We start from the raw sequence: 67,286 nt of genomic DNA, 5'->3' as shown, positions 1-67,286 counted from the left end.
GGCTTGAAGTGCCAAAAGTCATGGGATACCTCTTAATATTACTGCACTTCGCCGGGTAAAAGGAGGTCCCACACGATATTATGAGGTGTCCCGTGACTTTTGGCACTTCAGCACTGAAGTCATGGGATACCTCTTAATATCGTGTGGGACCTCCTTTACCCGGCGAAGTTTTTTTTTAATAATAACGTGATCTTCACGTATTCCCAAGGGATCAGCATGATCCGTCCAGGGAATTTGTGAGTGTTAGTAGACATCCATGCCCGAACCCAGACCTGCACACTGAGAAGCTAGTTCCCTAACAACTCAACTGCCAGGCGGAAGGGCAGCTATAATAAGAGGTATCCCATGACTTTTGGCACTTCAGTGTAAGTAATTCATATTTCAGCGATAACAAAAAACAGTAATATTTATTTATTCACAAAATTTCTTATAACAAAGCATTAAGAACAATACCGAACACCTCGTGGCAATTTCTCAATCCAACCTCAAAATGTACATGGCAACCAAACTTTCTTCCTACTTAATACATAGCTAAAGAAACGTAAAATCTAATGATACCAACCTCAGTACTCTAAACGCGAACGTATTTTACTTATTTTTTATCTAAATTAGCACCAATTTACTAACAGAAGTTACGAAAAAACTGCTTTTTACACACTACTCGCAATAAAACAGCTAGAAAGGCATTCGTCCGCTCAATGAATTTATGGTAAACCTCGCCAGGCTGCAACACTAATCAGACCCCCTCTATATTCACACCGTCATCGAGAACAACGGTGTTCGGAATTCTACGCTGTTCAGTATAATCCCGCTCTCCTCTAAGTGTGACATTTTTGAAATTCCATTCTACTTATCATGTATAAAACACTATAATTAGGCAAGTACATATGACAGACCTTAGATGTTGATTCATAACCTTAAAAATATACAGTAAAATATCATATTAAAATTCCGTAATGATACAACGAGTAGATTGTTTTAAATCATGTTTCTAGTTATGGTAAAATGCCAAAAAAAAAAATAGCATTCTTTGTAAAACACGTTTAAAGTTTTTATTCACTGTTTATTTTTTTGCAAAAACGCAACACTGCAGTGAACGTAACTTCAGTTCTAAGCATCATACTCGTATAAACAAAACAAAGCCTGTTTAGGAATCACAAAAAATATATCTTTCACATAAAGAATGAAAAAATCAAAATCCATATTTTCTTCCAAAATGACGTTTTCAACGTAGTTGGACACCTTGAGACCGGTCGCCCACTGAAAGCTACAACGAACGAAAACAAATTGCATGCATGCTATAGTAGTCTTGCGCATGCACGCTACTTGTAGCTTCCAGTGGACGACCGGTCTAAGTTACTTTCACAAGTATCGTGACCACTGAGGCCACCAGGCCCAATTGATTATAGAGAAGTAATTTTTGACCCTGCTGTATATATGAAGGGTGATTCCATAATTCCCCTTACCAGTGCCGTACGGCCGGGGTGCCTCAAGCGAAGAGGGGCCTCAGAAAAATGAGATCTGGTTGAGTTTCGAGAAGTTGTTTGGTAGGGCCTCAGAAAAATCAGTTTGCCCGGGAGCCCATAATACTCTTAAGACGGCCCTGCCCCTTGCCTCATTTTACTGGTAAAGTGTTGATCCTAGAGGCATACTTCCAATTAGAAAAGTATCCAGATAACTTGTAAAACTCAGATATGCCATTTATGTTGCAAGGACATATATAGTTATTAAAATAAAAAAAATTAATTTTTTATACGGACACCTTGTTCTAAAAACCCAATTCGAAAATTTTCACCCTGTCTCTTCCGAGGCAAATAACAAAAATTCCCCTTTTCTAAGGACAAGATTTTTTCAAAAAAATGTATAACGTGATCCTCACGTATTTCCAAGGGATCAGCATGATCCGTCCAGGGAATGTGTTAGTAGACATCCATGCCCGAACCGGGATTTGAACCTAGACCTGCACAATCGCTCCAGTAGCAGTCTTGCGCAGTAGAGTGGCTAGCTCCCTGACCACTCGACTGCGCAAGACTGCTACGTTCTGAGATATTTTAATTCAGAAATCGGAGAACAGATGGGAAGGAACAGCATAAACGCTAGAAAAAAAGCGTTGTCCGTTAGTTTATGTTGTTCTTTCCCAACTATTATCCGATATTTGGATCGAAATATCTCAACGAATATTGCACTAAGAAACGTGGAATTTTTTTGTTACAACTCAGGAGTGATAGGGCAAAAATTTTCTAATTAGTTTTTTAGGACAGGGTTTCCGTATAAAAAGTTATTTTTTCATTTTAATAACTATACAACCCCTTGCAATATGAATGACGTATCTGAGTTTTACACATTATCTGGATATTTTTTCCAATTGGAAGTATGCCTCTAGGATCAATAGCTCACCAGTATAATGCGACCAGGGGAATTTTGGAATCTCCTTGTTTACGTATATTCTAACCAGCATTATATACTGAAAGTTAATCAGAAACTTTAAATGTCTACGATTGCGCCCTCCGTAAGTTGGAATGATGAGATTAGAAAGCTGGCTTTTGGAATTAACTGGGTAGCAAAAACATAAGGAAAAAATCTACTCTCGGTAGTGAACCAAAAACGGTTGATGGTAATGGTAATATATACACACACTCAGTTTTCCATTACTATTCATATCAATATAAGACCTCTCAATATGAATAAATTGCAAAATCTGCAAGGATAAAAAAAAAAAAGCAGAGAAACGTTTGACTTATTTGCATGCTTATACACACACACACACACAGTATACATAAATATTCAATAACCAAGAAACTATACATGCGTTATGAAATGATGATATCCTACTAGCCCACATTGTACGGTACATAATCCGTCGTATCAAAATATTGATACAATTGCACGATTTATTCTATAGTTACATTTCATTCGAGACACCTCTACCTCCAGAGGTAAAAAATCAGAAAGCTACTTTCAGAATACTGAAAAAGCTACTTGCGATGCTAGATATTGAGAAGTTCCATTTTTTTTATTAGAATTTATAAATATTTGAGTTCGGTATTTCCCAAGCTTCGGCATCTTTGAATCCGTTCAAAAGCATGTCATTGTCATCTATGCACACACTTATGACGGATACGATCCAACCATAAAAGTAATAGATACATTTTTCTGGCAGTTTGCTGATAAGATAAGGAGAAATAGCAGTTGAACTATCGGGACAAACAACAAATATTCGAATCCAAATGGGTTTTTTTCCATCCAAGTTAGAACTATAAATGCCAAATGAGACCACGTGGAATCATTTCAAAAATACTCACATTTTTGGCTCAATGAACTACCGTAGTTTGTGTTATATGATTATTTAAAGGAGAAGTGAAGTTAAACACTGCACTGAAATTTTTGTATACACCCAGTTGAAACATTGGAAGCTACTCATTCTGAAAGACAGTTGATACATTTTGGCAGTCCTTAATATAAAAGCCCTGAAAAAAATCTGATAAGAATATGTTACTGTAACAAACTGAAAAGAAAACTTATTAAATTCCAAAAAATATCCTAAAAATTACTGTTGAACATGTGGCTCCGAATTCAAACTGCATTCCATAAAATTTCTCCTAAGAAATCATATTAGTTGGGTGGATAATTCTTTCGGAAATATATTGAACTATAAAATTTTCATAGTATTGCTTTTAATGTTAAAAATATTTCTAACACATATTTTATTGAGATATAGATGGCTTTTTTCTCAGCCAGAGATATCAAGGAAACAGTTATTTTCCGGATATTATGCTGAGGTGAGCTCGGAAAGAAAAGTCATCACGTCTCCGCCGGGACTCGAACCCAGGCCCTCTTGCATACCGGGCAAGCATGCTACCATCTACACCACTGGAGGCACATGAATCTGCCTTCCTAATTTCACGCACTGTGTCGTGAGGCGCTGAAGTAGAGGCATTAGTAGCCTCTCTTAACTTCAGGAAATGGCCCCCGGGTGGGACGGTTTAGAGAGATATAGATGGCTTTTTTCTCAGCCAGAGATATCAAGGAAACAGTTATTTTCCGGATATTATGCTGAGGTGAGCTCGGAAAGAAAAGTCATCACGTCTCCGCCGGGTTTGTTTCCTTGTTTATAACTGTTTCCTTGATAACTGTTCCTTATAACTGTTCCTTATAACTGTTTCCTTGATATCTCTGGCTGAGAAAAAAGCCATCTATATCTCTCTAAACCATCCCACCCGGGGGCCATTTCCTGAAGTTAAGAGAGGCTACTGCCTCTACTTCAGCGCCTCACGACACAGTGCGTGAAATTAGGTAGGCAGATTCATGTGTCTCCAGTGGTGTAGATGGTAGCATGCTTTCCCGGTATGCAAGAGGGCCTGGGTTCGAGTCCCGGCGGAGACGTGATGACTTTTCTTTCCGAGCTCACCTCAACATAATATCCGGACAATAACTGTTTCCTCGACATATTTTATTACTTGACTATTCGATTTGCGTTCAGAGATCAATGTCTAATATGATGAATTTCAGAATTTATTTTATTTATTTACTTTTTATTCGAAGTTTTGTTCGTCTTTGGCATTATATATTATATCAACACCAGAGTCTGCAAATATGAATATGAATAATTTAATGAAATTTAAAATAAATTATTGAATACCTCTTAAACAAAAAAAATCAAAAATATTTTTAGTTTTTATTCAACTTTTTCCATCAGACATTATTTGAAGGTTTGCGATGCTTATGTTATGTTTGTAATGACCTTATAAAACCATTGTATTTACTCGCATCTTTTATTTCTTGTGCATGGAGTGGTTTGTTTTTGAATATTGTCTCGTAGTTTGCTTAAGTAACTAAGGCTTAACAACGAAATACCTATGAATTCGAATTGATTTTATTCTTGAAACACTCGTGAAGGTAATCGTTATAGGAGAGAACAGTTGAGTGTTGAATACAATAATCGTTCAGTGTAAGGTTATAGACGGCGCTTGGTAAATCCCAGAAACCAGTATGTAAATCAGTATCAAACGTACTTCCGGTTTGAGAGAACATTCTAAAAATCACACAGATGCACATTTTTAAAAATACATTTTTAGTCCTTACTAGGATTCGAACCTCGGGACGAGAGACACGCACACTACCACTGTGCTATACTTGCCAGTACTGCCTTTCGTTGCGATATGTTCGTTACCATGGTAAACAATTACTGATAACATTTTTCCCTGTTTTGAAAAAAAAATTTAATAATAATTCTTTTTAAAAAAGCATAAATATTGAATATTGCTCATCTTGCAGAAAATAAATCAGGTATCAACATTTTTCCATAGATATTTATCGCTTCTAATAGGAGTATTTATGTAAAAAATTAAACTTTTTTGTGTAAATTAAGAATTTCACTGAGGAGATGTGAAAGTGTGTCAAAACTCAAGAGCCAGTGGCATATCGATCGTATGTCCTGCTTTTTCATTCATTTCATTCGTAGAAACGTCTTTCCACATATAAGGATTTGTACATTAATGAACTTGTCTCACAAAAATATTTATTGAATTTACAGTGTCACAAAATTCTTCTGTATTGTTGTGCTTATTTTATATTAAAGAGATCACTCTTTAAACATTTATTTTTTGCTGTAATAGAATCAAATAGATCAACCCAGTAAAACTTATTGTTTTTGAATTGAACTTAAGCAAAACCATATACAGATAAATTGTTTTCTCACAGATTACTAATATTCAGAAATATAGAATCAAAACGACAAATTTATTCAGGAAATTACATGCTATCGATGGATTTAGACAATCATCCTAGCTGAAAAGCTTTCGTGGAAGAATCGAGAGTAAATGCCATTCCGTACATCCATAAAATGGTTAGAGAGTTAAAGAGTACAGATTTCTCAGAAGTATGTAGGCTTTATCAGAGTGAAACCCATAAAATGCGATTTTCCCTGATTTTTTCCTTTTTCCTTTCTTGGTAGGAGCAGAAAAAAGTGAATATTCTATGCTACTCCATTGCAAAAGTTTTAAGTCTCTTTTGTTACTTTATACGGATAGCTGAATGTATCACCTGTCCGTTCTAACAAGGAGTGAGCAATACATCTTATCTGAGCTCGAAAAAACTTCCACTTACCTAAATAATAGGCTTTTCTTGAGAGAACGATATCATTTGCTATGTTAATACTTGGTGAATACTTGACTATGTTCTAAACAAATGGTAGAAAAAATACTCATTATTTGGGAAAAAGATTATTCTGTGGATTCCAAGTTTTGATTTTTTTGGTCTCAGGCTAACTTTTAAGCCTCTTAAGGAAAAAAGCATTCTACATTGTTTTTTAACAGTTAAGCACGGTATACAAATTTACAAATAGTGAGGCTGTTCATGAATTTCATTGGGTGAAACTCGGATCAAAAGCGATGGCAATACGCAAATATTAAATTATGTACACAACGAAACGCGAGCGCGATGAGAACCTCCCCACTAATTATATGAAGTACAACTCACTGGTTACCAAGCAAAGATAATTTCGGAGTGGAAATTCACATTCCTCTGTGGGGGGAATGGAACCACAAACCTCTCACTGTCCGGCTGAGTGCTCTACCATTAAGCTACAGAGGACAGACATTTTGAAACCTTAGAACAAATTATTCTTTAAGCGGAACGGGACTGCGCAGTAGACAGCCTCCTAACTCAGCATAGAACACGTTCTAAGGTTAGAAAATATCTGTCCTCTGTAGCTTAATGGCAGAGCACTCGCCCAGATAGTGACAGGTTGGTGATTCCATTCCTCAGAGGATGCGACTTTTCTTTCCGAAACTATCTTCGCTTAGTAACCAGTCAATGGCACTGGTGCCAGAGTGGGGTGGTGGTAAGATGCTCCTCTACTACCGTGAAGGTTGCCGTCATGGTCCCAGGTTCAAACCCGGGGAGAATATAGATAATATATTTTTCTAACGAGCTTGAGGTGACCTCCGATAGATGGTGAATTCGTTACCAACTCATTAACAGCAGTAAATTGCAATATAGCGATATGGCCAGAGTTGGTGAAGTAGTCAATTGTACTTCGTATTAAATTATGTGTCCAACTGCGATTAGCTAAGCAAAACTCATACAAATCAGATCGTATATGCAAGCATCTGATGTTATCGTGGTTATTTCTTCAAACTGTTTACTTCATCAATTCTGGCTATATTGCAATTTACTGACATTAATGAGTTGGGTTGGAAAGAACGCACCATCTATCGGTGGTTGTCTCAAGCTCGTTAGGAAAATATCTTATCTATATTCTCCCCTGGGTTTAATCTGGGACAGTAACGGCAACCTTCACGGTGGTAGACGAGCATCTTACCACTCGGGCGCTTGTTATACTGTCTGGATGTTGTTTGAGGAAAGACAATTTGACAATTAATGTTGTCAATTTTTTTATGTGACTCGGTCATTTCTCACACACACATTCATCCACAATTCATTCAATTCTAAACAAATAGAGTGTGACACGAACGCCAGCACGATGCCACGAAATTTATTCCATTGAAAAGATCTCTTCCAGCCCAACTTTGTGATAACGCCGGAAACAGAAAAAATTAACATTTACAACAGGGATTCTCAACTTTTGTCGTCACCTCCGAAGTTTTTTGTGTGCCCAAGGATGGTTATTCCTTGTGTGCCAATAAACGGAAGTGCAACTCAACATCTGAACATGTTTTTCTATACCGTATACTCCCTTATTCTGAGTAATGACTTGAGGCGTAGAAAATGTACCAAAATACAGGGGGTGGTAACTATCGACAACCCAATAATACGTGATTCCTTGTGGAAAATAATATGAAAAAGTGCTTTCAGTTTTTTATTTGACATATAATAAATGAGTTATAACCATCGAGCTTATATTACTGGAGGAAGCATCCAGCTGCTGCGACGGCAGCGACATCAAATTCAAGAAAATCACGTGACTCGGTGAAAACAAAGTTCGTGCGTGGCAATTTGTCCATAGAAATGTACAGTTCTGTCTCTAAACATTGGGTTTTAAAGATTGAAAAAAAGGATAGAGAGAGAGAACTAAAAGATGAAAAAAGATTGAATCATTTCTTTCATTAACGCTGGAATCATTTCTTTCATTAACGCTGGAATCATTTCTTTCATTAACGCTGGAATCATTTCTTTCATTAACGCTGGAATCATTTCTTTCATTAACGCTGGAATCATTTCTTTCATTAACGCTGGAATCATTTCTTTCATTAACGCTGGAATCATTTCTTTCATTAACGCTGGAATCATTTCTTTCATTAACGCTGGAATCATTTCTTTCATTAACGCTGGAATCATTCCTTTCGCTAATGCTGAAAAATTTCTTTCATCAATATTAATTATTTTCCTTCATTAATACTTATCCTTCATTAATTCTTGAATTTTCTTTCATCAATGCTAAAATTATCTCTTTCATTAATTCTGGAATTATCTCTTTCATTAATTTTGATATTATCAATTTTATCAATGCTGAAATTATTTCTCTCATTAATTCTAGAATTTTTTATTTCATTAATTTTGGAATTATCACTTTTTCATCAATTTGAAATTATCACTTTTTCATCAATTTGAAATTATCACTTTTTCATCAATTTGAAATTATCACTTTTTCATCAATTTGAAATTATCACTTTTTCATCAATTTGAAATTATCACTTTTTCATCAATTTGAAATTATCACTTTTTCATCAATTTGAAATTATCACTTTTTCATCAATTTGAAATTATCACTTTTTCATCAATTTGAAATTATCACTTTTTCATCAATTTGAAATTATCACTTTTTCATCAATTTGAAATTATCACTTTTTCATCAATTTGAAATTATCACTTTTTCATCAATTTGAAATTATCACTTTTTCATCAATTTGAAATTATCACTTTTTCATCAATTTGAAATTATCACTTTTTCATCAATTTGAAATTATCACTTTTTCATCAATTTGAAATTATCACTTTTTCATCAATTTGAAATTATCACTTTTTTATCAATTTGAAATTATCTTTCACTAATGTTGGAATTATCTTTCCTTTATTCTCGAATGATCTTTCCTTTATTCTCGAATGATCTTTCCTTTATTCTCGAATGATCTTTCCTTTATTCTCGAATTATCTTTCCTTTATTCTCGAATGATTTTTCCTTTATTCTCGAATGACCTTTCCTTTATTCTCGAATGATCTTTCCTTTATTCTCGAATGATCTTCCATTAATTCTGGAGTTATCGCTTTATTAATGCTGAAATTACCTCTTTCATTGATTTTGAAATTATCTCTTCCATAAATTCTATAATTTTTCCTTTCATTAATTTGGAATTATCTCTTTCCTTAATTCTGGAATTATCTCTTTCCTTAATTCTGGAATTATCTATTTTCCTTAATTCTGGATCTTTTTTCCTTAATTCTGGAATTATCTCTTTAATTAATTCTATAATTTTTCTTTCATTAATTTTGAAATTGTCGCTCTTATTAATTTTGGAATTGTCGCTCTTATTAATTTTGGAATTGTCGCTCTTATTAATTTTGGAATTATCTCTTTCCTTCATTCTGGAATTATCTCTTTCCTTCATTCTGGAATTACCTCTTTCCTTCATTCTGGAATTATCTCTTTCCTTCATTCTGGAATTATCTCTTTCCTTCATTCTGGAATTATCTCTTTCCTTCATTCTGGAATTATCTCTTTCCTTCATTCTGGAATTATCTCTTTCCTTCATTCTGGAATTATCTCTTTCCTTCATTCTGGAATTACCTCTTTCCTTCATTCTGGAATTATCTCTTTCCTTCATTCTGGAATTATCTCTTTCCTTCATTCTGGAATTATCTCTTTCCTTCATTCTGGAATTACCTCTTTCATCATTTATTCTAGATTGTTTTCTTTCATCAATGCTGAAATTCTCTCTTTCTTTAATTCTGGAACTATCTTTCATTAATTTTATTATTATCTCTTTCATTAATGCTGAATTTATCTCTTTCATTAATGCTTAATTTATCTCTTTCATTAATGCTGAATTTATCTCTTTCATTAATGCTGAATTTATCTCTTTCATTAATTTTGGAGTTATCACTTTTATCAAAATGCTGAAATTATCCCTTACATTAATTCTAAAATATTTTCTTTCATTAATTCTAAAATATTTTCTTTCATTAATTGTAGAATATTTTCTTTCATTAATTGTAGAATATTTTTTTTCATTAATTGTAGAATATTTTTTTTCATTAATTGCAGAATATCTTTTTTCATTAATTCTGGAATTATCTCATCGATGCTGAAATTATTTCGTTCATTTGTTATTTTAAATTCCTGTGGATGCCATAAGAAAATAACGGGGGATTGTGTTTGTTATCACAGAGTCACGTGATCTTCCGACGAAAGATGTTGGGGGACACCGTTCTCAGCACTGCCAAAGCAGAGACCGCTAACGTCATACTCTCTCCAGTAATATAAGCTCGAGGGTTATAACTAGAACCCCTATATACACGTATATGAAGGCGTCTTCCATTAATCCTAAGAGAAAATCAAGAAAGCGAAAACCAGGTTTTTTTCCCCTCGTGTATGTGTTGCACTTTTCAAATTTTTATGCAATTGTTATTATGATTTTCTCAGATTGCAGTTTTTGAGTTCATCCGTGAGATTAAAAAAAACGACTGCTCCAAAAATTCTGAAATGTTGCCGAAATGTTTACTCACTATGTGTGTTAGTAAAATGAACCTCAGGTTTAGAAATTAACCCATGGGAGTATGTTTTTAAAAATGTTGAATTCAGATTTTTGAAATTTATAAATTTTTTAAATTTAAAAAATTCATAAAATTCTGAAGCATGATCAGATATAGTAGTTCATTTTACTCAGACATGTATAAATATTCCTACAAATTTCAGAATTTTTGATGCAGTAGTTTACTTTTTGAATTTAACGGGTGAACTCAAAAACTGCGATTTGAGAAAATTGCGAGTGTTTCTTGTTCATGTTTACACTATAATTAATTTTTTTTTTAAACAAAATTATTTAACCCGATTAATTATTACGCGAGTAGTAGTGTTCAGGATATACATGATACAACACGATACCTTCAACCAATGAAGAGAAAATTAAAACTATTTACACAACCAAATTCACTGACCCTCATCAGGCCAGTATGTTCTTAGGTTGAGGAAACCTAACTTAACATCTCGCCCGCAGGATAGGGCGAGATGTCTCTGATGTGCTGATATTCTGTTGATTCAGTCCTATCAAAATAGTCTCAACAAAGTTTAACTAAATAGTCATGGATGATTTCAATTTTCAGATCTTTCATCATCTCAATATTTCTGATATACCATTTTGCCCGGTATATTGCAGAAGTATTATATATTGTTAGTATTTTTAGATTTATTAGTATTTGATATGATAGATTGTACTTCAATTTTTGATTTCGATTTTGTATGTAGCATCGATCGTTCTCCTATGTCAAATCCCATCACCACATTCGCTTGTATAGGTCTCGGTCAAACAATATTGTATAAATAAATAAATATTTTATTCTGTTGCACTTATAATTATTTGATGACAGAAGGTTTTGCTGTGGAAAAGCATGATGCTGCATAGCACATAATTTGCTAATAACTTAATGCACATAATGGTTTTGTTTTTGAGGCTGAGTACAGAGCGTGAGTAACAGACTCTGTTTAGAAAGCCAGCAGCCTTAGCAGTTGTATTTTTTGCTTAATAAATGCGGGTAAAACGGTTTACCCGTATATTTATAGCTCTTTTTTTCTCCAACTTTCCTCCATTTTTGAATTCGAATACATTAATGAATATTGCTCTTAAAAACGTGAAATTTTTTAGTGGGCATCAGGAGAGACCGGGCAAAAAACTTTATAATTGGATTCTGGAGCACACGGGGACACACTGTATAAAAAGTTAATTTTTATATTTTAATAACTATACAACTCCTTTCTCTGGTTCCCAACTTCAAGGTGCGAATGTGAGCCGATCTCCCTGTTAAAAAGTCTCGCCATAGATAGCAACAACAGGCTTACAATGGTACAAATATTCAATAATTACACATCATTCACTTCACTTCTCAAATATAGATGGCAGCACTGAAAAATGATTAGATAACATCATATACGCACTCACACTTCCTGGACAATTCACTCTGTAGTAAAGTGCTCGTGGTGGTAGACCGGGGTTGTTCTCGGTTTGAAAGAAAGGCACCCACAAATACCCCACCCCTCGCTACGGCCTTGTGGGTGGCGTACTATATTTTTATAATATAGATACCCCAAGGGGGTATCCAAGGGGTATATTGGAGTATCCCTCCAATTCAACCCCTCAAGGGGGTCATGAGGGGTTCAAATGTTATATGGAGGGATCATCACCGAGTAATTTCCAGATTAACCAATTCACGCGAGCGAAGCCACGGGTAAAAAATAGTTTATACTACGTGAGTATAGATTTTTTATGTTTTTCTTTTAATGGTTGAAAATAACAATTTGAATTCATACATTTCTTAAGAAATACTGTGTATTACTCTTATTGTGGAAATAGCATCATTAGCGAAAGCAAAACCCAGTTACCATTGTATTGTTACGTGGTTTTCTACATTATATGGGTTTTTTTACATTTTATTGAAAATTCAGGAGTGTTACATCATCATGTCTCATACCACAAACCGACTGAACGGATAGATAGAGGTTTTTCATGGTTGAAAATGGAAAAGCTGGAAATATCAATTTTTATGCAGAAGAAAATCTCGAGAAAGGGCGTATATATGCACTCAGATACATGAACATGTATTTCCATTATTCAATTCTTCTTATTGAATGATTTTACTGAAATGTCTTTGGTTGCCAGATTTTTCCAAGAGTGAACGTGGAAGAGACTCTCGTTCGATAGGGGAAATATTCAGTTTGCATTTCTTAGTATTCTCTACATCATTTCATGAAGGATGGGAAGAAATTATCATGACTGAAAACCAAATTGAATTATCGAAATAACGTTCACACACACACATAACACTGAGCTCTCTCTCCCTCTTTTCGTAGGATGATTCATTTTTCTACCATTCACAATGAAATTTCACTAAATTAATTATACATTCTGTGAGTTTTTCTACGTTAAGTAAATATTACTACCTGCTTAGTTCGTAAAACTGATTAATACAATAGTTGAAAAGTATGGATAGTAGGAAATCAGAATTTTTTCCTTTTGCTGCTATAATTTATAGTTTATGTACAATGTTATGAAAGAAATTTACCGCACACACACACACAAAGAGAATAGAATATACAGGGTGTCCCGTAAGTGCTAACACGGCCTTTATCTCATCAACCGTCCATCGTAGAGGTATGATTTCAATTCAAAAAATTACCCTGGACGTTCAAAAATTACCCTGTACCAGTTTTGAGAGTGAAAGTACAGTGTGTAACAAAATAAAAAATCTAAATTTTTTGTACGGTCTCCCCTTGTGCTCTAACTTCCAATGAGAAAGTTGTTGCCCTGTCTCTCCTGATGCCAACTAAAAAAATACATGTTTCTAAGTACAATATTCACAGAGATATTCGAATTCGAAAAATTCAGGAAATTTCGAAAAGAACAGCGCGTTAAATGAGGGTAAAACGGTTTTTCCGCATTTAACGCTGTTCGTCGCACACTGACGTTTGCGACGAAAGTTTGTTTTACGGGTTTTTTTTCTTGTTTTATAGTTTCGCAAGATGACGATCAGAGTTTGTTGTGAACAGCATTTAAAGAAATTTCATCGAATTCTGATCATTATCATCATTATGATGCTGAATTAAGGGATAGTTATACTGTACCCCTGATTTTTTTCCTCAAAGTACACTAAAGCGTCTTAATACCAAAATGCTACCGAAATTATTCACTTAAAAAATTCTGTCGAAATACTTGGTAGTAAAATATACAGCCGAGACTCTTTCACGAAGATTTCACAGCAAATAAACTCCAAAATAATAAGACGCAAAAGGAGTCTAATGAGGTAGTGTGATTATATTGTAAAAACTGGAAGTACTATTTTATTTTTCATGAAGTATTTACAATTCATATTAATTAATCATATTATCAAACGTCTTTACAGAGCCGTCTAATTAAGATTTCAATTATTGTTTCACTACCGTACTAGAAATTTTTGTGGGAAAAGAAAAAGCTGCTCTACCATATCATTTAGACCACTGTTTCTCAACCGCCGGGCAGCGGCCCAATACCGGGCCATGAGTGATTCGCAGTTTCATTTTTTCCATTCATTTTTTGTTAGTTGTCTGTATGAACGGTAGGGGGGAGCGAAAAAAAAAATTTCGAAATTGCCATTATAATAGAATTTAAAATATGCCTTTATGTGAGGAAATGCCATTCCTAATTTTTTCCACAAAATTCAAACTTCTTGAGGTTCCTCGTCGCCCCTGAAGTTTTACGCACGTGTAGAAGTCCGTAACATGACACCGCGCAGGAGGCTTTCCTATTCCCCTGAACACGTGATTAATTCAGTGACCCTTGTTTTTCCCTTGTTTTCAGTATTCATTTGCAATATTACCCCTTAACTGAGAGGGTGTATAGCAATCAAAATGATGACCAGAAGCTTTTATTGTTGTGACATTTTAGGAAATCCTAAAGAGTGGGATTCTCGGGTCCCGCCCACCTATGGTGATGTTAAGCTTAGTTATTTGCTGACTCAACGCAATATGAAGGCACAACAATCACGAAAAGATCCAGCTATTGCAGACATTCTTGAAATTATCGTGCCAAAGATAGAAAATATTTGGAAAATTGCTTCAATTCTTACGGTTTCTCACAAACGGATATGCAAAATTTTCAAAGACTTTTAATGTAAATACAAGAATCTTCAGAAAAATATGAAAGCAAGGAAAGATTCTCAAACTTTCAAGTTGAACTTGAAATCTTTTCAGTGCGAAGCACGGAAATTGTTCGACATTGCAGCATGCAAATGTGATTTTGAAGACTTTAAATGTGACAAGTTGAGAAAGGTTCCAAATTTAGAGCGAGATTTCTTGCAAGATCAAAGAAGTACACGCAAGATGGCCATTGGTCGAGTAGATGTCCTAAAAACGAAAAAATTGAAAAACAATGAACAAAGGAAAATGTGAAAATGGTATCCCATTTGAAGTCATCTCAAGAAGAAACGACGGAAACTAGTTCATCAACCACTGAAAACTCATCTATATCCAACGATTCTGAGGAAAGGGATCTGTATGAGCCAAAACACAGTTTACCGTTGAAGTTAGCATTTTTATCTACTAGTACTGAAGTTGGTCCATCAATCGGTGCCGAAGCAAGTACTTCATTTGCTTTTGAACAACTCCAAGAAGCAGTAGAGCAAGGGATATAAAGTCATCAATCCATCAATCCTAGACTTTTTGAAGCAAGATTTTGATACGAAGGAATTGATGGCGATCGGATGCGACGGGACTGTTATAATACTGGTTATAAAAATGGTGTTATCAAATTAATAGAGAAAAAAATAGGCCATCTTTTGCAATGGCTTATTTGTCTTTTTCACTTTAATGAGTTACCTCTAAGGCATCTAGATCAGTGATTCCCAACGTGGGCGTTAACTCCCCCTGGGGGGGAGATGGAATGTTCCAGGAGGGTGGTAGAAGCTACGGGTATAACATGGGATCCTATGGGTTAGATTGTGTTGGGGGCGATGAGAGAAAAAAAACTTCTACGTCCACCCAGAGAATTTATCGCTCTAATTACTCTCACATGAGAATCTCGTTTACAAAAACTGGGAATAAGGGAATTTTGAAAATTAGAAATGAAGGATTATCAGAAGCAGAAATCCGTACATTCCATGTTCTGAAAATAAACTTTTCTGCGAGTGACTGAACCACCTATTATGAAAAATTAGGAAATGGACCCACAAAAATTATATGAACCTGCTTTTCCATCTGTACCGAATTTTCCGTGTCACACACAAGCAGTTGAACGGTACGTACGGCTCGTAACTAAAGCATCTCTTGCTGTATCAACAACCGAGAGTCATGAAGGCTTCATTCAAGCCAGAAAAAATTCAAGGAGTACTCTTCCATCGTTCGAAAAAAAGCGGACTATTTTGCAAAAAAGTGAAATGTAATAACAGTGTGATAACAGAGGAAGCAATAGAGGCATTCTCCTTGTTGACACGTATATCGTCAAACTATGTTCTTTTTGTAAATTTGGAACATGGTACAGTTTTGTCCTCCCCCCCCCCCCCAAAAAAAGGGTTTATTTTCATCTCCCTCTATTAATAACTATATTCGGAGTGCTTGAAAAATTCTCCTTTCAACTGCCGTAGCAGCTGCAAGTAAGCAAATATGCTTGCCAGTTATAACATATATGGAAATCTTATCTTTTGTGAGCATTTCTCTGGGTTTATATATATATATTCAGTTTTGCCTAATGTACTGAATAACTTTTAAATTAAGTGTATTTCTTCTTTTTTAGAGAATGCTTTTTAAAAATAAACGTTTATGTTTAAAAAGATTTTTATAATGTGTACTTAGAAAAGTCTTTTGCTCAACCTTTAGGGTCTGTGAGGAACCTCAAGATATTAAAATATTTTCCTAGATTTTGGTATAACTTCTTAAAACATTGAAAGGCATCTTTTAAATACTAAGGCAACATCAATTTCTAAAAAAAGTGAAAAAACACCCTTTTTCGTTCCACCCTAATGAACGGGCCTTTCACTTACGCAAAAGCTTTCACTTACCGGGCCGTGGACTTCCAAAGGTTGAACCACTGATTTAGACAATGATCCTCCGTTTTTTTTTTCACCATTTTTTCTCTCTCGTCCATGATTTCTTTAACCCTTTCCGACTTGGTGTGCCCACACCTAAAAATTTCCTTTTCAAATACTGAAAATAAACGATAAATAAAATGAAAATTAGTTTAGGGATTACTTTGAATCTTCTTTATCAACACTAGATAACAGCACCATACAAGCCGATCCATACTTTTGGCCCGTGGTTATTTTGTGAAAACCCTTATTTTTCAAAGAAATGGATTCAAATTTTAAATATTCTTTTTTTGGTACAAAAAGGATTTCTGGAAAAAAATGTCTATGTTATTTTGTTGGCTGTACACTAATTTCTTTATTCTTTAAAGTTTTAACTTTTTACATTGAAAGCTTGCCTATCGAGTCCCGAATTTAAGGTGTGCCCTCTTTGGGCACACCCACAAAATTAAAACGGTAAGTGCAATCTTCACAAAATTATACTTGCGTACTCCTCTACAGGCCTGAATAGACTGCTTACAATTTTTTTTTAATTTCAACTTTAAAGGGCAGCGTGCCGAAAAGTGTTAAAGCAGTAAAATGAACTGGTTATTATTCATGTAAGTTATGTTTGAAGCTCGTAATAATGATTTTTTCCTTATTTCGATTGCATGTAAGCTACTTTTGCATCATTCTTGCGCCGCGTCGCTTCAACTCATGTGTTTATGTGTTTTTTTTCCTTACCATCAAAGATCCAAAGTCAGATTGTCGGTAATTTGTTTCCTGAGATAAAAATGGAATGAGGGACTGTAACAAGAAAAAGACATGAAGAATGCCTTGTTATTGTATAACATGACGAATGATAACTTCCAGATAAACAAATACAAATACAAATACAACGCCACAACAGGCAAATTGCCCAACGAGGTGGCTGCATGATGGATCCCCGAGCCCCTACCTACTACTGCTACACCCCCCCCCCCCGCGGAACCCCCCCAACGAATCGGTACATGCGGGAATGTGCGTGTACGTGTAGTGCAACCTGACGTAAAGTTTTTTTTTGTTTTCTGTGTAATGCTTGTTATGTGTAGTGCTGTCATCTGCCCCCAGTTTTACTAACTATGAGTGAAGTGTTATGGTTGAATGATTTACCGTTGTAGGACTGTTGCTCTCTGTGGCGAGACTTTTTAACGGGGAGATCGGCTCGCATTTGCGCCTTGAAGTTGGGAACCACAGAAAACCAACTTCAGCCGACCACCACTGTGGGGTTCGAACCCGGATCCTCGCATCACGAGTCCGGCACTATAACCACTCGACCACCACAGCGGCTAAATAAAATTGTGTTTTATTTCCCTTCCCTTCAAACCGGAGCATGCAGACAGAATAGCTGATGCCAAAGCCATATACTTTACATAGCCACCCTGATCTGATGCACCTCACCAGGAAAACACAAACACGTAGCGTGATTATGTAACTCGTTTCTGTCAGCGCAAAATAGCCTAATTCGGTTCACGCTGCGCAACAAACCCATTCCTAGGAAAACCCGGCTTAAGGAAGTGCAGAGGGTTCTGGTGGTCCATCCACCCCCCCCCCCCCCCGGACAAGTAAGAACCGAATTCTTCCTTTGCCTTCATTTGATTGCTAGTGAAAAATTACTGGATGGGGAAAACCAAAATACAAACATGCCTAGAGTGATAGGGCCCATTATTGTGACTGGAAATGTCAATAACTCGTACATGGCTTATAAGAAGTATCTAAGAGGTATAGCCAGTGATGGTAACCTCGTCAAGCAAAATTTCCCTTTTGACTAAATTTTTTCCACACATTCCGAAATTTGTGCCGCCATCTATTGGTGGAAATGTGTAATCAATTATTTTACACTATATATAGAAAAACACTGTTTTGCATTTATATATTGTTTTCAATAAAACTTCTTTTGTTCGACCTCTCAAAATTTCCCACAAAACACCAAGAAATTTCCCATGTGGACCAATTTTTCCCACGAATATGGGAAATTTCCCACGAGTTAGCATCACTGGGTATAGCCCAGACCCTGTCTGTTCAATATCTTCGTTGTCAAGGGATGGCTCAAAAGAGTGAAGGCGCCATGCGTATGGCGTCTTGTGAATTTTATTTCATATGAATTAACATTTCAATATCATGTTAAACATCTATGCGTCTAAATCAAAGCTTGTACACACCGCACCCCTTGCATTGTTACTTTAGCCGCCCAGCCTCCCGGAACTGTACACATATCTACTGACCTGAACTTGAGCACGAATGAATCCGTCCAAGGAATTAGTGAATCCACGCAAGAGATCTTAATTATAATGATCCTATTACCACCATTTAAAACATCGACTAATTATTGCCTTCTGTACCTGCTGACGACACGGACGAGGAGCACGATCGCCCATTTCGTAAACATTGTCGACTGTCCAATAATATACATTAACAATAATATATTATAAACAATAATATATTTTAACGCTTCAAGCTTATTGAACTATTTTTCCGAATAAAACATAAAAAACTAGAATAGTGGATAAAAAAAAATGAACAAAAAACTTGTCATCATAAAAACATGACGAATGAAATCTGCAGGTACACAGTGGAATCTTGGCGTCTTAAGCTTTTTGGAAAAATCTGGCTAATGCTCTTTGAATGTTCAACGGTCTGTGAACTAGAACTTCTCATACAGGGGGTAGCGTAAAATTGCCTTTCAGTACGAGTCATTTGCCACGTCACGGCGTACCACGTAGTGAAATGCAGTAAGCGAAATTCAAGCAGAAGAAATATATTATATATTTTGATTATGACACACATTTCATACAGTTGAAAATTATTCCTAAGTATAACATAGACCTAAATGAAACCCATTACTGCCGAATAAGTAATGGGTATTTCCTAATACAAGTTTTGTTCGAAAGATAAATTTTCTAAAATACCTATTAAAGTATTCGTTACTAAAGAAGTAACTTCTAAAAATATTTGTAACATAATACAACGTATAAAGATTCAAAAGTCCCTAAAGAAAAAATCATACTCCGTGGAATATGAATAATGCATAATAAGAAAACGCAAACATATGTTAAACTCATTGTTTAGGAGCCTATTAATTTTGCCAATTTGGTTAGCGCTACATCTATTTCTTCTACAATTCGCACAACCCCAATGTCTTGCCTGTAAGCAATGTGCTACCGAGCTGCATAAGCAAGAAAAGTTTCTCCCGAATTTTTAAACTTCAGCATTGTTACGTGCAATCTCGATAGGGTATTTCAGAAAACCCTTAGTGGTTTTGGGCAGCTGTCAAAAGTGAGCAACAAAAAACTGGTTCTGATATAATATTCGTAGGTGATGGGGCAAGTTATCCGTTTTTAAGAAATCAAATCACGTGTTCTTAAGTAACAAAGACGTATATCATACTTGCGCATCACCTGGAACGTTGACTTTTTACTTCATCTCGGTTTTTTTTTTTTTTTAGTTTTTAAGTTGGCAGGCAGAGACGATTATTTATTTGATAGTTGTATATGAGACTGCGAAGGGTATCTTATCGAAATAAATCACCCTCTTGAATTGGGCTTAGTACGGGATAATAAATACAAAGCTAATGAAACCCAATTGCTTCAAAATGCCTGTTCATAAAAAAAACCTTTATTCAAGCATTTTGCTGCGAATATATAAAGTTTTCCTGTATTTCTGACTCGAGACAGATTCTTTATAATAGGAATGAAGCTAGACAGTTAAATATTTTATGAGACAACGTTGTGTGTGTGTGTGCTTAGCATGAACTTCCCATAAAAGTGACACAACTTCTCTTAGCTTTCATAGTTTTGTGTCAAAATCACAATAACAGATGCTTCAAAATAAAGACTGATTATACACATATAACAGCTCAGCCAAGAGTGAGCGTTGACTATATAAAATGAAGGAATGTCTTATTGTTGCTACCATATAGACAGATATTGATTATTATTAATATTGATACAGAATTGTTTCGGTGATTTTTTTAAATATTAAAAACAATAGACCTTGAAGAGAAGACATACCACAAGAGATTCGTAATTCTAATACATTATTGAATTTTCAGTAACCAATATTCAGATCGAAAATGTCCAGTCGATAGAGTAGCCAGTTAAAGAAGTAGAAAAGTACCATAAGCCGGTTTTTGCGGCACGACAACTCTCAAGAGGTAGAGTTGTCCAGATTCATATTGGGAAAGATATGCGGTAGCCACAGTTAGACGTACAGAGAGAGCAGTTGCAAAAAATGAAAATAGATTTCAATTTTTACAAAACCTATCCTCACGAAGGTTTTTAACAGCTGGCTGATGCGAAGATAAATTTAAGAAAGAGAGAAAATTCAACTGCCCTTGCGGGAAGTGGAACCCACGTCCTCTCACTTGCAGGGTGAGCTCCCTAGACAACTCAACAGCAAAAACGACGAATATCTCAATCTTTTCTTAGAGCTCCTTTTCTCTCAAATATATCTTCGCACAGCCAGCTGTTAAAAACCTTTGTATGGATAGCGGAGAGTGACATCATCCTCGGATAATTCACCATCTGGTGGCAGTGTCAGTAATTGGGAGCAGTGGCCTGAATTAGGTCCGACCGTCCATGTACGGTCTCATTCAAAGCACACGAGCTCTAAGGAAAGGTCGAGGTTTTCACTGCCTTTCTAGTCTACTGGTCTAGGGCGCTCACCCAGCAAGTGGTGGAGGGGTGAGGTTCAATTCCCAGCAAGAGCAGTTGAATTTTCTTTCTTTCCTAAATATATCTTCGCATCAGCCGGCTATTAAAAACCTTCGTGTGAATAGTAGCGGAAAGTACCATCATCCTCGGGAAACCTATCCTCCCCACTTCAGGGCAAGATTGTAGCCAAATGGTTTGTGGCAATACAACGGAATTTCTGTGTTATTCTAAAAAGAAGTTATATTTGTCTTTGCGTTTACTGGATACTTCACAATAACTTTTACGCGTATCGAATAATAATTCGATCTTTTCACAAAATTTTTAACAAATTATTTTTCTCTACACATTTTACATCGATCATTTTCATTTTTAAGAATATATTAAATTTAGAAACGTAAATTTAAATGTAACGTCTGTTGTTAATCCCATGTTTATATTTTTGTAAACAAATCTTTATTCCTACCATAAACAAAATTGATATTTTTACATTTACGTATTCAAATGGAAAATATATATATTGGTTTTATATTACCTACTTTTCAATACCAAAGCTCACGTGTTTCGTTATTTAACAAAATGGGAAAGTAAATACAAATATAATTTAATAGTTTTTTTACAGTTGTTTCATATCTGTATTTTTATCTTTCTCAATGTTATTTAACTAAATTGAAATTAATCAGAGCAACAGGAATAATATGAATCATAGTGAATTGATTTAAATTATTCACCTATGGTACTCATTTAAACTATTCAATATGGTATTTATTTAAATTATGCAAATATTTTAATATTGACTCTGAACAATTAGGTGATAAAATTGAAAATATATATAGCGATGATAAACTTTTATAGATGTCACTGGTAGCGTAGATATTTGTAATAGAATATTTTCGTAATTTGGAAAATATACAAATTATTTTTCCCATTTGGAAAATATACTATTCCTATGATTAGATTTCTTGGTGAATGTCTTGAAAAAATTATTCGGATATACGTTCTCTAACAGCAAACAAAGTATTTTCCGCATAAGAATGCAATTTTGTGCTCCACTACATTCACTTGCATGATTATTGTTCATATCCCTTTCCATTCTAAATATAGCGTTTTTCCTTTTTTTTTTTTTTTTCTCTCTGTTTCTGATATGGGAGAAAAAAATACGTTATTCATTGTACAATTTCCGTTCTATCCTTTCAAACATCAAACGAAAAGAAAAAAAAATTTATTTTTCCTCTTGGTGAAGTAAATTCGATTTCCAAGGAATGAGGTTTTTCGCTTCTCTGACACAGTTGTATTAGAAAAGTATACCGAATCGGTTTTTTTTTTTCCTTATGTGTCTCTCGAAGGAGGAATTACTATTTTAAATTGTTCTATTTCAAATTGCATGCAGCAATACTTTGTAACGCTATCCACTTAAACAGTTTTGTTTAAAAATATATGATGCATAATGGAGAAATATTCCGTTAAATTTGTAAAAATTGCGATTTATCAATCTTAAAATGATACAATCCACCAAAAATTTGTACTTTAATTTGAATTCATTCACGTGAATGGAATTTTAATCGTTTATAGATCAAAAATGAAGTGGAAGTGCTAAAAATTCGTGCCACAAAATATTCAGACCTTATAGTAATGTTCAATGTTCAATTTCACCTGTTTGTGAAATTCATGAATTTAAATATCGGTGCTGATATTCGTGTGATTTTTGTCTGAATGAGAAATATCCAAAAAATAATATGGTTCATTAAATGCCAACTTAGTAATTAATATGTGCATAACAATGAGATATTTTGTATCAAAATCGTTAATATCGTATATATTTCACCTTTCATCATCTTCTATCAGCTGGAATTCTCCATTTGAATAACAGAAAAAACAAAGAAATTTTATATTGCACGATAATCTAAAATATTTCAAACGAAACAAAATTTTCCAAAGCCCGATTAAAACGTAATGAAAAGGTTCGTTTCGGTGTATTTCATTCTAAGTTTTTCAATGTGTCGAGTAAGAAACTTAGTATATTGTGTATCAAAAAAGCATTAGTGTAATTTGATAGTATGACACGCTTTGTGTTTTGGACAAAATTGTTCTACCGCAAGGAGTCCCACACCGAGGGGTTAGCGCACCAACCTTTCGGTGAGTATAAAAAAAGGCTGCCGTTCGGAATCAGCAATAAATTGTAGGTCCCTGTCTAATTAGCCCTCGTATGCAGAAAATGACCGTGGTGAGACAAAAATGATCAGTGATCAAAATTGTTCTTTGAAAAACCCATAAAATCCATAGCAATTCCTACAGAAGCAAAGGAAGTGTGAAGATCATATGGAAAAGTCGGGTAATATGGAATACTGGGTTTTCACACCCTTCAGGTACGGTCACCAAGAGGAACAGCGTTAACTACTTCAAAATGCACCCCCGTGATGCTGTACGGTGAGTGTTGTTCGATTGTCGCAAATTATTACGGCTGCTAAAGGAGAAGATTAGTTTTTGACACTTCCAGGAAATTTACTCAGGTTAGTTTTGAAAAGTGTTAATTTGTTATTGGAAGATGTCTAAAACACAATGCACGTGCGTGTGTGTGTGTGTGTGTTCTTTCCCCAGGTTACATTTGCATGCATGGTGTTCTTTTTCTCCAGATAAATTTCTACAGGAATGCCGTTTTAATGTTTGCGGGGCGGCCATTTCGAAACTCGCTAGCGTGTTTGCATTTCATGTTACACCATGCATTCTTGGATGACAATTGTTTGTATTGGTGTGTAGTTATCGCCTCTTGAAGTTTTCCCCATCTTTTCTTAATCATTCTGTATAAAGAGCTCACGGAAGAAACATCAAGTCCAGTGCAAGCAACTCACGAAACGGTGAATCCCATCGAAACTACAGGAGTATCGGTTTACACGAGAGCCCGTCGATTAGGCCCGGAGATGCTGCGAGCTGCCAAAGGAGAGTTCGATAAAATGATTAGCATGGGTATTTGTTGCCCTTGAAATAGTCAGTAGTCCAGTCAACCTCCACATGGTAAAAAAATCCAACGTTCGTGGAGATGCTGTGGCGACTATCGAGCTCTCAACGCGAAGACAGTTCCTGACGAGAGAGGAATATTAGGGATTTGTCTATGGATCTCTGCACAGTAAGTGCCTCTTCTCTACTATAGACTAGAAACGAGCTTATCATCAAATACAATCGTCCACTTCTGATGTACAAAAAACTGCTATTGTCACCACTTTCGGACTCTTTGAATTAAAGTCCTCAGTTTCGGGTTGCAAAACGCAGCGCAAATGTTCTAGCTCTATATAGACGAAATACTGCGAGGACTTCCATTATTTTTCCCTTATCTAAACGACGTGTTAATTGCATCTTCAAATCTTGAAGAGCACATCTGTCATAGGCGTTAGGTTTTGAAACATTTATGTCAACATGGACTAAAACTCAATATCGACGAATGCGTGTTCGCATGCAGTTCAATCAAGTTCCTCGAACATTCAGTCAACGCGCAGGGCATTAAACCGCTACCAGTTAAGGTTGATGTCATTGACTCTTATTCGAGAACCAAAAACAAAGCAGAACTTCGCCGGTTTGTCAGCATGGTCAATTTTTACCGTCGCTTTTTACCAAAAGTGGCGGCGACACAATTGCCACTGCATCTAGTACTTCGCGATGTGGTAGCGGATGTTCTCTCACGAGCAGGAGTTTACCTACTTCTTCCATGAACTACGACCTCATTGCAGAGGAATGACCTTGAACTGAAGCAGTTGCTCGACGGAAATATGCCATCTTCACTCACTCTTTAACAGTTAGACCACCTAGTCAACAGTCTGGCCACCACCGTCTGACACTACCGAAGATTCACCAAGAAATAATTTTGGAAATAATTTCTTCAATGAAAGAAATAATTCCAGAAATTGATAAAATTCAGAATTTTCGAAAGAAGTAACTTTTGGATTTTTGAATGTACTTTTTTTATAATTTTTCAGAAGTTAAAATTTTATCTTAATTTTTGATAGGAATTTTTTGTCCTGAAATAATTATTTTAACAATAAAAAAATATTTTTCTATTTTTTGTTACAAGATATATGAGATTTCCGCAATCATAATGATAAATCTTCCCTGGAGGGACCATGCTGGAGTGTGTGAATGGAGTTTGTGTAATATCCAACTTCCCATGGTCGGATTAACCATTAAGCAAAATAAGCACGTCCGTAGGGCACCAGCAAGAAATGGGCACCACATAAAGTTATCAAAAAAAAAATTTTCCATGCACAATTTTTTTCCAGCATCAAGCATCCGGCAAAAATCCTGCAATTTTTAATTGATGGTATAGGTGAAGACCATCCAAAGGATAGCATAAAGGCAGATAAACTAATAATATTGCAAACTAGAGTTTGTGTTAATGGTAAATTTTTGGAATGACATTTTGTGCAACTTCCATAAAGTAAGTTTAGGCCTTCTCAACAGCATCATAGGGCCCTTGGGCAAACTGATTTTTCTGAGGCCCCCCTACCTAGCTAAAAATACCTGCCTACCAATTTGATGCTAACTGTCGCAAATTGTTAACAGATCAAATTGTCATGAACTCCTCGGGCTGTGTCCATGGCCCCCATTCTAGAACGGGGCCACTGGGCTGGAGACTGGAGCGGGCCCCCAGACTAGACTTTTTACGGGCCCCTTATACTTTATTTACAGCATGAACAAACAAAAAAATTATAAGAATCGTCCAAGGCCCCAGGGCTAGAGTCATGCCAGCCCCACCCTTAGGGTGGGCCATGGCTGTGTCCGGGTGAGACCCACACATTAAAGCCCCGTTCACATGTGCAAGATTGGGGGTCGCTTTGGTGATAATTACTGGCATGACAACTTTTTTCCCCTCGTAGGGAAGAAAAAGGTGGAAGAGAAGCTCATCATAAAAGCCCATCTTTCTTGGGGTGGATTGGTGGTCGACACCGACCTTCTCTCCCATGATCTTTTGCGCCGCGAAAACTACTTTAAGATCCTTCGTCAGTCATCTTGAATCAATCACTTCCGTTCAACCCACGTAACCAGTGACGACTTCCGGAAAGAAGAGGGGAATTAACGGCATAAACTAAACGTCATGTGAATGGTTTGTAGCGAAAGTCCCCGTTACCGGGAACTTCCCGGGATGTTTTATTGCACATGTGAATGGGGCTTAGGAGGCTTTGGTTCGAACCCACAATCACCAACAAAATAGTGCTTGGTGGCAGGCAGGTACTCTACCATTGCTCAAAAACATACATCTTATACAGTACAAGGACATGTGTTAGGAAATTGAGAAGTAAAAAAACTGAGATATATACGCGTACGCCATCTATACGCTACTTTAAGAACTTCATATTTCAAAGGGGGAAAAAATTGATATCATCACAGGATGATTGAGCAGGCTACTACGTTAACACCGTCTATAGCAGAAAGTCTCCGCGCGAAGCTCATGACGTCACTGAAGTCATTCATTTCACCTACAGTCATTGAATATACTGCAAAAAAAGTAAAGATTTCGCATACGTCGGACTGCTATATCAAATGGCTGCAGGTGAAAAGGATGAATTCAACGTCAAAGCTTCGCACGGAGGCTTTTTGCTATAGAAGGTGTTGACTACGCTGATCATCTGTGGATGATAAGAGCATTCTGAGGATTAGCGATCTGAATCGTTTTTCTGATATAACGGTCGATGGTCTGGTAATACTCTTAATATCTTAAAGGGTGATTGATTTTATGCACGTCATTGCGAGCTGAAGTCATTTCTTTACTCAACATTTCATATATTTTGCTCTGTTATTATAATTTTATGATTTAACTAATGTGTTTCTATATGGGAAGAACTTACTGTAAGTTTAATTAAGATAATATGTAAACACACAGACAAATAATAAAAAGAAAGCTACTTTGGTTTTATATTGATATAAAAGAATAACGCGAGCCTGTATGTAAATATGTATGAATATAATTTGATTGGACGCATAGTGTTGAACTGGTGAAATTAAAAACTGCGTTAGAGTTTTGATCCACCGAACATAAAAGTTCTAGGTAATAATTTAAAACTTATTTTATTGGATACTAGAACAAAAAAAAGAGAGAAACATTTGTTTCCTGTTTTTCTGGGGATATATATATGTATCTTAAAAATGAAAATATATATATACATACATTATCTTTTATCTTCACAAAAAGGGTCAATTTACAAGATTTGCACGATTAATATATTATCTCAGGAATAATAGTGAAACTATTATAGCCACTGTGTTGCACATAGCTGAAGAGACGATTGAGAGCATCTTAGTCTGAGTATATGTTTCCGCCTATTTGACCATTTGATCATATAATTCATGATATTTCGGGGGGGGGGATCTTCGGGTGGAGTCATCCATCTTTTACTTCCATGCGTTGACTAGATTTGTGGTAAGTTATGATCGTTAATCACTATCGACTAACCACTTCAAGCAACCGCTGGACGCTCATGTTATATACTCGTATACGAATTATCTTGCTGTAACCGCAGTTGTTGAACTTATTCACGTGGAAACTATATTCTACTCAATAAGCACATCAGCATTAATACTTGTACGAAAACTTAACGATAGAAGAATACTTCGCAATTCAATTATTGGAAAAAAAAAAACAATAATTAAGCAGAAAATGAAATTATGAGAGACTGCAATTAAGTAATCATTTCAAGTATCAAGTATGCAAATTTAAAAATATGTTATGAACTGTAAAATTTTCTCATATTAAAAATACTTTATTGACAAATGAAACTTTATTTCCGTTTGCAAAGCAATCATTTCCAACAGAAATAACATTTTTCTCGAATGGTTTGATTGATTAATCGAAAAAAAAATACGACCAAACGATTCTTTATAGGTAATGAAAAATCCATTCTTATCAGAACCAAAAAATACACGTATCGGTGTTTTATGATTTTTTTTCAAGATATTTTATGATTGATGTTTAATTTTCTGAATGTCTTGCAAAAATTACAAGTGAATATGAGCCAGTCTCAGTTTAGCAATTAACTTGAAAAAAGAGACGATTGATTCAATGTGCGTATGTATGTGCGACTTCTATGAAATAGACAAAATTCATGAGATTACATACAACAGCGGTTCTCAACCTTTTTTGACTTGCGGAGCCTTTTTTAGTAAAAAAATTCGATGGCGGAGCCCCGTAGGCCCATTTTTAATTATTCATTAAAGTTACTGATTTATTTTTACTATTTAAAAATATTTATAATTATATATTTTTTTAATTTTAATGTTTTCTTATTTTCCCAGAGCGGCCGCGGAGCCTCTGGAGAGTGCACAAGGAGTCCGAAAGGCTCCGCGGAGCACCGGTTGAGAACCGCTGGCATACAGGATAAGGGTAGTAATTAGCTCAGATGTGTTTAAGAGCATTGGTAAAAAACGGACAAAAAATATAGAACGCTCGTTATTTCGTCATGATATTAAATTAATCACGGATAATGTTATCATTCAGGTATTGCTATCACTTTCGCTAAGTAAGAAAAGGACCATTATCATAACATGGGGTAAAATTCGTTTATCAGGACTTCTAGTTTATGTTATAAATTTTTTTTCGTAAAAATTCATTTTCTTTTTACATATTTTGAAGCTGCGGTTGAACCAGACTCATTCCCCCCTCCCATAATTTATCGTTATCAATCTTTTAGACTATGTAGGAGGTCAGAAAGTTCCCTTGTTGACAAACATTACATATGCACTTCACAATGGGGCTGTAATACCCGCTATAATCCATGTATGCGTAGCACTTCGTTTGCAATTTCTTTCCTAGTGAAAGCATTTTTTAATTTTTATTTTCTGTCACAAAAACGTCTCCCTATGTATCACACAGTATAACATAGGGTCATATATAATGGTACAATCAGCATTCGTATGTGCATATTTACCGTGGAAAATGAAAAGAAAAATTATAATACTGTATACACAAGAGAAAAATGGTTTTTAATGAAAAAATATAATAATTATAAAAAAATAATAAATAGTAATGAAAGCATTTGTAAGGGAAAAAATTCCTTTCTTCAGTTCATAACCAGTTTCTTTCAACTGACCACATTCACAGTTGGGCGGAAGACTTTCACCAAGGATCTATGGAACGCACCGCACATTATAAAAAGTACCGTTATTCATAGTACACACAAGGCGGTGTTCCATTCCAACTCCTCACAATTTCTGAATAGAAAAAAGGATTTTGGCTCAAAGGGGAAAAAATTCTGCATTAGAACGATTCAAAAAAATGCACGATTTAACATTTTGAAACCTGTTACGTGGGAAAGAAAAACGGAGCTGTTTCCTTCGATTAAACGGGACATATGTTCATCTCACATACAACCGAGACTTTTCAGATAGTTATCAATCAGTTATTGTTAGCAGAAACCTCGAGTCCCGATGTGATCACATTGAGCGGCATGCACTGTTTAAAATGTATTTTTTGAAGGAAAATTTTTATTGAGAATAAAAAAGTCAAGGTCTCTTAAGAAGAAAATCTATTTAATTAACTGGAGGACATTATTAAAAAATTGAAGTAATCAGGTTTTTAAAAGGTCTTTCTGATGTAAAAAATTTAACTACAAAAACGTTACCCATATATTCATCTGTCGAAATAAAAAAAGTAAATATTCTTTTGTTTACAGTATTTGTTTAAGTATCAGGAAAAAAAAGTCACGTTTAAAACTGAAAAATCATCTTTTCACTAAACAGATTCGATTTATAAATAAAAGAAAAGTAAATATTGTTTATTAATTTAATGAATCGGGACACATCGTACGAAATTCGTAACTGTTTTCAACGAGTATCATTACTAAGTGGAGAACATCTATTCATGTACATAAAATTGATTTCCACACCGTGCGTGTATGTTATCAATACAAATTTACTATCTTTGATCAAGCTTCACTACATTTTTGATATGAACCGAACAAGACAAGATATAAATGACAAGTTACTTTAAAATTTTGTTAAAATTTTCAAAAAACCTCAAAACTTTAAATAAAAAACAGGTCAAATAATTGTTCCCCACACATTACGGAACGTAAGTAGCACTGAAGCACTCAAGAGTGCTACTTCTAGTCATTTTTTTGAAAACCACATCATGCTACTCTCTATATCTTATTTCAATAATTAAATTTTTACTTTGTTTTCTGTGACTATTGGTTGACCTGGAATAATAATCTTGTTAAATTTGATGTCGCGTGCAACGGATAGAGCATATACAATCTAAAGCAAGGCATCACGTTTGAAAATCTGACCAGTTCCGTTCAAGATTTCGGACTACATTATTCTCATAAATACTGTATCTGACACACAAAAAGAACCACACGCGCACACACACATACACAAAATAAATGAAATGGATTAGAATTCAAAGGGAAAAACTTCTTGTTTAGAATAACAGTGACTTTAAAGTAAGTTAAACGAATACAAAAAAAAACAAAATTATTAATTTCGAACTTTATTGTTGAAAAGCACCTCTTCAATATTTAATATCTTTTAGCTTGTCACGCGTTCTCTCACAGAATCAATATTCTTTCAACGTAGAGACGATAAAAATCATTGAATAGAAATACTGAATATAAAAGTCTTATAAAAGAAGTTTAACTTTTCAAATTAAACTTATTCCTAGTGTCCTTAAGCAAACAATATGCTTGAGAAATATCACCTAGATGAGACGTCACAGAATATTTGGTATAAGAACAGTTTTTTCCCCCTCAAAACTCTTATTTATTAGCAACAGTGATCTATATTTTAAGAAATTTTTTCTTACGTATTTCTATTCGATATTTAAAAATCAATTCTTTTTTCACTTATCAGAAAAGTTTTATTTTTTACAACGTCACAGGTGACAATTCTTAAGCACTGGCTATAGATAAAAAACAGTATTATACTGTATATTATAAAATGCAGTTGCAGACTGTTAGTAACATGATTTGTTATTATTTTGCTAAAATAAACTAGTTACATTTCTATCATTGGAATATTACAAAGCTAAAACAAAACAAGAAACTAGCACACATGACTGCACTGTATTACTTGAAAGAAAACACATTCTAACACTACCATGCATATGGAAGAGAAATGGAAATTGAATTCGAGTAAAACGTAGATCTTTTCTATTTTCCCACACATGAGTAGATTTCGAAAGTAAAGCGTTTTAGGAAGACATAATGGAAATATGGGGGGAGTATATAATTCCATGTTCCTTCTTCCACATTACGCATACATGAGTCATGTGAAAGAATACAAGTAGAATTTATGTTTTATGACACGAAATAGTGTTCTTGTTATTAAAAGTGTTGTCTCTCTGTTCCATGGAAATTTCTTCTTAAAAAACTCTTTATCCTTCTTCAGAACTAATAGTTCCAGTAGAAAAATTATCTTTGTGGCCGTGCACATAGTACGGTGACCAAGAGGTACGGGAGTGCAGAATAGAATAGAGACTAGCGACGAAAACAATTGTATTGTTTTGTTCCGCACCACGCATACTTCAGAAGTGAGACAAAAGAGAGAAAGAGACCACTCAACGAGATGCGCGATTTGAACAGATCTGTTTATTTTCACCTCGATCTGCTGATTTTCGCTATCCATTGATTGGTTCGCTTCTCCCCTTTTTTTTTCTTTCCCTCTTCTGCGGACTGATCACACCCTTGCATTTCAGAACCCCTCCGACTATTTTCTCTATCCTCCTCCTTTTTTACTATGTGTGTGGTGAAGGTGTAGTAGTTGTGATAGAAAGGCTTACGTCATGACAAGGATTGCAACGGCGTTCAATCTCTACCGGATTCTAAAATCCTCTATCCTATTGTGAGCGGACCAGAGAATGTTTCCTACACCGAGCCGTAAACAACTTCTTAACAGACCGTGTAGGACGAGTTATGTTGGAACAGGTGCGACACAACTCCGTAGTACATACTGTACTGAAAGAGTGTAACCAACACCGAATATTTCCAAAATGTACACAGGTATCTTTCAGCATTCGTGTTACTGGCCACAAGGAACCGCTGCTCAACAACGTAATTGTTATTTGAATATTCATACAATTCATAGGGTGTCTGTAAATTTTTTCAGCATAGAGCACATACTTTCAATGTAGAGTAAAATCTGCCGCAGTTGGACACCCACGGTTCCAATAAAATCTGTTCACGTTAAAGAGGTGTCTAAGATATAGAGTTAAAGTATTGTGGACATATTCTGGGTAAAAGGATTGTGTGGTTGGTGCCACACATACACATACATTCAAAACCGTTTAATGTAAGTAGGTGAGTGTCCAGGATACAGAGGTGCCCAAACTGACAGGTTTTACTGTATTTTATTTAATTCCTCTAAAAATGTATATGTAACTTTTTTACAACACTCACGTTTTTACAATCTATCAAGTTTTTATTTCTTGGTACACGATTTAATTCGTCTTCAAATTGGGGTGTGTCTCTATTAATTCCTTAACACACACTACTACTAGCGAACAAATTTAATTTGGAAGTCATGATTAGAAGTTCTATTTCATAGCAGAAAATAACTTCTACTGTTATAGGAAAAATATTTCCATTTACAAGAATTATTTGTATTATCAGTGCTTCATTCCATAACATCAATGAATGATTGTAACTTTAATCAGCTGCTGGCACAAGCAAAAAAATGTACAAGAAAAAAATGCAAATTTTATATAAGCAATTGAATAATACTGAGGGAAATACCTATGGGAATACCTATGTTAAATCAGTTGGTTCTATCACCCCCTTGGAACATTCCATCGCCCACCAGGGGGCGATATTGCCCACTTTGGGAAACACAGCTCTAATAGAAGTACTCTTGAAAATACTATTTAACCATCAATTTATTTCAAATATTTTACACATATTTTTCATTGTATGTGCTATTCTATGCCAGCAAAACGTTTCACGTATCTCCGATAATTAATTTTTTGTAAATTTTTCAAAATTTCGCATTGAAAACAGCTTGCGCGCATGATAAAAAACACCATGACATCAATGTAATTAAATAAAAATTGATTCAAACTGTTTAGTTCATGAAATGAAGAAAAAGTTTAAGATTTTATTGACTAAATCTAATTTAAAATTAAATTTTGAATTTAAAATTTTTTTAAATTAAATTTTGAATTTAGAAATTTTTTTAATTAAATTTTGAATTTAAAATTTTTTTTAATTAAATTTTGAATTAAAAAATTTTTTTAATTAAATTTTGAATTTAAAAAATTTTTAAATGAAATTTAATTTAAAATTAAATTTTAAATAAGATTGAATCAATGAAATCTGAAACTTTTGCTTCATTTCATGAACTTAAGTTTTCTTCGTTTGAATCAATTTTTATTCAATTACATTTATGTCATGGTATTTTATCGAATGAACAAGCTGCTTATAATGCATTTTTTTGAAAATTTACAGAAAGTCAAGCGTCAGCGATATGTGAAACTTTACACTGCATAGGATAGCACATAAAATATAAAAAAAACGTGTAAAAAATTTGAAATAAACCAATAGTTAAATAGTACTTTTAATGATATTTATATTAGAGCATGTTTTTTCATCATGTTAATAGGTATGCGACCCCTTAACAACGTCAGAACTCCAAAACTTTAATGCATAAGTAATTTTTAGGTGCATAGCACTTATCGAGAATATCAGTTTTCAAAGCATAATTATCATATATTAAAATCAATTTTTGGTATTATACAATGCCAGAGTTTAGGGAAAAAGATTCTAGTTTCTTTTTGAAAATGATTGGAATATTTTCAAAACTATGTTTCAGTAGATAAGTTTCTTGCCCTTGTTTTTCCATCAAAAAATTTCTTTCTTCCTTATTATTGACTGTGAGACATTAAGACTGTGAAAAAATAAAAAATACAAGAACAAAAATTACTCTTCAACCACTTCTCATTTTCATTCTCCACTTGGAGAAGGAAATATGTAAGTTACTTTAAAAAAAAAAAAATTCAAGGTACACTTATCAAAGGAAATTCAAAATGCAAAATACAAAGTAACTGACACAAAACGTATAAAATAAATAAAATAAATGATAATTATATAGAGGATACTGGTATTACTACGTCACACGGCGTACTTTATGATGATAACAAAATAAGCTAGGAAAAACTGAATGATTTTTTTTTTCAGTAAAGTCAATTACAAAAATTTCAGAGAAAGAAGAAAAGCACACTACCGAAAAATTTTAACAAAAAAAACCATTCAAAATTAAAATATGTATGAGAGATAAATTTATCTTCGTATAAAGCATTAAATTTACAATTCTTTAAAGGCGAACAATATTTACACTTTTTTTCAGGAATAAGACGTTTTTCTGAACATTCTTTTGATGTGTGGGAAATGAGCCTCGAATATTAAATTTATTTTTCAAAATGAGATGTAACAAAGAGAAAAAAAGAAAAGAAAAAAGGTCAGTATCCTGACACTATACTGTAAATATAAAACACTTGTTCATTTTAGCACATTCTCTATTTAAAAAAGAATTCCAGTACCAGAATGTAAACACAAAGATAATTAAATGAAATAAATCAAATAAGTGATAACAAAGTCGAATAAATTATTTAGATTTGAGTATTCGGGAGTTCGGATATTACAGAACGAGAAAGTTAAATTGAATTACAGCATTATAATGTACAGTAGTTGGAAAAAACTTCAATATACGATTATAAAAAAAAACCTCCATTGACAAAAAACAATAATTCCCGAGCTTTTATAGAACACGCTTCTCCACTTGGAGAAGGAAATATCATTCACATTCATTTATAATTCATGATCGTTGAAATGAGACTTTTGACATTTTTCAGTCAGAGTTGTTTTTGTTTCATCATCATGAGAATAACCTTGAGGCATTAAATTACACGAAAAGTGTTTTGATTATACACATCAGGTATATGTAGTAATGACAGGTATATGGGGGTGGGTGACGTCACCGCTATAAGGGAGGGAGGCACCAAACCCCCCCCCCCCCAGGGGCAATATAAAAAAATTGCAGAGAAATTTGTAAAAAAATGTTTTGTTGGTAAAATTCAAAATATGAATGTGCAATAACAAAAAAAACCAACTAATTTTTGATGTATACCCATGACGTCTACACATTTGCGAGTCTTCCAGGTCATCTCACTGACGCGGCTCTGGAAGTTCCAATGAAAGTAATTGCAGCTTCCCCAAGCGACGATGAGAATTTGAGATGACTATATCGTCCAATTTGAAAGTTATAAAACATCTTTGTTTAAACACATTCTTCCACCAGCATGAGTCTGTAGGACGTTCGGCAATAAAAAAAACGATCCGAAAGCACTTTCAAGATGTTCAACATTTTATAGAGACGGAAAAAGAAGTGAATACGGCATTTTGTTTTTATAAACGGATAACGTTCTTAATAACGTTTTTAACGTGCACGGATAATTAAAAAAAACATGCTCGGAATCACACTAAATTACTACCAAACCACACACGCACTTCGTCCATATTCATGTTGGTATGTGCGAGTACACGTTGTAGGCATAACGGGAGGCTTGTTATGGCGCTGCCATCTGCCTTCTACTTTTCGAACTATGAGTGAAGTATTATGATTGAATATCTGTACCGTTGTAGGCCTGTTGCTCTCTGTGACGAGACTTTTTAACGGGAGATCGTCTCGCATTCGCGTCTCGAAGTGGGAAACCAAAGAGAACCAACTTCAGCCGACCACCACTATGGTGCCGATGGGGTCCGAATCCGGGTCCGTTTTATACAGGTGCGCGTAAGAATATTAATCAGTGAAGGGACTATTTTTTAATTCCGTCGAAGATAGGTTTCCGTCTTATACCAAAGCCTCCTAGACTAGTGGTTCTCAACCTTTTCGAGCCCGCGGCCCGGTTTCATTCAGTATTGTGAGTCGAAGGCCCAGTCAAATACATGACCAACGGGAAATTAATAAGGAAAAATGAAACGCTAATCACTCGCGGCCCGGTTTGAATGAGGTCAGGGCCCGGTACTGGGCCGCGGCCCGGCGGTTGAGAAACACTGTCCTAGACAGACGAGATACACAATGTATCCAATGTATCACTCCGCCTAGGCTGTGACGCATCCAGATTATGGAGGGAGTATGATGTCAGCGCTCTCCGCCTTGGCAGTGCTGAGAACAGTGTCCAAAACAACATTCGTCTGAATATCACGTGACTCGGTGAAAGTATAGTGGCATAACTAGGAGTTTAAACCAATAAACACGAAAGGGAAATAATTTCAGCATCGATGAGAAAATTCCAAAATCATTGAAAGAGATAATTTCAGTATTAATGAAAGATAATTCTAGATTGATGAAAGTGATAATTCCAAAATTAAAGTGATGATTCCAAAATAAAGTGATGGTTCCAAAATTAAAGCGATAATTCCAGAATTAAGGAAAGAGATAATTCCAAAATGAAGGTAAGAGATAATTCCAAAATGAAGGTAAGAGATATAATTCCAGAATTAAGGAAAGAGATAATTCCAGAATTAAGGAAAGAGATAATTCCAAAATGAAGGTAAGAGATATAATTCCAGAATTAATAAGATATAATTTCAGAATCAATGAATGAAATAATGCCAGCATTAATAAAAAAATTTAGGCATTAATGAAAGTGATTATTTCAAAATGAAGGAAAGAGATAATTCCAGAATTAATGAGAAATAATTTCAGCATTAATAAAAGAAATAATTTCAGCATTACTTAGCCTCGAATAAGTCACCAACTGGTGGCATTGTCAGCAATTGTGAGCTTTGGCTTGAGTTAGGTCTGACCGTCCATGTAAGGTCCCGTTCAGTGCACACGAGCTCCAAGAAAAGATTGAGATGTTCGTTGTCTCTGTAGTCTAGTGGTCCACCCAGAAAGTGAAAGGACGTGGGTTCGATTCCCCGCAGGAGAGTTGAATTTTCTCTTTCCAATACAGTATATCTTAGCATCAGCCAGATGTTAAATACCTTTGTATAGTACTGGCTCTTTGGTCACATAATAGTGCGATATCCAAACATGGATATGGTCAGTAGCGTATGCAGGACTTTCCATGCATCATTTTTTGTGTGAATCTCTTTTTTTTTTTTTTAAATCTTTGTGGGGTTTTATTTTTTTAAATTTAAACAATAATAAATTAGTACACCATTTGATTTGAAGTGCATGTTTTCGGAATGCAATCTCATTTCAAGCAATAGAATGCCCTCGATGAGTTGGGAAAGATCAGTCTCATTGAACGGTATACCTTTTTTTATTTTCTTGCCGCTTAGTAAAAAAAACGCTGAGACAAATAACGCTAAAATATGAAAAACCCATATAAAATTTAACACATTAAATAAATCATATATGGAAGACAATTTGATCTATGGAACCTGCTTCTATAAAATGATACTTAAGTAAATTGTCGATTGTATTCTTGAAGTTCTAAACTAGCAAAAACCTTTATAGATAGACCTAGATACTGTACTTTGACTGAATATCTGAGATATTTATTTTAGTTAGTAATCGGGAATGGCTGAATAAAAAAATTTTGATGTAACATATGAAATGGTTAATGTGATATGACATAGCCTCAAGAGTGCCTAAACTTTTGGTTTTCGTTGTTCACGACCAACACTTTTATTTCCAGCATACATATATATATATATATATATATATTTAGATATATTTCATATCTTCATCTAAAAAATCTTCATCGCTTTCATCTCTTCAAAGAAAACGGAAGCTTTTATATAAGAATCATACGGAAATGTAATTTTATTTTTCCTGAGGTACAGAATGCAAGTGTAATTACTTAATCAGACTTTCTGTAGGTAAATAAGTGATAAAGGGAAACAAAATTGCATTCGCTGACAAAACTTCTATTTTGATGTTCGTTCTACATGTTAATGCTGATTACCTGGTGGACGTCATCTCGTCATTCCCTCTCCTTCACCATTCGCGATGCTCTCCATCGATGCCCGTATGTATCCATGTGTACATTGCCTTTATTTATATAAAAGTCCTTTCGGCTTCCTGCCTTCAGTTACTCATTTCCAGTAAATCGAGAAGTGATGAATAATTATTGACCCCGAGATATAATTACGCAATTAATTACTCGGAAAAAAAACGGTTTTCTACCCCAAAAAAAAACATTGTCACTAAAAAATTTCGATGTATTATATTTCTTTTGCCTTTTTTTCACCAAATATATTCTTCAAGTACCTTCTATCATAATGAATTATTTTTTTTTCCTGGGAACGTAACATGAGAAACTTATCAATTTTGCACAAACGCAACTTCGAAAAGAAAGATGTTTTGGAAAAAAAATATTTACATAAAAGATGAGCCAAAATCAGAAGTTATGGCAGTAAATCTTTTAATTTGCTTTGTAAAATAAATATAAAATATTTTCCCATTTCGTTCTTTTCATGTATGGGAAACAAAAACAAATTGTGAAAGTAGATCATTAGGAAGTCAAAAATTGTATAACAGTTGTATATGTATATCCGATTAACCAGGGGTTATTAAATTTATATCATAAATTAATTACCAGAGGAGTCTTTTGTTGTTTTTTAACAATAATCAATAATCATACCTTCGAACTTTACGAGAATAGTGATCCAATACATTCAGCTGCAGATACAGACGTATATATGAATAGTCATTCGATTTATACTGTTTATTGAAGATGTAGAATAATCCAGCTCTATTTAAATGTACAATAATGACACTTTATTCAATTTCCAACTGCAGTCTATTGTAATGTCATTTTCCCTCCTAACGTGGCCTAGGATAAGTGAAAATTTTAAGAAAATAAACAATAGAACGTCACTGAAACTTGTGGTAAGTAAAGACTGATACATTTTCTGAATGCTTAAATTTCTCTTAATATTCACGAAAAGCCAGCTAACGAATTTTACAGCATTTCATTACCTACACGCAGTTGCTGTCAAAACTCTGAGATGGTCGCAACAATGTAACTCGATTGTGCATATACTGTACATACGTATGATAGAGTGCATGTGTGATATGCGCAGTTGTCTCAGTTGCAACATCATGGAAGTATACTGTTCGTCATACGATGAGAGAATGGGTAAAGCTATTAAATTTAGAATTTCTAATATTGACGAAACTCGACCTCTACGAGTTGATCCCCTGTCGTAGGCAAAGAAAATTAGTTGGCAATATAAAAAAAATAGCTGGCAAAGAAAATTTTTGTATCGTAGGTGGTAAACACAAGCTTTACTGTATTTTGAACGTAATACGGCTGTGAAGGTGATCAGTGTATGACGGTACTTTAGGGGTGCCACTGGATTGTCTTCAAATCAGTTAGGAAGGCCACCACGTATTTAACATTCTACCACCAGAATTAAATTTTTTTATGTAGAGACCCAGAGCCTAAACAAGAAGGCCGTCTTCACATATTAATTAATCTCATTCCCAAGGTTGCCGCGATGTAAAACACGTTTGGGAATCTGCTCTAAGTGCTCTAAGAAATAGCGAATACAACACACACATGTGACGGTGCTGCCTTCTTGTGATAGTATGGTAAGCCAACGAAAATGTTTACGTCGTCATCAAAAGTTTACAGAAGATTGTTCTACAGAAATGAAATTAAACTGGACAGCTGCAAATGAATTTCTTTCTGAATTCATATATACAAATACAAATACAACGCCACAACAGGCAAAATGCCCAACGAGGTGGCTGAGACAAGGATGCCCATAACAAATATGGATGTCATATATTTCAAAAATACAGCAACCCAATTAAAAACACAATCACAAAAATTATAAACGATATATACACATGGACAAAATATTATATAATGCCCATAAAGAATATTATGGTAGTCTTATTCTAAGTATGGATAGCTTATCGATTTACCCCACAACATGTTTATCTTTTATTTCTTTTTTAACCGTGTCAATAGTGTTACAATTTACTACCTCCGCGGGTAAGCTCTTCCATTTATTAACAACCCTATTAGAGAAAAATTCCCTGTGACACCATAACCTCGCATTGTCCCTTACCAATCGATACTGGTGTCCCCTTGTAAAAGCAGTCGATTGGCGGTGTACTAAAAGTTCATGGTCAATCCTATCCATCCCGTTGAAAATTTTGAACACTTCGATCATATCTCCCCGATGCCTGCGCTCATCCATTGTAAACACATTTAAAAAATGAAGTCTCTCTTCATAACTCAATCCCCTGCTTATATACCACAAGGGACAGAGCGAGGGCCATGTTTGGTGTTTGCATAACTCAATCCCTGTATACCTTAATTGCGACATCTTTCCTAACCCCATACGCTATAAAATATATAGTGATATTTTGATGAAATTACCCTATCATTCGCGATTGTCAGTGATGCCAATATTGTATTCTTTCCATGTTCATATATGATATATTATTTACCCAAAGCATATACTTCAGATTCAATGTTTAGTAATATCTTGTTTGAATTTTGCTACACTGCTTTGATGGGCTAAGTGCAATTGTTGATTGAATTTTATTATTGATTGAATTTTATTATTGATTGAATTTTTATTATTGATTGAATTGTTGACTGAATTTTTTATTTAATCATGCATAGTTTGTGGATGTTGTCTTATATATACGCATAATTAAATTTTATCTCATTTCATGTATATTTATTACGCATATGTTATATACTATACAATGTTTACATCGTATCATCATGTATATGTACTCTATATATCTTACGTTTCGTGACATCGCTTTTGTCTAGATCAGCGGTTCTCAACCGGAGCTCCGCGGAGCCCCAAGGTCTCCGTGTGCATCTCCCAGGGGCTCCGCGGCGGCTCGAGGAAAATAAAATGAATCAGTAAGTTTGATAGATAAGTAAATAAGAGATGCCTACAAGGTTCTGCCATAAAAATTAACTACGAAAAAAGGCTTCTCGAGCAAAACAGGGCTCCGCCACAGAAATTACATAATGAAAAGGGCTCCGTGAGTAAAAAAAGGTTGAGAACCGCTGGTCTAGTTCATTCCCAGAGCCCATCTGTAACAAAAGCTCTGACGTTGTACCCGTACACCTGCTCTTTTTATCAAATTTTATATCATACTTTCTCTCCACTGCTATACGAAACGCCATAATTATTCGTTTTCATCAATATATTCATGTGTTCGAATGCATGCCGCCGGTGAATCCACTAGTGCACAACTAAACTTTATATATTCAAGTGAACTTTGAAATTTCTTTGGACTTGATCTCATCATTTGGACTATAATATCCATATCTAAATATTTCTCTAACTGGCAATGAAAAGTCCCCCCCCCGGTTCCTTCAGTCTTGTGATATTATTAATACAAGTAATTGGTCAATATCGATAATTCCCACTTACATATTTATAGTTCATTGGACCTGAATTTGTACATGTATCCTGTTTTTCATGTTGTATTTTCAGATTCGGACCTATGAAAAAAAACCCTTCCAACAGAAGACAAGATGAGAGAAGTTGGTGTTGCAGATTGGCTGATTGTTGGGGACAGAGTACAGTGATGAAGGCGGATGGCTCGGGATGTTTTCGTTGGCCTCTTGCAGGCGATCCACCCGAACTCCTTGGCGGGGGTTTCCGGGGTCTTTGGGGGTGTGATTGCCGTGAGTCGGAGGCGAGGTGTGTTTGAAAAAAACACATTTTGTTTCCCATATTCACAATTACACACATTCCTCTTCATTCTTCTTTAAATTTTTTTATTCCTAATTCATTTCTTTATAAAATTCATCGAATTCCTAATTCATCCTAACATTCTTAAATTACAGCACATTTGTGACACAACCTCTTCGGAAACAATACGCAGCGATGTCTTTGTAGCGATAGATCATGTCTATGTATGGGAAGTAAGTAATTCCATGAGATTATAACTAGGGCCCGGAAGTTCAGGAAAAATGCCATATATAATATAAATGCCTTTTTTTTGTCTATTTCCAAACTTTTTTGGTAAAAAGGCCTTTTTTGAAATTTTCCTGCCATAAATGCCTATTTTAACATATTTTTAAGTTCATTAGTGAATTTCAGAGGCCATAATCTGTAAAACTTTAATATTTTGAGCATCGAGAACAAAAGATTTTTCTTTTAAAATTCTTCAACTCTCTCGGTAGTATGCATCAAAAATTCCCCCTCCCACACTTCCCAGCCCCATTTCAATATGAATAAGTGATCTGAGAGATCGGTGTTGCCGTGCATTAACTTTGCTTTGACAAAATGATGTCAGGTGTGTTAGAAGTGAATGATTTTTTGTTTAAGATGACCCCCCGCAGCCCATATTAGAAAAGCAGAGGAAAATTGGAAAAGTTTGCATCTCCACATGCGCTTCACATAGCATGCCTCGTTCAGGCATTGAACTGCAGTGTGTATGTATAGAAAAATGACAGCACTACACATAACAAGCATTACACGTTAACAAACTTCATGTTAGGTTCACAACACGCACGCACTTTCCAACATGTACCAGTTCATTAAAAATTCCGCCGAGGAAAGTGGACGAGGTGCATGTGTGGTTTAATAGTAGTGTGTATGTATAGCTGAACTGTCCCAAGAAGTCATCAGTTGACGTCATGGCTCGCACAAGCGGGGTAGGACAGGAGCAGAGAGGGGGTTCTGGGTTTTTATACCATATGCACTACAAACAACCACGGCTATTTATTTTACATACATACTGTGTATTCGATAAAATTGACCAGAGTTGCCCTCAGGGATGTGCGATAGATGCGGTCACACAGGGCCCCACGCTTGAAGGTGTTTCGCATATGTGGCGATATAAAAAGTTAATTTTTTTTACTACAACAGAAGAAAGTAGTTATATTTCAACTTATTCCAAATAATACAACAAACAAACTGGGGAAGGCTGTCGTGGAAGCGTTTCAGGAAATATTCCAGGAAAGACAACCGAAAGTATTACAGAATTATTCGCAACTTGAAGGAGCCCCACAGATCATTTTATCAACGTCTAGTAATGGTGGCCCTATAATTAACTTAATCCTGAGGGTCTACTAGCATTTTATTTTGGGCTTGAAATCAGTTTCACTTGGATAATAATGCAGTTATTATAAAACCATAATTAAAAAGTAGTGGAGGGATTAAATGCAACTAATTTTTTCAGCTAGTTTTTGGACCCTTAATACCTTAGTTTTATTTATTTATTTATTCTATAAATCATAAATGCTTTTTTTTAATGCCTATTTTAGGCATTTTTAGTGCCTTTTTGCCTGCCTATTTCAACCATTTTTAGTGCCTAAACTTCCGGGATCTAATTAAAGCAAAGGATTTTTTTTCCTTTTCTTATTTTCCAACTTATAATGAGAGTTTGTTAACGTCAACATCATACTCTGCATATTAAAATCAATTATGTTATGCACAATTACGATATTGGAAAAACGAGAGAAAAGTTATGTGCTTCAAATGAAAATTAATTAGTTTTGAGTGATTAATATTTTATCTAATTTTTATCGTACTCTCAAGAGAAATCGGTTTGTATGTTAACGTATGTCCAAATTGTGATAAATTTAGAAAATCATACATAATTATAAATTTTTGTAATTCGTTTTAATGTAGCTCACACACACAGTATTAACATTCTATTCTTTTCCTCTCTTAATCAATAATTTCGGTCTTGTGACTCCGGTAGATTGAATTGATGTTAAATTCGAAAGAAATTTTTAAAGCACGTCGCTATATTTTCTTACTTTTCTAAAACTTCTCAGAAGTAAGATAGGTTCATTCGATCATCATATTTTATTCGTTCATCACTAAATTTGTTGATCCTCTCCGAAGTAGATCAAATGATCTTACTTCAGAGATAATCAAAAAATTTTGTTTCAACAAGATAAATTGCGTAAATGGAATGGAAGTATCTGGCTTTTGTTGCTTTTGAACCCATCATACTTTTCCGATTTTTAATAATAAAGAGAATATTAACTTATATCTATCAATGATTGTGTTTTTTCTTGATAACTTGTTTGTGCAGATTTTCCTGCATACATTAGAATTGGAAAAATTTTTCCTTTGTAAAACCATCATTAACCGCTTCGCTTACAAGGTTTCGGCGAGAAATTCGGATGATCTCTATTTGACGAATGGGAGAAAAATATGGTAACCTCGTTCTAACTTAACCTCACGTTAGAAAAAGGTAAAGAAGTTGAAGAAAAGAATGAAAGAAAAACAGTATACTGCATGAGTGCACATAAAAGATAGAAATACTCCCTTATTTCCTTTTATACTCCCTATAGTTATACGAAGTAGAGTTCTCTTTTGCTCTTATACGTATACAGTAGAAGGATACATCATGTATGGGCTGGGCCACAACTGGGTGCCATGCTAGACACAAATCTAAATTAAAGAAACGTAGAAATGAATCATTGTTTTCTTTTTGATGGGCGCTAAATATTTCGAAAATTTTCTTAAAGTTCAAGTTATTGACCTGCCTGTTCTTGCTTCAAAAAATGCTTGATTAAAGCTACGGAATTTTTTCAATTTAATTTATAGGCCCATAATTAATTTTAAATACAAATATATATAAATACAAATACAACGCCACAACAGGCAAATTGCCCAACGAGGTGGCTGACTTAAGAACATCATGGATCCTCGAACCCTTTTTTACCCTACCTACGAGCCCTACCTACTACTGCTACACCACACATGCACCCCGCCCACAACCCCCCGCGCCCAAAACATCCTAAACTATATGGATTGATGCAGTTGGATATTATAAGACAATACGAAGAGACATTAATTTTCATTTTCCTGCTTGGGAAAGATATAAATAAAAAGTGAAATCAATGTTATATCGCATGAACATCCAACTCAAAAGTAGGTTCAGTTAATTATTTTGTATTTAATTTTCTGGACTTCGTATCTTTAAGCATACTCAATATTTCGAAAATCGCGAATTCAATTCTAATTTTAAAATTATTGATGTGGTGGAAAGCCCCGCATTTTTACGGTAAAATCGGCAATTATAACATTGATTTCTATGGATATCATCCTGTGCTTGTCCCCCCAAAGTGATGATGATTATGACGTCTATTCAAAAAATCTCATAGTGATAAATTTCCCATATCCTTGAGAAAAATTGATCTCCGTAGAAATTTTATTGACATTTGTGGAAATTTTGACTTCACCAAACAAAAAAAATATATTTATTTTCCTAAATTATACATACAGTTTAATAATTTACTAAGCACGTACTTGACTACATATATTCACCAATAGCTGGCTTTGCTTTAGCTGGTGTTGGCTCGCAGCACATTTTTCAAAATGTGCGAAAAATTTACTCAAAAAAGAAATTGTTTAGGGAAATTTTCATTGAATAAATATCCGTAAGATTAGGCTGACCATATTTCCTCGAGAGAAATACGGGACATTGGGATTCCAAATACGGGAAAATACGGGACATCGCCAATTATTGCTGAAAATGACGCCAAAACCAAACAAAGTCGCCAAATATTGTTGAAATAACGGAGAAATCACAATGGCGGGAAATGCAGCATTACTGCTAATTGCAGTGGGTTAAAATGAATTCCACGAAAAAAAATTTTCACTAAGACAAATGTGGGAGATTCATATACTCATTTATAGTTGCAGTTATCATAATATAATTTATAAGTTGAAAATAATTTCAATCTTCGACTTCAATAAAGAATAAAAATTCAAGTAGGCTTCGTGCAAAATATGGAAAAACCGGGACACTTTTGCTAAAAAGTCGGGACAGCCAAAAAAGCAGAAAATACCGGGACTGTCCCGGGAAATACGGGACGTATGGTCACCCTACGTAAGATGATCAAAAAGTAATAAAAAAACGTAAAAATTCAATAATTCAAAAAACATAAATAATTCAGTTCGCACAGAAAGATAGAATTTCATTAAATAAAAATTTGTTGTCAGAATAGTTACGTGTTCCTTGCCGACCACTGAGCTATAAATTTACTTATAGCTCAGTGTTGCCGACAAATAGCGATAAAGTTAAATTTTTTGTAGCGTCATCTATCGACAACAACTGCAACTATTTATGCAATGAAATTATTCGTTAATGAAAAAATTCATTTATTTCTGTGAGAAAACGTTAGATCTACCGCACATACAATAAATGTTATACAAATATGCCGGTTTTAGACTAATATTTTTCAAGGCTTTGTTTCTGCTGTGTGTTATATCCAAATTATTTTCTTCAGTCAGTCTAATAGTTAACTACGGCCCACGCGCTTACACGTTCTATCCGGCCCGCCGCAGATTTCAAAGTAGTAGTATATAAATTTCCAATTTCAGTTTTTTTAAAGCATTCATTCAAGGAGTTGTTCCATTTTTTCCATGCGGAAAATGTATTTGTGAAAATTTAAATAGCAATTGATTTAAACATAATATATGCAATAAATATACTGCGTTCTCCTAAAGTCATTATTCCGCTTTTTCAAGGCTTAGTTCGCCCTGGACTAGGGTATGCTGTAAGGTTTTGGAGACCGTACCTACAGAGGGACATAGACTTGATTGAAGGGGTACAGAGAAGCGTCCTTATTGGCACACGGGGCTTGAGTTATATGCAAACACCAAACATGGCCCCCGCTTTGTCCCTTGTGGGATATAAGCAGGCTACCTTGCGGCTGGGATATGCTGGAAAAAAGAACAAGCCCCGCCAGCCACCAAGACCATGGGCCGGCCGGCATTGCGCCACCGCACCTCCGACCCACGCAAAGGACTACAAACACTAACCCCAAGAATGGTCCACGCTCTGAAGCAGATTATCTAGCCGCTGGGTCATATGCTGGGAAAAACTTTCTTGATGTTCAGGCCCGGCAGGCATCCTCAGCCCGTAAGCCACGGGACCCAACCCCGCCGAGGGGCCCCCATCGCCTCACGGCAATCACACCACCCCAAAGTCCGTGGAAACCCCCGCCAGGCGGATCGCCCGCAAAACGAAAACATCCCGAGCCATCCGCCTTAATCACTGTACTCTGTCCCCAACAATCAGCCAATCTGCAACACCAACTTCTCTCATCTTGTCTTCTGTTGGAAGGGTTTTTTTTCATAGGTCCGAATCTGAAAATACAACATGAAAAACAGGATACATGTACAAATTCAGGTCCAATGAACTATAAATATGTAAGTGGGAATTATCGATATTGACCAATTACTTGTATTAATAATATCACAAGACTGAAGGAACCGGGGGGGGGGGGGGACTTTTCATTGCCAGTTAGAGAAATATTTAGATATGGATATTATAGTCCAAATGATGAGATCAAGTCCAAAGAAATTTCAAAGTTCACTTGAATATATAAAGTTTAGTTGTGCACTAGTGGATTCACCGGCGGTATGCATTCGAACACATGAATATATTGATGAACAACAATAATTATGGCGTTTCGTATAGCAGTTGAGAGAAAGTATGATATAAAATTTGATAAAAAGAGCAGGTGTCCGGGTACAACGTCAGAGTTTTTGTTACAGATGGGCTCTGGGAATGATCTAGACAAAAGCGATGTCACGAAATGTAAGATATATACAGTACATATACATGATGATACGATGTAAACATTGTATAGTATATAACATATGCGTAATAAATATACATGAAATGAGATAAAATATAATTATGCGTATATATAAGACAACATCCACAAACTATGCATGATTAAATAAAAAATTCAGTCAACAATTCAATCAATAATAAAAATTCAATCAATAATAAAATTCAATCAACAATTGCACTTAGCCCATCAAAGCAGTGTAGCAAAATTCAAACAAGATATTACTAAACATTGAATCTGAAGTATATGCTTTGGGTAAATAATATATCATATATGAACATGGAAAGAATACAATATTGGCATCACTGACAACCACGAATGATAGGGTAATTTCATCAAAATATCACTATATATTTTATAGCTTATGGGGTTAGGAAATACGTCGCAATTAAGGTACATAGTCTGAGTCCGAATCAGAGTCCAAGGGATCTTCTCTGTCTTGATATGCCATTGGTCTCGAGAAGATGTATAATTCTTGATTGTTTTCCATAAAGTTAATAAGGTTTTTAATCTTATTATAACTACCAGAATTTTGGAAGACCTTCAATTTCCCCAAGACTCTATCAGCAATAGGGATTTGTAAGTGGGAGTCTTTGGTCAACGGGCAGGCTATAGCGTAGAGGATGACGGTGCCCTCCTCTCCACATTTACATTTCTTAGTCTGTCGATGAAATCTCGCCAGATATGCTGGGAAAGGACCATGTTCAGAAAAGAATATAACCAATGTATCTAGCTGTGGGGAGGAGGGTATATATTTTCCTGCCAACTTTGCGTTCTGTCTGCCATGGATTTTGCCACTTGCGCATCATTTCCTCAGATAAGATGTTCTTTGACATGACTTAGGGAAGAGCAGCGAAAAGTCAGACGTCACCCTTGCAGTTGCAGCTTTTGCAAGTTGGTCTGCCTGTTCATTCACATATGTTCCTGCATGAGCTTTCACCCAATTGAGACTGATTTGAGGATTGGCACACAGAACCTTTCTTATTTGCCTAGCGATGAGGTGTTGAGACAGGGGATCCTTGATTGAATAGAGTGATGAAAGTGAATCTGGGAAGATAGATGTTCTCTTCTGGAGTTCTTCCGCTTTCTTAATAGCCATAAGTAAAGCAAAAAGTTCGGCTTGGAATACGATGTTATTGGCATTCAACTTACAAGACCATCTGTAGAAGATGTCATCTTTCTGAAGGATAGTAAAAGCCGCAGCAACTCCATCTTCCGTCTTTGAACCATCGGTATAGATGTCAAAATAGGATTTTTTACATAGTTCCGTGTCTGTAGATATTTGTCTATCATCAGGATGGGCTTGAGTTATGAAGAGAGACTTCATTTTTTGGATATGTTTACATTGGATGAACGCAGGTGTGGAGGTGATATGATCGAAGTGTTCAAAATTTGCAACGGGATGGATAGGATGGACCATGAACTTTTAGTATACCGCCAATCAACTGCTTTTACAAGGGGACACCAGTATCGATTGGTAAGGAACAATGCGAGATTATGGTGTCACAGGGAATTTTTCTCTAATAGGGTTGTTAATAAATGGAAGAGCTTGCCCCCGGAGGTAGTAAATTGTAACACAATTGACACGTTTAAAAAAGAAATAAAAGATAAACATGTTGTGGGGTAAATCGATAAGCTATCCATACTTAGAATAAGACTACCATAATATTCTTTATGGGCATTATATAATATTTTGTCCATGTGTATATATCGTTTATAATTTTTGTGATTGTGTTTTTAATTGGGTTGCTGTATTTTTGAAATATATGACATCCATATTTGTTATGGGCATCCTTGTCTCAGCCACCTCGTTGGGCATTTTGCCTGTTGTGGCGTTGTATTTGTGTATAAGTTATATTTATTCTTCAAAGTATAGAACACATGGTGCTACTTCATTTTTAAGCATAAAAATTCTAATTATGAATCGGCCGAATATGTCAGACTCGAAAAAATTTTGTCTTTTTGTTTTTTGGTGCTCCAAAAAAAATCGGTTTAGCCGATTTTTTTCTTTGCTACATTTTTTTCCTTTTTATGACATAGTTCCTTCGACTGTGTTGTTTTCTCTCAATTTTGCAAAGATTTGTGAAAAATCTTGCAAACAATCTCTCCTGGCTTTTTTCATTCTCTACACTCACAGACACAAACTTATCTTTCCCCTTCACATACCACCCCTGGTGATTTTTAAGTCGCCAGACAAGGTGCGAGGACTGGGCAGCCACAGAAATGTTCAATTCTGGTCCGGCCAATTTTTTAAACTTTTTTCTTAATTATTATTTTATATACACAGTGTATGTTTTGAGCAAGGTATGTTATATATAACTGAGGTAAAATATATACTAGTACTTATATAAAATATATAAGTAAATGGATGTGACTTTGATACCATCTGGTTGAGCTTGAATTTTTTACTTTTATTTGAACAGACGTACTGAAAATAAAATTTTAATACACAAATTATCTAATTAATTAGAATAAATAAATTAGAAAAATCATATTTGTGAAAATTGACTACTGGTATCTTAAAATAAAATTTTGTTTTGACGTCGCCCCCTGCCCCAGAAAATTCGACCACGAGCTGCCACTGGTTACAACAAAGCCTGATGGTGATAAGAGGAGAAAGAAAACAGAGAACTCGTCTGACATTATTCCAAAGACATTTGGATGCAATATTACGTCCTTGATCATAAAGTGGTTAAACTACTCGTTTTTTTCATTATGTGTAAGAGAAAACACAAGTTTCAACACAATGAAAAATATGTTTTTTCTCTCTTCCAATTACACATTGAATTTATTTGAATGCTCAGTTATAAATCTGATAAATAGACCTGACTCAATTCTTCACCCTTGAAAAGTACTGATGGGAAAGTTCTTTACTCCATTCCAACTAAGACAGTGGTTCTCAAACTTTTGTCACCCACTGCTCCCTTATCTAATTCATGGTTCGTCTGCGGCTTCCCAGTGTATAGGTTGTTAAATATTTCCCATTTTGAAGAACTACTTCAAAGCCTAAATTTCCACATAAAATCAATATCTCTAGCTCACCGCATTGCCCCCCCCCCCCCGCCCTTGCTTGATGTGGGACCAAATAGTTTTCTCTGATCCCTTATACATTAATATTTTCCATAACAATCATTCCCTCTTTCACAGACATTTTCTGCTTCCTATGAAATAGAACTTTAATACACAGTATTTTACTCTATAATGTCTGACAGTCAATTTTCCGACCAAATTTTTTAGTTCCGAGGCGGGGAATTATGTTATCAAGAGATCTCATTGTGCCCATGAAAGAGGTCATGTGCAGAAACACCTATCGCATATCTCAAAATACCAAATGGAATACTTAGTAAAACAAACAATTTAAACATTTGGCTAATTCTTTTCTTTTTTTTTGCAGTCCCCCTTGAACGTCAAATTGAACTGTATTTCGTTGACAGAGCAGCCGGAAGAAATAAATTTCCAGCTCTTTTCTCTTTTTCCTCATATCAAAATACTTTGTTGGTAACCCTATAAATGAACTTTTTTTTTTCTTGATGGCTTTTCCCTTTACCTCAACATTTCTATTGTTTTTCTTTTCAAGCCCGCTGAGTTTTGACCAGTAAAAAAAATACTGTATCATATATGATAGAGGAAGGTAGGCTGGAAGAAGGGGGGGAAGTATGGATAACCTGCTCCATCCATTTTTCCGCTCTATTTCCACGACGTTAACAAAGATACCACTTTTCCACATCATCGCAGGTACTTCAATTGTGTATCATCTGAATTTGTTGCCAAAATCCTGTAAGTAGAAGGGTTAAACAAAACCTCAGATATAATTCTGTACTGTAGTTTGTAATTTGAAAATAATGGAAATATATCTTCCCAGCTCTGTTATAAAGAAGTTGGGAACGTAGGGTTAACGTTTTTAATTCATTATAACCAGGGTTGTTTGACATTGGTTTAAACCTTGGTTTTAACCAAGTGGTTTTTTTCAAAAAATCAAATAAAAGTTGCCTAAATATCATTTTTTTCCTTGAAAAATATCATATTGGTTCATTATTAGCCAAAATGTTTCATTTTTACCACATTTTATATCCTTGGAGTACATTCTGATGGTATATCTTTAAATGACATAAGATTTTATAAGTGGTTTTTTTCAAAAAGTCTCATAAAAGTGGCCAGAATATATATATTTTTTTCATATGAAGTATCTTGGTCATTTAAAGTTATATATAAAAGACATAATTTCTCATTCTTACAACATTTTCTAACCTTTGGCTACATTCTGATGCTCTATCTTTAGCAAATTCATGAATAAGGATTGCATCACACATCTAAATGTAATGGTGTATTATCTCACAGGGTTTTTTTTTTCCCTTCACAAAGAAGCAGCTACAGTAGTGACACCATCATGCTAGGGGCAGGTGGTCCTATAATCCAATAAAGACACCAGCTGTCCTTAAAGGACAAAGACTAATGTAGTAGTTGTTACATTACCTCACATACATTTTCATTTTCTTTCCCATAAGAAGTAGCACATCTCCTACTGTATATCTCCCAGTCTTAATATTAAATAGTTATTTTTTTTATACTTTCACACACACACTGTTAAGCCCAGTTAATCAAGGTTCTACTGTATAGTAGTAACAGATTTTTGAAAAATAATCAGCTATATACACGGTGATTATAATTTAAGTTTTGATTCCAAAACTATACAATAAGTACTGATCAGAATGACTTGAAAATTTGCATGGATACTCCTGAAGCAATGGAAGTTTCTTTCGCAAAAGAAAAAAGTGCAAAATGTGCAAGTAAATGATGCTGTACTTGGCCAGCAGTATAATCTATTTTGTGTAACCACATCATTTCGGCACTTCCACAGCATCAGTGTGTGGATAGAACTTCTATCAAGATGCACATTGCAATACCAGCAAAGCAGCTGCTGAAGACCCATTTTGACAGGATGCACCTTAACCCTTGCAACTTCTGGCTGTGGGGGTACCTCAAAATGTACCTCATAAACAGTGGTCAGATTAAGTGGTTTAATAAAGCTGAATTGCAAGAACATCTACATTATGACCATGGCATACTCCGATTTCGTTGTTGAACAAGAATTTTTGTGCTTTCAACCTCATAGCCAGAACACGCGGTGGACAACATATTTAACATTTCTTAAGTAAGTTGTAGTTATTTGTTCAATTACTTCGTTTTTTGTGATGTTTCCATGAATTATGAAATCGTGAAATGCTATAATTAAGTTATCATTTTGCCATGACTGGCTATCATTTCCATTCTGCAAGCAAATTTCCCAAGTGGTGGATGATGTCATTAATTTTACATTTTTAATTATATTTTTCCCCTTTACCAAATAAAATTCCATTTTTTCAGGAACATTCATGTTAATTTTCAAGTCATTCTGACAATCGTTCTTTTTTTACAGTGTTTTGAAATCCAAACCTTAGTTATAATCACCCCGTATATCGTAAACCATTGCTAATTAATCTGCATTATTTATGCTTCATTAAATACATTATATTCACCTAATTTTTATTACTTGCGAAATAGCTTCGTAATTAAGTATACTGAAAGTAACTGGAGAAAAACCTTTATATATTATATGGTTAATAATAACATTAAAATAATTTTCAAACACACAGTAATCCATTGAGTTAAGCAAAAAATAATTAAATTGCAAAAGTTGGTTTTTGTTCAAATGTAATAAATATTTATTGATTAATTACCATGGGAATAGTGTTAATTACATTAATAAACATTTTATTTTAGTTAATTATTGGAAGTTTGAATGATTTTTCAGAAATTTTATTGTTTTTAATGTTAATACTATTTAAACCAAAAAAACATGGTTTTTTGGTTTTTTTCAAAAAAACCAGGTTTTTTACCAACCCTGATTATAATTCATGTAAACAGAACCAATATCTTGTAATATGTGTAAATTCTAAAAGTTCCTATTTTTGATTATTGAACACTTTCCTAATCTTGAAAAAAAAAGAACATCAAAGATGCTATTTGTTTTTGTTTGATACTTTCTTAGTGTTCCTCGAAAAGTTTTGTGTTCGACTGTTTAAAAAAATCTACATAAGTAGCATTAAATTTGATGCTGTTGTTCATAATTATAATATATCCAAATTGCCCATTGAATTTGAGTTTAGGAAGAAAAATATACACTTGAAAGAAATATTTGTGTTTTCCATAATGAAAATGTACTTAGAAAAGTAGTATAAACAAATGTTTTAGAAAAAAGAACTTTTTCCTTCTTTTTAATGACAGAAGAAAATATACTGTACAATCATTACACAAATAAAGCAATGTAAAATCATCTAATTATCTTGATAAATATATTTTTTGTCAGATTTATTATATAATTAAATCCTTTTGAAGGTATTGTGAAAAAATTTACATCTCTCAAACTCACACACACAGTGTACAATATTTTACAATAATACTCTAAAGTGGTAATTGGACTTGTGAGTGTCCTGCTCTGCAAGTGATCAAAAATTATGAGCAAATATTTGACTAATCAATATGAAACGTTAGAGTAAAAGCTCACTCAACGCTTGGAAGCTTGAATGCTTTGAACAAATTGAAACCAACAGCAACTGTTGCACTGTACTGCATACCAGGGTTGGTAACATCCTGTTATTGTCAAAACAGTTCTACAGCAGCTGCTTTGTTGGTATTGCAATGTGCATCTTGATAAAAGCCATGCTATCCACACACTGATGCTGTTGAAGTACCAAAATGATGTGGTTGCACATAGGAAAGTATGGTCACGAACATATGCATGACATAGTGGAGTGTGCTGTGTGTCCACAACTTCTGTTCATGAACAAAGATGTCCAACTACTGCAGCCTGTTTTTATTCAACTGGATATCATTGAACAAGAACTGTATGCATTTCACGAACTTGCTGATATGCACCTAACAAGTAGTGCAGCAGAGTGATTGGCAATAACCGTGAAGTGCCAGGCATATTCTAGAATGTTTTCCAGTCAATGCAACAGTGCTGTCAGTTCTGCATCATAGCAAATGGCCACAGCTTTGAGAACCTGCTGTAACACTGTGATAACCATGGAGAAATAAATTTTATTTGACTTAACACTTACTTTTACTGTATCCTTCCCTTCTGAACATGCTGTATTATGTCTTTGTACATGATGTTTACAACCATACTTTCTTATGTGAAATCATGTGTTCTTTTATCATTCCTTACCTCCCAACCAAATTTGAACAATCAATGCTGAATTATATGTAGAGTTGATTTATTTTCTAATGATTAGGTGAAATTATTCAAAACCTTAAGATCATTCAGTTAATGTGTACAATATTTTTCTAACTTAAGTATAAAAATTATTATATACTTATTTACAGTCACAATACATTCTCATCTTCACACTTCTCTGCTATCAGGTACAAATCTAGGACAATGTATCCAGGGGAAACTTAGTGGGAGTAAAGGTCATACTAGAAAGAGATTACCTTTCAGGTGAAAACATAAACACAGGTAAAATACAATGTGGATAAACCCAAAATATGGTGAGAACTACAACTATATTGGTTTTGGAACTATATGAAGTTCCTTCTTCAGTAGCATAGAAAACAAAAGATAAAAAATACCTCATATATTGGAGGTCGCTCACTTATGAAGACGCTAAGTCAAAATGACCGGACACATGAAAAGGAAGAGGAACAAAAGATGGTGGAGCTAATCATAGAAAAGAACATGATAGTGATGATGGAGAAAAAAATTATTGTGGTATGGAGACCTGTAGGTCATACTGTGTTACCATACTTCTTTTATTTTAGGAAACAGAACAGTTTTTTTTCAAATTTTGTTACTCCCTGTTTTTTTTTTTTTTGGGGGGGGGGGAGGAAATAATTTCTCTCACTTCCCCCCCCCCCCCCGCATCTGTTTGTGTTAGACATGAAATCATATTTATTGGCCGATGTAATGAGAACAAATACATAATGACTATTTACATTCGGGGAGGAGGGGAACTAGAAGGAATAAAATCAAATAGAAACTCTAAATCTTTCCTGAAGAACAAAAATGCGTCTTGCTTTCTAAATGTAAGACAGATCTTACCAATCTCTTGGAAATACGTGAGGATCACATTATTAAAATTAAAATAATGGATAAATATCATTATGTTGTGTGTGTTTTTAATTAAAATACAGTAGACTCTAACATATTAGATCAGGGTGTGACAGATTACTGAAATCACTGGATTAATGGAAGATAATTGAAAAAGAAAATTTAAATAATATAAACTCCTACTCACAGACATGCAGTGACATGTTTTCCTTTTCCCATATTTAAAGAAAACCTGCCTAAAAACACCGGATTACTGGACAGACTGGACTAACGCACAGCCAGATTATTGAGAGAATCTACTGTGCTCTAGTTTCACAATTACACATCATCAGCAACTATTCTCACAATAGACTGTTAGATGTAGATCTCCACTAAATTCTTGCATTTTCCTCTGTCTGATCTTTTTGTCATGCGGATACTTCCAGCCAGCTGTCATCACTCCATCTTTGAAGGCACCTTCGGGACATTTTACAGTGTCATCTCAATGCATGGAGCTACCTGGGTATGGCCAGAGGGCCTCATGATGAGATCTGGTTAGTTTTGGAGAATAAGTATGTAAAATAGTAGACAGGCATTTCTAGTCAGGTAGGGTGCTAGTTATATATAAATAAAATAATTTTATTTGTATAAGATTTTTGCTGGAACATAAGAGTAACTTTGTCCATTAAATCTTTTTTTTTATGGATATTTTTTTTGTTTTTTAGTTTCTCTTGTTTAACTTTTGTCTTATAACTTAATATAATTTAGATTAAACATACAAATATAGTTTTTCTTATGATCTTCATTCAATGCTTTCTTTACTAGTAAGCTTCTCTCTATACATGCAAAAATAGATTTAAAAAGTTTGTAACACTCAAAATCATCCAAAAATTATGAATGGTGACAGGTTAAAACCAGAAAAAAAAACATGTGTAAATGCAATGCAATTTTTTAATAAAGTTTATTACAAAAAAAGGGACAAAAAGATTATCACAATTTCTAATCATATTATGAATATGAATAATTATGCATTATGAATATGACTTTGCTGAATCACAAGTTAACAATGGCTCAGCTGTTTCACTGTATGTTTCAGAACATTCACTGCTTCTTCTATTTCTGAAATCACAAGTACGACACAAAAATGGGTCAAACAGCTTTTCAAAAAATGTTCTTTCCACATAAGAATCTGAATCATCTTGAAAGTCAAAATTTGCAACTTCTATGAAAAGTTGGCTGCGCTGTTGAATGCAATATGCTATTCCTCCAGCTATAATTATTAGAGTCATAAGACTGCAGACAATAGGAATGATGATAACTGACAGTTGAGGCTTTTTGGATACTAGAAAATAAAATGGAAAAGTTTTTTAGCTTTCGCACCTCAAGTTACCGAAAAATTATGACGGCTTAAGCAGAGTGACGACTTAACTGGAGTTTCGTCAGTTTTAATGTGTGATGTTATGAAAATCGTATAAATTTAAAGTAATATGACATTTATTAAAGTATGAATCAAAATAACGATATTAATAAAATTTATAGATTGCAAAAGAAAAAATAATAGCACTTTTTACCTTTTTTTGATCTCTTATTACTTATTGAGGTAAAATGTACTGGTACACTTTGATTTATACTAGCAATTTTTAATTTAGACTAGCAGAGCAACTGTTTGAATAAGTAGCTCTTCTTCATGACAGAACTCTCTATTGCACATTAATTTTACATATACATCAAATTTAATTTTAGTGTTTGAATTCTTCACCAGTAGTTCATGATGCAACTACAAAGTAATCTCAAACACTTTTGACTTTGTGGAGGGGGCCCTGGGCAGGGAAAAGTAAACAGAAGACCTCAACTTGGGAAAGAATGTCTAATTTTTTTCAACAAAGATATTTTGTTTAAATTTCAAGCCCTAAATTAGTAGAGCCCATGCTTTCTATGATTATTTATTATTCGTGCCCGTTGCACTTTGACTTTAACTTTATTAATTTGATTCTTCGATTTACATAATTTTTGATTTCCTTGTACTATGTAATCTTTAACATATCAATAAATTTTGGTTTTGCCGGAGATGTCCTGGTCCCGCCCCTTGGGGGGGGGGGAAGCGAAGTGCTTGAGTTGCTTCTTGGGACAGAGCTTGGGTGTCTCACAGTTTATCCAGTTTCTCCAATGGAGCCCATGCAGAAATGAGATCTAGCTTGAACAGTCCCCAAAGTTCCAAAAACCTTAGTCAGCAAATGAACTTCCCAAGCATAACTTTCGCTACTTAAACTGTTCCGTTTGGGTTTATAGGATTTTATGGTGACTTTTAAGCATATGGCAATGCTGTTAACAAGCTCTTTTTTTAATCGGACCCATAAAAATAGTCTGTTCCTCTTTCTCAAACTTTTTCATAGTGACGACTTAACCGAAATTAGCGACGAGTAAACGAGGGTTTAATAACATTGTGGTCTATGAGAGCTGGAAAGATCTGAAGAAAAATAACGACTTAACGAGGTTTTACTGTATATCATTTTGACTTACCTACTTTTTTCCTATTAAATTTACAAATGGTTTTTCAAAGAAAAATTGTTCCTCTTTTCCAGGACCGCAACTAGGGGGGGAGCAAGCAAGTCTATTACCTCAGTTGCCAGACCAAGCACCTAGTTATGACCCTGCTCTTTTCCTTGAAACACACATTTTATTCTGTTTCTGCTAACTTTTTTTGCCTCCAACGACCTCCACTCTGATACCCCAGGCACTTGTTCATTTGATAAAGCACAAAAAATTCTCCCCTCCTCACTCATACAGAACAAGAACAGGGAGATATACCACATATGATTCTATATGATTCTATATAATTTTGATCATATATAATTATCATATAATAATAATCATATACAATTTTGTTTTGATTCATAATATTTGACTGTTGGCAATTTTCATTCAGGGGCAAACTATATAAATAATTTTTTTGCTTGCTTCTTGAGTGAACTATCTGATACATTCAACTAAAGTAGATTTCTGTAACCTGAGTGCTTGAAATTATGACAACAAAAATATACTTCATATTATATTTGGAATTCTAACTTTAAATTTTCTGTCTTCTAAATTTTTTTGAATAAAATAAAAATGTAAAGCATAATTTTTGAAAAAAAGTGAAAATCTGAATAAAAATCATGCTGATTTACCATTGTAGACATAAACCTCTATAAATTTTCTCTCAGTGCTGACATCATTACTGATATATAACCCTATATGAGAAGTTCCAGAATGCTGAATGTAGCGCTGTATCTGAAAGGTGCAGGTATTAGACTGAACAGGTGTTGAGCACGAAAAATTGGAAACTGTTTCATTGACTTCATAATATTTATAGCAGTATGAAAAAGGCCAGCTGAAAAATGAATGGGAAATAAAAAGTATATTTGAATGTTTTTAAATAAAATTATCTCCACTCATAATAATTAAAAAAATAAAATATTCTACAAAAAAAATACCTCACTAAAAATAGGATGCACAACTGACATAACATTCATGTCTGTGGGTATCCAAGATCTCTTTATTCAACCCAATACAGAGGAGAATGTATGATCAAATAAGTCATAACTGACTTTCAGTTAATTGTATAAGTAAAACCAAATATATAAATTGAATAATAATTAGACAAAAAAAATTTATTTCCACTTTCACAGATTGTCTTTATCATTCATTTAAAAATTGTAAGCAAAAACATCTACAGTGAAATACAACAAAATGTGAACAATGATTCTAATGCCAACCTGAACCATCATAAAAAGAAGGTTCTAAAGCATGTCACAAAAATTTCATCCAACTTGATATGCTATCATAAGCAGTTGCTTAACCCTGAAACTGCTCACAGAATCTGAGCTTAGTAGGCTGCTGAACCGCTTATGAATGATTTGCAATTTAGGAGATAAAAAGAGTGAATTTTTTCCTTGTGCATATGGAGAGTTACATCTCAGACTATTTGTGCAGTTCAAGACTTGAAAAAAGCAATCCAAAGAGTTTAATCTCTCATTTATTACATCTCCTAAAAATTGAAACTTAAAGTGTCTTTGTGGCAGTGAATAATAAAAAAATGTGTTTTTTCCTCTCTTGCATCTTCCTATATAATTTCATACTGTGCATTCATGCTATTTGAAACATAGAAAATGGTCATTGATGATTTTGATTATGGCCATTTTCTGCTTTTTGATCACTTATACAAATACAACTTCTGACAAAAAAAAAAAAATTCACATAAGCTGCATTTTTTTTACAGAAAAAGCAACAGAAAAAAAGTGTTTATCAAAGACTTCTATGAAAGCCATGGAAGCCAAATATCTATTTTTAATACATAAGGGCATGTAGCTTATTTTCTAGAAAATACAGTACAATGAATTTAATTTTTTTTATAATTTCAAATTATGAAGTTCAATTCTTATTGGTTTCTAAAAAATTATCAATATTATGTTTTCTTCATCATTTCTATACACTGAGAAAGATCGATAATGGAAGTAGCATAGATAATAAATAGACAATACAGTAAATAAGTTTTATTTTACCTTCCTTTGCAACTGATGTTCAAAAGTAACATATCCCCATGAGGAATAAAAGGATTTCCGAGATAACTGACATTATACACTGGTACTGGAAAATAGAATTATAAATAAATTTTCAGTAATTTTCAACTACAAAATGTGATATCAAAAAAGTATCAATGATTTATATGAAAATCTTATATGAATTATAGCCATTCCCCAGACTTGTGGACAGGATTCCTTCAGAGCTTCAGCTATAAGTCAAATTATTTGAAAATCAAAATCACAATAAGTGAAATGCCGCCAAATTGAATCAGAAATAAAGTAGTCTTATTCGAATGAAAACTACAGCAAGAGGTTGAGGAAAAATATTTTTATTCTTATAAATTATATGAGTTACATTACAAGGTTGGATGTTCTAATGGTTTAAAAAAAAAGTCGAATAATGACATAAATTTATACATAACGTATGAGGGGCTCTTGAAGTATTTTCAAAATAAAATTTATTGGTTTCTATGTCCCACTTGAACACTTAGAGATTTGGAACAGTTAAGGACAGTTTTGGACAGTTGAAACCATGTGTCTTGCCCAAAACCTTGTGTGGTGTTGGGAAGAACACCAAAAACACGGTTTTTGGTGTTGGTGTCCACACAAGGTTTTGGGCAAGACACATGGTTCCAACTGTCCAAAAGCATCCAAAACTGTCCTTAACTGTTCCAAAAAATAATTTTTTTTTAAACCAAAACTTTCTGCAGGTCATGGGATGAAAATAAAAAACACTATCTTAAGGAATTATAAAGAAAATAAAAAATATGCTGCCATCCAAAAGTTACTTTTGCTTCTATTCCTTCAAAATTGCACAAGAATATAGTAAATTAAGTTATTTGTTCATAATTAAAAAATTAATGTCTATTCGAGTAAGTTCTTATTCTTCAAGTGATTTTAGAGACATCAAAAAAGTATCTGAAAGATTTCTTATGTAACCGTAGCCTGAAAAAAAACTAGTCACTCCATCAAGCAATATTGATACTCATCTATCAGTCATACTTGACATCCTAAATTGTGTAGTTGTATCCCAAATTGTTATGTTTCACAATTGAGCATTTACTCAATACCTTAGTTGATGTTTCAAATATAGTACTGAAGAATACAAGAGTGAATAAAAATAGCGTTGGAAAAAAAACGTGCCAAATAATTGTTTAAAATAGTATGTGATGTCTCATCCTTGTAACTTCACTCAACTAACATATTTCTCTTGCCAAACAACTCAATAATTTAAGACGCCAGTTTCTTGAAACACAAGATTAATAAACAATAAATTTTATCTGGCTAAGCATTAATTTTTAAATGATTAATTGATTTAAAAGCATACATTACCTTCTACTTTCAGACTTTTTTTGAAGTACCCATACAATAAAACATCATTTTTTAGCTTTGCCACAACAACAGTCATTATATAGCTCTTCCCCGGAACACTATAAAAATAACTCAAATTGTTATGTGAATAGGATTGTCGTTCATGATCAACACTCCACTTATAACTTATTTCTACATCTGATAGGTAATCACTAGGATCATGCAAATGAATGAAGAATGTAGTACTCTTTCCTATAGCAACTTCATCTACATCATATCTATCTTCTTGCCATACAATTATTTCTCCATTCAGATAATCTGTAATGAAAAATATATATATAAATATAGGTAAAACTTCCTTTGAATAATACTAAAGATGATAAATCATGAACAGAAACATAAAAATTGATTACAAACAAACATGAAAATGTTCAGTGAGCTTCAAAATTTTCACCATCACAATTTTTTGTGAAATTTAGGAATCTGTATTGCACACTACAAAATAAAAAGTGCATTGAAATGCATGACAGTAATAACATAAAATAAGCCCAAAAGAAATCTGCAAAATATACTTTAAGCACTGTTGTGGTTCATAGGCGGAGATTGACTTGGAAGTCTGGGGGGGCACGATGATGATGATGTCAGTTCGTATATACATATATACATTAGATCAGTCGACTCCACCTTTGATCTCCGCCCCCCCCCCGTATCTCCGCCCATGTTGTGGTTGTTGTTTTAACTTAACCTATACGTGCTCATGCAGCATCTTTTACACACCATGAAGAATTCATTACATATCTGTACTAGCTGTTACCCGCGGCTTCCCTCACGTGAATTTGGTAATCCGAAAATTCTTCCTTGAGACCCCTTTAGGGAGTGAGTTTTGAGAAATCCCTTCTTAGCAAGTCTTTGCATCATAAAATGAGGATGCTGACCAAATATCTAATTTATAGTTTCAGCGGTTTTCACTCTGCATGATTTCTCTACATAGCATTTCAACCCCCTACAACTCCCTTAATTAATGGTCAAATTTTGATAAAACTTCTTAGAGTAAGTCTTTGTCATGAGGTAAAACTACTGACCAAATTTCATAAATGTGGCTTCACTGATTTCAGCTTGGCACGATTTTTCTATATAACCTTTGAACCCCTTATCACCCCTTTAGGAGATCAAATTTTGAAAAAAAAAAACTTTCTTAGTGAGTCTACATCAAAACAAAACTACCAACCAAATTTCATAAATATTGCACCAGCGGTTTTGGCTTGGCATGATTTTTCTGTATAAAATTTGAACCCTTTTATGACTCCCTTAGGGGTCAAATTTTGTAAACCCCTTCTGAGTTGGTCTTTACATCATAAAATAAAACTATTGACCAAATTTCATAAATATAGCTTCAGTGGTTTTGGCTCAGCATTATTTCTCTGTATAACCTTTGAACCCCCCCCCCCCAGGGGTAGAATTTTGAAACGAAAAAAAGAAACCTTCTTAGTGAGTTAAAATAAAATTACCGACCAAATTTCATAAATATTGCTCCAGCAGTTTCGACTCGACATGATTTCTCTGTATAACCTTTGAACCCACTTAGGGGTCAAATTTTGTAAAAAAAACCTTCGTCTTTACATTATGAAATAAAACCACTGATCAAATTTCATAAATATAGCTTCAGTGGTTTCAGTTAGGCGTGATTTCTCTATGTAACGTTTGGACCCCCTTAGGGGTCGAATTTTGTAAAACTCCTTCTGAGTTTGTCTTTACATCATAAAATAAAACTACTGACCAAATTACATAAATAATGCTCCAGCAGTTTCAGCTCGGCATGATTTCTCTGTATAACCTTTGAACCCCCTTAGGGTTTGAATTTCAAAAACCCTTTCTTAGTGGGTCTTTACTTCATACAATGAAACTAATGGCCAAATTTCATATTCATAACTACAGTGGTTCCGGCTCGGCGATGATGAATCAGTCAGTCAGGACATGTCATTATATATTATAGATTTATACTGTACTTGGTCATTTACAGCTGTAAATTAATGTGATATTTTCCTACCAAACCTTCAAATAAATGTTACAATTCATTATTACAAACAATAACAAGATAAATATATGGTTTTTATAGACATATATTTTCAAAAAAAAATCAAGAGAAAACTTGTCTTCAAAAAAAATGATAATTGATAATGACATGAAGAAAATATAATATTGGTTTCATAAAATAAGTAAAATTCATTTCATAAAATAATTGAGTGAACTCACTTGTTATTTGAAAAATGGTAAAGTTTGTTCCAACTTCTTTATGATGTTTGAGATATTTGACTGAAACAGTCATATTATAGGATCCACTGTTATATAGGTTTGCAGGAAAAACAGCATAAAATGTAGCATTAGCAGAATGCAGTTCAATATTTTTTGTCTGAATGCCATCACTGAACGTATAGCTTAACAATTCCGATCCAGTTATATGTAAATCCACAAAACAAGTAAATTTGATACGCCCACCAAGAACAGCAGGACCATCATTTTTCACAATCACACTTGAAGGAGGTTCTGTGGAGAAAATAGGATTATATAAAGGAACAGAAGTGATTTTTTTTCATAAAAAATTACTTTAAAATATCATTTTACTGGGTTTTTTTTTCTTTTTCCATGAAGGGGATAAAAATTTCATAATGATATGCATGGCATGGCAAATCCTAGGAGCCAGGGTGACTAAAAAATTAATAATTATCACATCAATAATCACTGGTGCCTAATTTTTTTTTTAACTTAATTCAAGTCTGAAGACATCATAAAATTATCAGAAATTATGTCAGCATGTCTGCTAACATGGAAAGGGGGTCCCCAAGGTGAAGAATATACTACTTCGGACTCAATTTGCCGGGGGAAAGGGGGGGAAATTGGTGTTAAATTTTTTTTTTGATTTGTCAAACCTTATGATACTGTATTTACTGCCTTACTATATGAACAGCACTTTTTCAGAAGCAGCTATATAGAAAGCCATAGAAACCTTGCTACTGAACATAAAGAAAATGCAGGCCTATAGAAAAGCAAAAAATAATGACAACAGTAAAAAAACATGACCCACAAAAATGAATTTATTAAAATCACATAAAATGAATTATTTTCCATTGCTTAAATCTCAAGTAGGCCTACTCTTATACTATTTTAAGATTTGAAAAGAAAACATATAATTTCAAACTACAGTAGACTCTTGACTATCCAGTCTCCATACTATCTGGCCTAGTTAAAAATTAATACACAATGATTTTCTATGATTCCAAGCTGCACAAAAACCAGTTTTGGGGTGCGGCTATGCAAAATCAACCATTAAAATCTCCTGCGCTGTGCTCATCACACCTCAAAACGGGACTGGTTTTGGCACAGGGGAAAGCGCAAGTATTGCATTGTATAGTATTGCAAGTATTAAAGTGCGACATTGCATCACAGAAGAGGACTAAAAGAACGAAGCCCTCAGTCATCTACATCAAGGGCTTTTAAAAAAAATTAAAACCTGTGAGTTTTGAGTGACTCTTTCATCTTTTAATAAAGGGGTCAAAAAGCATGGGAATGTGTTCTTTAAAAACCTGATTCAAGTTTTGAATATTAGGCTAATGTTTATTCACGAATAAGTCTTGAACATTAAGATATGCCGCTGCATTTTGTGATTTTAATGGAAATAGGGCTCATGAAAATTAAAATGTGCTGTTTGAAATATTATGGGAAAATGGCAACAAATTTTTAAAAAGTCACAAAAAAAAGGGGGATTATAATATATTCTTGCCAAAAGTGATTATACTACAGCTATTTTTGGTCTAATTCATCCGATGTTTGTAACCAGGGTATGCTATATTACCGAAATCACAGATTACAGGAAGTTAGCTGAAAAAGCCAATTCAAATAATATAAACTTTTATGCACATAGACAAATATTAAGTTTTCCTCCTCTACACTTGGAGAAAAAAATGCTGGATTAGTGGACGGGTCACACTAGAGCATAGCCAGATTATAGAGAGCCTACTCTATGTTAACAAATAAATAATTATGAATTATGTGAAGTCCCATTATAGACATCAATTTCTGCTTTTTTATTTTAAAGGCGCAACTCATTCCATCAGTAATAATAAAGCTGTAACAGCTATGCAAATTGACAATGTGCACTGCTTCCTACCCCCCCCCCCCTTCAAATTCATACAAAATTGTTATACAGTAAACCCTTCTTAACTGTCACCCCTCTTTCATGAACAAATTATGATTTCCCTAGCATAATACACATTTCAAATCCCTGATTTACGGTCACCCTTCTTTTGCAGACATTTTTTTTTTGTCCCGCTGGTGTTTGAAAAAGAGGGGTTTTACTGTACCTCAAAATCATTTTCTTTTAATGGCAGTGGAAATAAAATAATACATAAAAGTATAAACACAAAGCGGTGACCTACATCACTCTAAAGTCTTCTCTCTTACCAGTAGGTTTTTTCTCTCAGATACCGTTAAAATAGGTATCAAGTAGGCTCAACATGGATGGTACTCGTGCATGCTGCAAACACTGGTTTGGGTTTTTCAGATGCTGTCATATAAAATTTTCTTACCAATCTCTAAAATGCGAACAAACTAACACCAAAAAAATTAGCTTCATTCAATACTTCAAACACTTGTTTTTATTTATTGTCTTTAACCCTTCAAGCGGCAATGACGAGATATCTCGCCTCCATAAAAGCCTCTTATTTCAGTATTGACAAGCCCAGATGTTTTATAAAGTTGATTTCTCAATGGAAAACTTTTCCCTACAGGCCTACCCCTTAATTTGCACCTGCTGAAAATAGGAAGAAAGCCTAATTCCTTACAAAAGATATGGCATTTTGAAAGGGCGTTTAGTCACTTTTCATTGCTGCCTAAAGGGTTAAGAAACAATTTAAATTAATAATGAATCTTGCTTACCGATTTCTCTAGCGTAAATTCTGACAAAAATAATGAATAATAAGCAAATAAATAATGAATGCATAGTTTAGCGAAATTGCTCAAAGTAAATTTAAGTCCAGAGAAGCAAATAATTTGGTTTATCCGTACATTTGATGGTTGTTTTTACATGATATTTTGCCCCAACTGCCAAAAGATGCTTCTTTCATTTTTATGTTGTTTCTGTAGATCGCAATGTTTACAAACAGTGCAATAAAACATTGCTGTTGCCACAAAAACAATCCATAACTGAAAACATGGCATCACAGTCATGGAGCAATGAATGGGTATGAGTAGGGTGACCATACGTCCCGTATTTCCCGGGACAGTCCCGGTATTTTCTGTATTTTTGGTCGTCCCGACTTTTTCGCAAAAGTGTCCCGGTTTTTCCCGTATTTTACACGACGCTTACTTGAATTTTTATTCTTTATTGAAGTCAAAGATTGAAATTATTTTTCAACTAATAAACTATATTATGATAATTA

The 67,286-nt window shown here is 34.4% G+C and overlaps 1 protein-coding gene across 2 annotated transcripts; it reads right to left on the bottom strand.

Moving 5' to 3' along the window:
- Nucleotides 1–56,911: 56,911 nt before the first annotated feature.
- On the bottom strand, nucleotides 56,912–67,035 carry LOC149080633 (transmembrane protein 130-like). Of its 2 annotated transcripts, none has more exons than XM_089239787.1 (6): nucleotides 66,913–67,035; nucleotides 64,105–64,395; nucleotides 61,873–62,169; nucleotides 60,520–60,604; nucleotides 59,146–59,348; nucleotides 56,912–57,320 (listed from the first exon to the last, which is right to left on the bottom strand). In XM_089239787.1, exons 2-6 carry the CDS (start codon nucleotides 64,175–64,177, stop codon nucleotides 57,010–57,012), a joined length of 969 nt encoding a protein of 322 aa, XP_089095913.1. In that variant the 5' UTR covers nucleotides 64,178–64,395; nucleotides 66,913–67,035; the 3' UTR covers nucleotides 56,912–57,009. The 2 variants fall into 2 exon arrangements, with proteins under 2 accessions (XP_089095913.1, XP_089095912.1); XM_089239786.1 differs by having other exon boundaries at nucleotides 66,784–67,011.
- Nucleotides 67,036–67,286: the final 251 nt, after the last annotated feature.

Source organism: Pholcus phalangioides, unplaced genomic scaffold (genome assembly GCF_987345545.1).
Source record: "Pholcus phalangioides strain wild (caught in Gottingen) unplaced genomic scaffold, Ppha-v1.0 ptg000011l_1, whole genome shotgun sequence".
Taxonomy (NCBI): domain Eukaryota; kingdom Metazoa; phylum Arthropoda; class Arachnida; order Araneae; family Pholcidae; genus Pholcus; species Pholcus phalangioides.
Note: the sequence above shows the minus strand (reverse complement) of the source record. Positions and strands in the feature narration are given on the sequence as shown.

Coding starts and splice junctions, on each gene's coding strand:
- LOC149080633 (XM_089239786.1), bottom strand. CDS start 66,847: ATGCATTCATTATTTATTTGCTTATTATTCATTATTTTTGTCAGAATT. Junction 60,605..61,872: donor AAAAAGTCTGAAAGTAGAAG/GTAATGTATGCT, acceptor TCTATTTTCCAG/TACCAGTGTATAATGTCAGT. Junction 59,349..60,519: donor AACATCAGTTGCAAAGGAAG/GTAAAATAAAAC, acceptor TTCATTTTTCAG/CTGGCCTTTTTCATACTGCT.